The 72,089-nt window shown below is 45.5% G+C and overlaps 3 protein-coding genes across 3 annotated transcripts; 1 reads left to right on the plus strand and 2 right to left on the minus strand.

Annotated features, from left to right (window-relative positions):
- The first annotated feature begins 14,495 nt into the window (after nt 1–14,495).
- tfam (transcription factor A, mitochondrial) lies at nt 14,496–19,669 on the plus strand. Its single transcript, XM_080021576.1, has 7 exons — nt 14,496–14,713; nt 15,675–15,817; nt 16,760–16,830; nt 17,669–17,818; nt 18,330–18,425; nt 18,544–18,600; nt 18,710–19,669. The coding sequence occupies exons 1-7, from the start codon at nt 14,631–14,633 to the stop codon at nt 19,001–19,003; spliced, it is 894 nt and encodes a 297-aa protein (XP_079877702.1). The 5' UTR covers nt 14,496–14,630; the 3' UTR covers nt 19,004–19,669.
- Nucleotides 19,670–19,772: 103 nt separating this feature from the next.
- Nucleotides 19,773–25,007, minus strand: LOC307245861 (DNA-directed RNA polymerase III subunit RPC4). The gene is made up of 8 exons (XM_080021575.1): nt 24,391–25,007; nt 23,454–23,500; nt 23,201–23,361; nt 22,968–23,092; nt 22,524–22,635; nt 21,983–22,290; nt 21,682–21,834; nt 19,773–20,930 (listed from the first exon to the last, which is right to left on the minus strand). Exons 1-8 carry the CDS (start codon nt 24,604–24,606, stop codon nt 20,787–20,789), a joined length of 1,266 nt encoding a protein of 421 aa, XP_079877701.1. The 5' UTR covers nt 24,607–25,007; the 3' UTR covers nt 19,773–20,786.
- A 921-nt stretch (nt 25,008–25,928) lies between these two features.
- Nucleotides 25,929–33,548, minus strand: LOC307245389 (ectonucleotide pyrophosphatase/phosphodiesterase family member 7-like; the record flags this gene model as incomplete). Its single annotated transcript, XM_080020950.1, has 7 exons — nt 33,380–33,548; nt 32,546–32,691; nt 31,798–32,430; nt 31,429–31,675; nt 30,795–30,912; nt 30,603–30,654; nt 25,929–26,060 (listed from the first exon to the last, which is right to left on the minus strand). The coding sequence occupies exons 1-7, from the start codon at nt 33,462–33,464 to the stop codon at nt 25,929–25,931; spliced, it is 1,413 nt and encodes a 470-aa protein (XP_079877076.1). The 5' UTR covers nt 33,465–33,548.
- Between the last annotated feature and the right edge of the window lie 38,541 nt (nt 33,549–72,089).

Raw genomic sequence — 72,089 nt, forward strand, 5'->3', positions numbered from 1 at the left:
AAGGTGCATTTCCTGAGTGAAGAATTGCATGAAGTCATTAGCAGTAAAGGGGGAGCTGTTGAGAATGGGCTGTCGTCGGGTTAGCACAGCTACCCTATCAAATAAAGTCTGATTATTTTTATGAAGACAAATTAGAACATTAAGAGAACGTTTGTAGCTCGGCAAAGTATCGCCTCATGCCCGACGGTCAACTTCAAGCTCAGTCGCACCCCATTTAGGCTCAGATTTCCGAACAGATTGCTGACTGTAAGGGCTCGGGTCCTTGGCCCAAGGCTGCACAGATGAAACAACAGGGAAGAAAGGAAACTGGTCCTCAACCTGTGGCCGTGACGATTGTGTTATCGATTTTTCTGCATATATTAAAATCGGAACATTTGAAACGGTTGCAGCACTCATTTTCCGCACTATGGATACACCGGTGGCAGCTGCTTCGTCGATCTCTCTTCTCTCCGACGGCGGGTCACCCACACCCCGCTGCCGCGCCTGCGGAGCCCCGCCTGCATAGCCCCACCACCTCTCATTCACCCACGGCTCTGTCTTCTTCTCGTCACTCATCTCATTCGGTCGTCACGGTGGGGATAGCGGGGCGGACCAGGGTAGCGCAGCAGGCTTATGCTGCTAACAGGGAACGGGACACGCCGTCTCCGCTTCTCTGTGTCAAGGGGGCGGCGTGCGGGCATTTCATCGCAATGTGCGGGTTTGTGGCGGGTTTGTGGTGTCCATCGCTAGCTCTGTTAGCCTTTCTAGCCTTCCAGCCCAGAGGGAACCTATAGGAAACCCATGCCAAAGCTAATGCTAGCTGGTTAGCCCTCTGGTGAAACAGAAACATTCATGTTTTTGTTTTTTTTAATTGTCAAAATATTTTAATACAGTTTTATAAAATGTATTGGCTTAAGATGATCAAAAAAAATGAAATTTATTTTAAAATTAAATTTTTTTTTCTTATTTAGAATCTTATAATTTAAGCCTTGTCATATTTATATTTTAAGAACAATCTAAAATGTTATGCCCTCAATGTTGTGCGAATTTTACCCGTGGTTTTGAAAATGATTTTGGCCATCGATATTTTTAAAGGCATATTATCGCAGCTAGAAATTCCAGTCTTGTGACAACACTGCTCTCTTCTCAACTGTGTCCCGACCCGCTGGAGAACGAGACTCAAACATTCATCCGTGTTCCCTGTGAAAGAGCGATGGCGCCTTCCCCCGTTAAGGTGAAGGCCGTCCATCCTCAGCAGGTCGGGTCGCCCACAGAAGAAGAGCCACTTATCCACGAAGGGGAGTCCCTGATCCCGGCGGAACCGGATAAGCGACGCTAATCGACTGAAACCAGAGGCGGACACTCGACTGCGACTCGTCTTTCTGGCCTGATCGCGGGTTCGAGCGATGTCACCGATGATCGCCTCAGCCGTAGGGTTGTAAATAAAAAAAACCAGAAATCCGATTTTATTCCATTTACAATGTGAATGGTCTTGGTCTATGGAGCGCAGCACTTCGTCGTCAAGGCCCCGGAGCGGGTCGCGAGTTCCAACGCTGCCCAACGCTGCCGAACAATGAGAACTCACCAAAGGGCTGTCTGGCCATGAGTTTCCAGTCAGGTCATCAATAACATTAATTACGTAATTTTCAGCAACACTGAGTGTACTTTTCTTTCAGTTTAAAAAGCAAATGTGACTGGTGGCTTATGCAAATCTTGACAATCTCCAATCATCCTTTGAATGACAGATGATGAAAGCAAAACACTGCCTGCAATTTCATGTAAACCAGGGCCGGATTTAAAAACTAAATTGGGCATGATTTGCATTTCTGGAAAAAACTGATTGCTCACAGCATCCATCACTGGGAGCATCAAGCTGCATATCAGACTGACCTTCACACTCATTTAAGAGGAAATATTTACAACAGAATCAAGACTTTCTCCTGCATCACTTTTATGTTTCCTCGATATATGGGATGGAAAATTCGATAAAATAGCAAATCTCTTATTACAATGTCTATCTAGACCAACAAATGTTGATCCCCGCTTTCAAATGCATTTTCAAATGAGAGAAAAACTCCACTTGACATCGCACAAGTTAACATGAAATTTGCTTTTGTTCTATGAAAAAGTGAAAAAATTCAACCCTGGCACCGGAGTGGGGTGCCAAGTCTATATTCCAACACCATTCACAGTCTAAATGGAATGAAATCAGATTTGTATTTTCCTTTGTCGTAGAACGAAACCGAACACATTAGTTTAAGGGTTTCATCCTGTAGGTTAACAATGAAGAATTTCGATGGACCCAAAACTGAGATATTGACCTTTGAATACCGACAAGAGGTCCCTTTGAAGCCCTATATCTCAGTTATTAAAAGAGCTAGCAAAATAAGGTCAACAGTTTTGGACAGCTCTGGACATGTACTTTTAGAGGTGTGGTGGTGTCAGGGGGCACCATTTAAAATGCCCTAGTATATAATTCAGGGCTTTGCAAATGACAGATGTAAATTCTGACAAGGTATATCTCCGGACGAAATTGACCACTGTAACACACGCGTGTGATTTTTCACCCATAAATCTGTTTCATTTTTAGGTTTATAATAATAAAACTACCTTAGCCATGAGGCAATTTTTGTAGTTTCCAGGATTACGGTTGATGCTAAGGTTTGAAATGCTTTTAAATAATTGTGTCGATATTACACAATGCATATAATAAATCGTTTTTCCACCTGTAGAAGCCACAAGTCTGTATAATATCAACCTTGTTTTAAGTGAAACATGTTTAATTCGTCATGTCATGGAGACTACCCATAATCCTAAATGTAACAGAGACGTCTCTGATTGGTGGAGCTCACTGTTAATGTGGAAATGTTTACCGCCCTGGCTGATGGGTACATTCAAATTTTCAGCCAGGCCAAGGTTGACATTTATATCCAGTTAAATTGTTATGGATGAAATTAATACTGAGGATATGACCCTATATCCCTTTTCTTACCCAACCTTGAATTTAACAGAACATTCAGAGAAAAAGCTAAACCAGTATCGCTTTTATTTTGTGGTAGTGAGAACAAAATATAAGCCCATGCATTTTAAAATTGTCCGGGATGTGACAATTTTTTTTCCGATACGTTTGAGGCCACGTTTGTCTAGATTCCTGCAGCTTTTCTCTTCAGTTGCAGTTTGTTGCATCGGTTCAAAGGCTCTCACCCAATACTAATCTACCTTCTAGACAGAGGAGAGCATTTCATAAGTGCGCTATTATAAACCTATGCTTGTTTTCACTTCCAATTTCAAATGAGCCAGGAACAGATGCACCTCATGAAAATAGATGAACATAGACAGGTGACAAGGGAAAAGGCGGAAGAAAATGAGAATGGGCTGGTGGCGAGGGCTTAGATGTTCATAAATTGCACTTGAGGAGGAACATGGTGTGAAAATGACCATATGCGTCCGCCGTGGCTTGACTTGATGTTGACAAATTACTTTGCAGAAGTTCCATAACCAGGGAATAGCGCGATTTAAAATCAAAGTGCATCCAATGTCAAACCTGGCGGCAGATTGCAATAGTCTCAGTACTCAGCACGCACAAACACAGTGATTTACTGTTCCTCACTCAAAGCCTGTATACAGTAGTGGCCCCTGTCAAGCTTTTTATTCAGAACCCACTCAACTCACCCTATTTAGGCAAGGTCCTCTTTAATAATTAATGGTTTCTATTTACCGCCCACAGACGGCCTGGGCGTATGCAGGGAATTTACTCTACAAAGCTTATTTGCAATCACTAGAGGGAATAATGTGAGAAAATATTTACCACCAGCAATAGTCTGAAATGAAGCAGCCGCGTTTTATAAAGTCTGCATGTGCTTCTGAAAAACAGCTGGTGTTGATTATAAAGACAGTTTCAAGATGTATTTTACGTAGAGGCTGCACTGATAGACGGGTGCAGGTTGCATTACACCCGGCCCATAATCTGCGTTGTGCGTCTGTGATGGGCAGGGCGCTCAATATATCATTATGATTGAGGGGCTGAGAAACTCAAGCTGGCATCACAGCTCTCCACTGACCAGACCATAAATAATTTATTGATTTTACTCTTTATTTATCAGAAGCGTTCATCAGCGAATGCATGACTGCCTCCGGTCTACAGAGGCCACGGGGTGGGGCTTCATGATTGAAGCTCACGACACCTTTTGGAAAAGTTTGGAAGAGGGCTGACATACTTTCATGACTTTGAGAATCTCCATCTTACATAATGTTTTGGTGTATAATCAGGGCTTAAGTGTTTTCACCCTTTATTTAATTGTGTCGATCTTGTCACAACCCAATACCATTTCTAGCCTACATTCAGATTCTCGGGCTCCTCTCTCCTGAGTGTGTGTGGGGATGGGGGTTTCAACCTGTTGCTCCCACTCTGATTCTGGGTCCCTCATTTCCAAGATCCAGGTCAGGTGTGGCTGGTCAACCCACACCATCCCCACACCACACAGAAATAATCTCTTGACTCTTGAATCTTGATGTAACACAGAATATCTTTTCTTCCTCCCACCAGGTTAGCCTCGGCCTTGAACCAACTGAAAGACTTTATTTCTTGCACATACTACAACGCAGATATGATGGCAGGAGTATAAGTGAGCTCAGGTGCAGCTTCGACCGTCCTCTCCCAGACGGGTCAAAAGCAGGCTTTAACGCACATTGTCAATATTCAGTTGATTGATTTTTCAAGCATTCAGGTTAGCATAGAACTGGCAGCCTAGGCTGCTACACGCGCCCCCACGCTCTGCTTGCCTGCTGATGGTGTTTGAGCGAGTTCCAATGAGCCACAGGAAAGTGGAAAGAGACAGCAGTTTTTTTCTGTTTGTTTTAAGAGGGGCTCAGCTGGTTTAACCACGAGCAGCAGACACCAAGATCACCCGCTAGCGATGAAAGCTTCGGCTGCTTCTTTGAAGAGTTCTTGAAGAGTCACTCGGTGAAAGGACTCATTAAATTTTTGCGACTATTCATTCATTTGTTCCCTCGATTCAGTGGGTGAAATCCTGTCTGTATAAAAACTCTTCTGCCGGAGCGAGTTCCAATTTCCGAGTCATTTAAAATGAAAGATTTGTCATTTAAAAGATTTGTTCACAATGAGCGAATCGTTTGTGAGTCTTTCATCACTACACCCCACTCGCACACCTAGAGATGCAAAACAGCATATAAAACACTCAAACTCTTATTTGCACAATGTAAGTCTGAAAATGCAGGCTGCGGTGTGGGCATAGGCGGTTTTACCATTAGGCATTGGTAAGCAATTACTTGGGGCCTGGTCAGCCAAAAGGGGCCTCATGAAATCTGTCTTTTCACTTTTTGGTGTCGCTTTTCCGGACAGCGTTTCTGCTTTCCACACCAGAACCGAGAGACATTCTGGAACGCACAGGGGGATGCTCCAAAATAATGTTTTAATGCTTTTAGATCCTGGCTTTAAGTAAAATCCAGGCCTTGTTACTCTCTACTGGAGTGACTCCAAACTCCGAAAGATGCTTGGTTTTCTTCCTGCCATTATGACAGGGCAGCACAGAGTTCACTCCATCTCAATGTGCTCTGACTGCTTCCTCTGTGTGTGTGTGTACAGTATGTGGAAAAGTCCTTCCTGTCCTGTCCTACACAATTATTTGCTGCAATTCATTTTTCACCTGGAGATTCAGATGGATTAGTAACACATATTGCCATTGTACAAGTACTGAGGCAACAAAATGCATTTCACCCAACCTAGTAACTGACGTATCTAGGAGCAGTGGGCTGCCATATAGTGGCACCCGGGAAGCATTGAGGGGGTTAAGAGTTTTGCTCAAGGACACATCAGCACGCCAACAGGAGGAGCCGCGGATCAAATCGGAAATCTTCTGATCTCTAGCTGAGCCGCTCTACCTCCTGTACCACTGCCCCCATACAGACACATTATGATTCCCATGAGGAAAGGTAACGATCGGATTAACGTGACTAGACCAGCCTCCATTAAAAAGTTTATAACAATGTTCTGGTGCATCACCCCATTGAGCGTTTTTTTGGGGTTCTTGTGGCTAGTGGATAGTGCTGTGGTTTAATCTGTTTAACATTTGTATTATTTGGTATCAGATGAAAATTGAAACGAGAGCTACTAATACTACTATTCACTCGCTGGCTGTGAAAGACAGTTTATTTGAATGGCAATACATATTGTATTTCTATGATAAGCAGCAAGGGCTACTTTTCTTCTCCTTCTGACCGAATAACATTTTACATTTCATTTGCCTGAGCTTTTACTGCACGTGGAGTAGCACATGTGGATGAATAGTCAAGTAAGTGCATAAATTTAAGCGATGGAAGCGATGGAAGGGTGAAGAAACTGTGCTGCCCTCCTGCAAACACACACACACACACACCCTCACAAATACACACTTTGCAGGTATACAAACACACTGCAACACCAGTAATACTGGGACCCTCTCAAAGACATGCACATGCACGCACACAGCCTACCATTAGGATTCATTCCTCAGCTCGTTGCAAAATTAAATCTGTGGCGATAGCAATATCAGGAGTTATTGGAAGGAAAAAGAAGCCATCCCAAAAACTGTTTTCCAAAAGAACACAAAACCAATTATTTGTCTTGGTGTAATATTGAGCACGCTGCAGAGGATGTAATGTGGATGTAGGGTCTGTGGTCATGTGGTAATGTGGACATTTTGTGTATCTATGAAACCTTTGCACGGGTTATTTACTTTAATTTATTTAATTTATGTATGTACTGTATGTATATATGTATGTATTTATGTATGTATGTAAACACGGCGTATTTGTATGCTATTGTATCTGTATCTAGTGCAGTTCTCGTTCTCAACCTGCAATGCAACTCTTTATTTATTCTGAAATCATCAAGAACTGTTGCAATAACTCTGTCCTGTGGACGACCTGCAGGATGACAAGAGCACAGGTTTTTTTTTAATAGAGACACCACCAACCCCCCACTTTGGAGAACTATTTGACCATGTTTGGGTCGATAAACAACTCATCACTACTCCAAGAGGGTGAGATTCACCACGGTGAGACAAATAACGATAGAACCAAACAAAAACATGTACATGGAAAAGCATAAACATAGAAACAAACAAAGACATGTACACGGGAGAACATAAGCAACATGTATGTAAAAAACACAGCTAATTAAGTCCAGGAAAACTGGAACAGCAATTGGGCACGTTGCCTCTTCCTGTCATAGTTATGGCAGTAAATCAGGGAGGAAAGGAGAGTAATGTAACCAAGAGGGTGCTGGGGTGCATTCAAAGCAGGTGTTGGTGGCATGAGCGCGTCTGTGATGAGACCGCCTGTATGTGTATGTGTGTGTGTGTGTGTGTGTGTGTGTGTGTGTGTGTGTGCGTGTGTGTGTGTGTGTGTGTGTGTGTGCGTGTGTGGGTGTGTGTGTGTGTGGGTGTGTCCACCGGTAAGTGTACAGGACTTATCCCAATTGGTTCTGGTGTATATGTCGGTATTATGTTGTGGCGCCTCCAAGCAGCTGAAAAGGGCCCGAAGCCCCCCGAGCCCCACAGCCACAGGAAAGCCCCGAGCCATAGAAGACCCCTGGGCCCCCAGAGAAGCCGGAAGCCTGCAGAGCAACCCCCACACCCGGCCCTGAGGAGCACAACCCAGTCCCAGGGAGCGCGAGGAGAACCCGCACCCCTGAGGCACGCACATACAACCCACCCCCATGTGCAGAACCTGGGCCGCGGGCCAGAGCCAACAGACCGACACCCCGCCAGAACCGCCCACCCCGCAGGCCAGCCAGAGGGACCCCCATATCCACCCGCACCCCGCGCAAGAGCGAGGCCCGTCCCACTGTAGCCGACCAGACGCCCCTCCCAGTCGCGAGCCCTGAGCGCCCGTCCACATAGCCGAGTGTGCTTTTGGCACTGGGAGGGATGAATGCACAACCAGATCAACGCAGGGGCGCAGCAGGCCCGACCACGCTATAGCAGACCCACACCCCCGTACCAGGAGGCACCCAACCTACAGCGACCAGCCACGGGCGCAGAGCGGCCTGCCATGGCCTCCGCCCTGCCGGGCAGCTCCGTGCCCCGATCGGACCCCTGGTCATCCCCTGGCCGCCGTGCATGCAGACCACAGAACAGAGGGCGGGAACAGAGGGCAGAGCGACGAGCCCCCCACGCACCGAGAGCGCCAGAGGACAGTAATCCAGGCAGCCCGGTGCGATGACAGGCGTCCGCCCCCAACCTAAGGACCACATGGTGAGCCCCGCGCCGAGCACACCCGGCCAGGCTCAGGCGTGAAAAAGCGTGTTAATTGCCAAGAGCTGAGCCCCTCATTGCGTGATAAAGAAAAGAAAACCTTCAGCCGCTGACAATGAAATTCAATTGCATCTATTTATCAATTCTCCGCTATCCAACCCACTCACTACTTCCTCTCTTATTTTGTTATATCATATAATAAAGCTGTCCCTTTTCAAGAAAAATATGCGTTATGGTTTTGCTCCTCAACATGCTGCTTCCGCTGTAGGCCGTCAATGTTACAAAAAAAACAGATTTGAATGGAGTTCGGGTACTGGGTCTTTTCAACTTCAAGTTTATTGGTTCATGTGAATACACTCGTTCCATCCGTCTTTATACCTAATATCCTTGAGCCTTGAGTACGTAGTGGAACTCACCCGGGCTGTACTTCCTGCGGCAGCTGAGGAAGTTCAACCTGCCGAAGACAATGATGGTGCTTCTACACCGCCATAATCGAGTCCATCCTCACCTCCGCCATCACCCTCCGGTACGCTGCTGCCACTCCCAAGGACAAGGGCAGGTTGCAGTGTGTCATTCGCTCTGCAATGACACACAATCACGAAGGTGATTGGCTGCAATCTGCCATCTCTCAGGGACCTGTGCGCCTCCAGCACTCGAGCAGGAAAGGTTGTGGCAAACCCCTCCCGCCCTGGACACAAACTTTTTGAGTCCACTTTTTGAGTTTACTTTTCTTGACCTGCAGTAATTGTGTTTAATTTCTTATTATCTCGCAATATGTTTATTGCTATTGTTACGCACAACAAAACAAGGCAAATTCCTTGTTTGTGTAAACTTTCTTGGTGATAACGGCGATCCTGATTCTGTTTGAAGAATAGCTCGGGCTATTATTTAGCCCAATTTAACCCCTCCTACTCCTAGGGGGGGTCTCCCCTAGGAGTAGTCTCTTTACCTGAGCCACCACAATATGATACTGTGCTTGAATGGAGCGTGACGCAACATAGTGTGATATTGTTTTCCTGAGCGGCTCACAAACGCAGTTCCACTCTCAGATTTATTGAGCGGAAATTTTCTGTCCAGCCCCTTGCCTCGCCTCCGCCTCGACGCGTCAGAAAGCGGAGAGAGGGAATGAGAGAGAGATAAGTAGCAGTTAAGCAAAATGAGTCGACGCTGAGGCAGTTTGTCAGTGCCCTTTTAGCACAACATATAGGCTCCATAGTGGAGGCTGATGGAGTGATATCCGGGGGAAGGAAGGCTGTTCAGTCTCACGGGGGAGATAGACATCAGTGCTTAACTTCTCTCAAGGGGGGGAACAAAGGTGCATTGGATTGGATTTTGGAGGTCAGAAGCAAGTTGATAGATGGATAGAGGCGGAAGTTGGAGAAAAAGACACCCTAAAGTCATTTGTGGTGCTTGTGTTTGCAGAGAAGGAGAGCGAGAGAGAGAGAGAGAGAGAGAGAGAGAGAGAGAGAGAGAGAGAGAGAGAGAGAGAGAGAGACAGAGAGACAGAGAGACAGAGGGAGAGAGAGTAATGTGATGTGTTATCAGGTCTGATGTTGGCTGGCTCCCATAATGAGTCCATGAGTATGATTAGTAACCCCAAAACTAATACACTCAAACAGAAAATAGTGATAGCATCGCCAATGGCCTAAAACATCCATCTGGGACGGACGGGACGAATGCTAATGTTATTTTGTATTAATGCGGATTTGACCTTGTCTTACCTCCATGTGGCAGCGGCCTAGACAAAAGGACTTTACATGTCAGACTAGAAACATCGGAGGGAATTAGCCTGAGGCTTCTCCTGGTTACTAACCTTTCTCTTCGACATGTGGAGCTCCAATCATGTAAAACACAATAGTTTGTTACTGTCAGGGAGGAACCTATGCTGAATATGCATGTTCCCGCTCCAGCGGGTCGCCTGTCACAGATGATGATGGGGTAAATTGAGGAGCGGGGAGGTTGTTGTACGTAAGGGGGCCCACCCGTCCGCCCTCCGGTCAACCACGCCCCCACAACGACCCACCAGCGACCCGCCACCCCGGAAAACCCCAGTGCTCAATGTGTGCTGTTGCAGTTGCAGTTAAAATTGCGGGGTGTGGGGGTGTGAGTCCTCCAAGCAAGTTGAACCCGAATCACTCACACCCCTCCTGCCCTGCAGACCCTGGTCTGGTGGAGTGTTGTTTGGAGCAGGATTGGTTTGCGAGTGTATGTGTTCTAGGCTAATATGAGTGTGAATAAAATTTCCGGGACGGACGAGACGCACATCGGGGCAGGAGTGTGATGGACAAGATCACAGCCACCCACCACATTCCCAGCCATATAGCTCGCACTCCACCCATCCCGCAAAACCCTAGACCTATTGTGTGGTGTATGTACTGAGTATGAGTTCTGGCACTGGGAGAGGTAGGTGAAGCTTAACCAGATCAACACAGGGGCGCATCAGGCCAAGGAGCAGTCACCCAGGACCCTCTCCCGGACCCGACCACCCCATAGCAGACCCACCTCCCATACCCGGAGGCACCCAACCTACTCTGGGTATATTCAATACCGATGCACAGCCAGAGATTCATACTACAAACTCACCTTGTCTTTGAATCTGAGTTAATCTAGCTCTGTTTGTCAAAGGCTTTCAGTGGGAACTTCAGTCAGAATTCAGTGTGGCTCTAGATTGCCCCCTGCTGCCCAAACAGTGAACAGTAGCATAAGTCAAATAGAAATTTGGAATTGCAGTCGTTCTCTGTTAACTCAACCCTCAGTAAACAAAAGCACAAACACTGAATCAGGCCTTCTCAACTTAAACTGTATATGTAAATACACTAACACACAAGTTATCATTATCCTAATAATGTGGATCGGGAATTTAAATCAATGGCCGAAACTTTTATTTTGGCATAAAATGACATTCAAATACAGGCATCCATTGAATTTCACTGAGGAGATGACTTAAAGGAAGAGTCTATTGACAACTTATCTCGCCGACACATTTCTTTTTACTTCACCCTTGTCTTTCTGTAGACGGTGGGCCACATGGGACGCCCACATTGAGAGCTCAGCTCCCTTTGATCACCGTGGCTTCCATTGTTCCTGACCGGGCCACCTCACTCTCAATAAAGAACATTATCCATTACTTATATCTGACCCGACAAGTGTCTTCTTTAAAAAGAATGGATCAACCTACAGCAACATTAATTTCATAGGGCCACAAAATGAATGCGATGGAATTAGGTTAAGGCATTTTATTTCCGTCCCTCCAGACCATGGACTCAGCAGGGAACATCTTTCATCTCCCCCATGAAACCTGTTGGTAATTAGGACAGCGAGGGAAAATGTCAGATTCCTTTTAACCCTCATTTTACTCCCAAATACTGACAAGGTCTCCCCCCTTTTCATCAGCAGAAATACAGTCGTCAGCATAATGTGCAAAATACATTGCTGATGAAATCCAAAGCTAGGGGACGGAAAATTCCAACTGTCGAGACGAATAACCGGCAAAGGCAACTGACCTCTGTTGTCAAGGACGACTTCGATATGCCCGCCAGGCCTTAGGACTGTGAGTAACAAGACACGATAGCGACTATCTTTTTTTATGGACAGACAAGTTTATCCAAAGTTTTGACATTCATATTGTAAATGTAAGCGTATTAAATGTCGTTGAAGGAATGCTTGATTGTGCCTCAGTGTATGCACCTTCTGAATGTTAATGAGAGTACTGACACAGTGAGATTTGGACATTCAGGACAAGCATAAAACTGAAAACTGAAAAAAAGATTGGTGGATTCTCTTAATTATATGAACGTGTCATTCGCCAGTGTGGTGATGGACCAGTTTTATTTACGCCTTGTTGTCATAACTCCAAAACACCATTGGTCCACCATTAGACAGCTATTGTCCACCATTGGACCGCCATTATCCCGCCTTTTGTCTGCCATCTATCCGCCATTGGACCGTCATTGGACTGCCATTAGTCCACACTGGACTGCCATTGGAGCACCATTGTCCCCCGTTTGTCCGCTATTGGACCCCCATTGGACTGCCGTTGGTCCGCTATTGGACCGCCATTGGTCTACCACTGGTCCCTCATCTGGACCTCGAGATTGTAAATCGACCGTGGGTGTGAATGGTGTTTGAGTTTGTGTGTGTTATCCTGCAATGGCCGTGTATTCCATTCAGGGTCTCATTGCAGCCTTAAACCCATTGTCAGCTGGGATAGTCTCCAGAGACGAGAACAAATAAAGCTGAGTAAACAAAATGGATGGCTAGAGGGATGGACACACGGACACGCGGACACACGGATTGATGGAAGATTGTATGAATATCATTTTCCCTTTTGATCAATCATTTCTGAAAAGATTGGCCGTGGAGTGCCACACTGTTTTTCGTGGTGTTGTACCATTCTATAACTTCAATATTATATTATATATGACATTTCACTGCATATATGTATGTATGTATGTATGTATGTATATGTATGTGACAAATAAACCTCTTGAATCTTGAATCTAATGAAATAAATATTGTTAGTTGTGAAACGTCTAAAAATGAGACTTTATCCATATCACGTAAACAGAGAGCTTCGCTGAGAGGCTGCAGCTCAGAATAATTGCACGGCTGCATTAAACATAAAGGACAATTAGGAAAATAAGAAGGCTTTGTCTCCACAGCGGTGCCTGCTTGGAGAAGTCCAATTAATCCCTCTGCTTGAAGGGCAGGTCTGTACGGACACCACCTGCATGTCAGGCCTTCATAGTAATCCAGCTGTGTGCAGTTTGACGTTTTCATCCCGTGAAGCAAGTCAGTTGTTTTTGAATAGTGGTGGAGAAATCGTCAAATATCACCACGGCACAAAGCAAGAAATCTGTTTAATCAATGCGGTAACGACTGGAATAATTATTGGAGTATTGACTCTATTTACAGTGTGCACCAACAGTCTGTGCCTCCTTCTGCTGTACAATATCCAGTAAGCCGGTAATCACATGGCAAAAAGCTTTCGATAACGGATGCGTCGTATTCCAACTGGAGTTTGCGTACCTTTTTGTGCACTCTACATCACTTTAATACATAAAACTCAACTAAAATGCAACGCCCAACCGAGCCATTATGTATAGATTTGGCCAGGGAGAGTAAAATATGAGATAGAAACTCTTAAATTAGTTTGACTTGGAATTCACAGGTCAGAAGATAATTGCATGGAGGTGTTTAGGTGACCGCCGCCAAAAACATGCACACATCATCATCTGACCAGCGATGGACGCGCGTCGACGAATGCTGCCCACTGCTCCTGGCACTGCCCCCCCGGAGGAAGGACAAGCCGGGATGGGTTAAACGCAGAGGCCTCATTTCACCGGCCACCATCCAAAAGCATGTGCGTGTAGTGTGGTGTGTTGTGTGATGATTAGAGATTCTTCTTCTAAATATGAGCTGTCGTCCGGAAGACGGAGAGGGTTCATGTAAAATGCGTGTGCGGACTCGTAACTTGGGGTCATACAAAAATCTCTGCTGAGGATCAAGCTTATTATTACATTATACCTGAACACAGAATAGATTATAATTTAAAATGCATCCAGCATGAAAGGGTCACCATCCCTAACAGACGAGCCTGAAGCCCAAACCTACAAAAGTGCTTCAGTCCTGCAAGATGATCAAGAACCGCTGGGCGCTTAGCAATGCAACGGCGCTATCTAGTGGACCAGAATAAAACATGTTGTCATTATCCAAGACGGACAGGCTGTAAACGTTTACTGCCTTATGCCCCCCACCACTTTCCACAGGGTCAGGGTTTTGGGGTTCAGTGTGAAAATCCCGCCACATTTTCCTCCTATGCGCAGAGTTGCCGTTTCATTTATTAATCATCTTTTAAATCTCCATGGTGACTTTTAGCGTTAAAAAAAAAAAAAATACCCATTTAAACAAAGTGTTAAGTAGCAAGCATACAATGATTGTCGTTATGGTTGTTGTTTTTGTTGTTGCAATTATTATTATTATTATTATAGTTGCTGTTGCTGCTGTTATTATTACATTATGTCATTTTCTTTTCCTTTTTGAAAATGATCCAAACAGTCATCCACCCTCAAAAAAAAAAAAAAAAAAAGTATTTATTTCATTTTAAATATATTTAAAAAATATATATTTATTTCGCATTCGTAAACGTCTCGTAAATAAATGCACCGAACAGCGTCGTGGTCCGAATCGGCTTTTTGGCGAATGTGCCGGCGCCGAAAGGCCAAGTAGGCCAGCGAGCTCCCAGCATGCACCGGGGCCGCGGCGAAGGCGCCTTCTGCACCGTGTACCCGCCGCGGAGTGGAGGAGCCGCCGCCGCCTCCCGCTCGGAAGAACACGCCCGTCGACGCTCCTTCGCAGGGGACGTAAACAGTGCGCCTCGGGTGTCCCGTCGCGGGCATGGCTCCCCTCGGCCTGATGAGCGGCGTCCGGCTGCTGGCGAGGTCCTTCGGGGCGCTGTCCTGCGCGAACAGCCTGTCGAGGTAACCGTGCCGCCGATCGCGGGCGACGTGAGCGGCGTTACCGCGGTGCCACACAAACCGCGGTTTACAACAAGCGATCTTCAAAGACACAGTTGCTTTTTTTTTTTTTTTTTTTTGCACATGCATTTCTAGTTTGCTGTGCTTCTATTTTAATTATATATATATATTTTTTTTTAATGTAGATTGTATTATGATCTATCCGTGCACGTGCCGGACAAAACCTGCAGGAAACCTTCGTCCAACTCCGATTTGGCCGAAACGCTTCTCCAAGAGAGGCGAGACGCCAGGTGCCTCCATGTGGAAAGCCATCTTGTGTCTCTGCGGATCAGATCGCGTTTTGTTTACCGTCCCACAGGTCAAACACATGTCCTAAACTGCCGTCAAACCGAATAACGGTGACGGAGAACGTATAGAAAGCATTGCCAAAGATGTATAACGAGCAAAGTCGATATCGTCATTAAGTCCCTGATTTGAACCACTCTGACTCATTTAATACAGTCGTAGGAAGTCATCCGCAAAGCATTTTTGCACTGTTTTTCAGAAAAAAGTGCACTGAGGGCTGAAATCCCAAATATGAAAATACGAATGAAAAATCTAATATTGTGCATTCAGGTTTTCATTCAAAAGGTTTCTTGGTAAATTTGTTCTATACTATATTTAGCAGTGTGCGAATGTCTGGACAGCAATTCCTATCGCATATAAGAAGGGACATTTCCCGTTCAAAATTTCTGCGAAAAAAAAGGGGCCGGATCCGAACATCACTAAAGTGGCAAGAAGCACATAGCGTGTCTTTCTCGCTGGGGTTGGTGATGTGGCCGAACTCAGATTGGATGCTGTTGCTGTGAGATGTTGACAAATGCGAAATCCGTGTCGCTACGGGTCACTCTGGCGTCCGACAACAACTTTAAGGGTTTTGACGAGGCTCATTCCGAGTGTCTATATGTGTTTTTGTTTTGGCCAGGTGTACCGGTGTCCTTCCGGGCTCGTACCTCGTCACAGCGAGGAGCCTCACTTCCGAGGTGGGCGCCCCGCCAAAGAGACCACTGAACGGATACATGAGATACCTCGTTCAGCAAAAGCCGCTCATAACCAGGCAACACCCGGGTAGGACTTAAACAGGGGATGGGCACGATTAGTCGACTAATCCGTTAGTCGAGAGGTTTATTCGTCACGTACATAAACCTCTCGACTCGGGCAGTGACGTCGATTATTGTTTATTTCTATTATTTATTTATTTTTTCACAACTTTTCCGCCCGGACTATTATAAGTGTAGCACACGCATCACGTTCTAACGGCAGTGGACAGCTAAGTGGGTGGAGCGGAGAGACAGTAACTACCTGTAAGGTAACGTAGAAGGAAGCGCTTGCAAATGAGGGGTCGATGGCGGCGAGACGCAGTGAAGTGTGGCCTTTTTTTTTTTTTTGTTTGTTTTCAATTCAAAAAAATGTTTTTTTTTACTCAAGCTTGGAACAAAGTAAAGTGGGCGTTATGTGGAGTGAAGCTGCCCTACCAGAGTTCTACAAGTGTGACGCGGCGTAATTTGCAACTTCGGCACCACTATTTTAAACTGTTATGCAAAATAGACGGACAACAGAAGTGAGCGTAAAACAAACATGGCGGAAATTTATCATTGGATGGATTATTGACAACATGAAAATAGCCCAACCCTAACTTCGGTGAGAGAACTTAAGTATAATTGGCCTTGACACGCCAGAAAATTCGTTTTTGCTGTTGCGTATTTGCAACTTTTATGAATATTTTGCCCCCTTGTTCCCTGACCACCGGAGAAATAATCGGGAAAGCGTAAAATATTCAGAGCTGCCTTGAATTTAGTTTCAGAGGATCAGTTTGCCATTATAGATGAAACTTTTTGTGCTGCACTCATGTTAAAGGTAACCTAGATATTGTATGGAAGGTTGCTACGGGATGTGAAGCTCAAATCTATCAATCTGTTGCTCGCGGCTCACAAACACACGAGTGAGAAGCGGCATGTTTTGGATTTGCTTCTAAATTGCTTTGAAGTCTTTTAAACTGTCTTCTTGCAGAAATGAAAGTAGTGGATATCACAAGCAAGATCGCTCAACAGTGGAGAACATTGTCCCCAGAGCAGAAACAGGTACATTTATCTTCTAGATTTCGGCGTCAATAAATGCATGTTCTCAGCTGTATTTGAATGTTTCGTACGAGTTGTGAAAGTGCAATGCTCCAAGTGGCACAACACATGCCGGAATAATGAGATTTGTAGTTGTTTATTTACTTACTATTGTTGCATACTTTTTTATTATTATTATTATTATTATTTTTTTTTTTAATCATTGAGCATTTTCATCGAAGTTGAAACAACCTATTTTCAGGGTCCTCGGAAGTGCTTGAATTTCGCCCCATGGAAGTACTGGAACCCCTTGAAAAAAAACGGCGATAATTAAGAACGCCGGACGTTCCCCCTGGTTTTGTTATTCAAATCGTAACGTAATACAATTTTTCCAGAATCCCGTCGTGTGACTATATTTCTCCTAGCGCCGTGGTCTGTGTCCCTCATCTCCCTTCGACACCAACCAAGCATGAACATTAAACGCTCTGAATGCTGGAAACAACATAGTTTATGCCAGGGAAATGTAAATTCAATCCAGCATGGTTGGAAGTAGGCAATTATAAGAGTAGGTGACGTTAACACTAATAATAGATAAATCATAAAATAAATGCTAGACAATGGGATTAAGATGATATTATATTTTAATTAATAAAGATCACATTGAAAATAGATAACCGTATATTTGTTTTGCGTGTCCTTGAAAGTGAAGAAAATTGTGCTTTAAAAAGCACTTGAAAGTCCTTGAGTTTCAATTTGTGACGCCAGAGTAAACCCTGTTTATTACAATGTAATTATTGCAATTTGTAAGTGACACCTAACTGAGTAAACCAAAAAAAACAAAAAACGTGTGTATCCACTGCAGCCTTTTGAGGAGGAGTCTCAGCGGGCCAGGGTCCTGTTTAAGGTGGAGCTCCAGCAGTACCAGGCCCAGCTCACCCCGGCCCAGACTGCGCAACAGGCGGCGGAGAGGAGGGAGAGGATGGCTAAAAGAAAGGCAATCCGCAAGAAGAGGGTAAGAGATGGTCGAGTAGATAAATGGAGGAGAAGGGCTGTCTGCAAGTACATTTACATTTAGTCATTTAGCGGACGCTTTTATCCAAAGCGACTTACAAGGGAGAAAAACGTTCAAGCTACATTGCGACAGAGATTAGTGTAACAACAACATTAGTGTAAGAATAAATACTGCTAGGTAGTAACACGTAGGTGAGTAAGTGAATGGGATGGGGAAAACAGGTATGGGCCGGGTAAACCGACGTGGTTCTACCAGTGCCGAGACGAAACAATGACATGTATAGAGGTATCTAAATGGATGAAGTTGGATGGATGGGTGGGTGTCAGGGAAAGTTAAAGGGGAATCGAGGTATTCAAAGGGATAGTGAATGGATGTAATGAACTTGACTATTTTATTTTGGATTTTTCCTCCTCATTTTGTACTCGGGTGCCGGGGGTGGACCTTTTTGGACCGACTCCTCTCACTTCTCTGTTCTCCGTCCGGTTTGTTTTGCGTCTTATTTTTCGCTCAGGAGTTGAACAACTTGGGGAAGCCCAAACGCCCTCGCTCCCCTTTCAACATCTACCTGTCGGAGCACTTCGTGGAAGCCAGGGGAACGACGACGCAGGTTAGCATCTCCAACGCAGACGACAGTACGATACGGTACAATGCGGTATCAGTGAAGTCGTTCAGGGGCATCGGCATGTTTGGAATAATACCGGTTATTGATTGTTGCTGTAATTCAGGAAAAGATGGTGCTGCTGTTCCAAGATTGGAAGAACTTGTTCTCGCACCAGAAACAGGTTGGTCGCCCGTGATCGGTTTGTCGGCGAATGTGTTTTTGTGTCTTAATAGTCATTTTATGACTCGTAGATGGCTTCCTGGATCCCTCCGTCTCTTTTCCCGTCCCAGGTGTATCTGCAGCTCGCCGAGGACGACAAGATCCGCTACAAGAACGAGATGAGCTCGTGGGAGAACCACATGAAGGAGATCGGACGGGAGGACCTCCTCCGCGTGCACATCCTCAACGCCAACAGGCAAAAGGAGGCGGCCAAGAAGAGGGAGAAGATGGCCAAAGCCAAAGAGAAAGCGGCGGCGAAAACAAAGGCCTCCGCGCCGAAGACGTCCAAGGCCCCCGCGAAAACCGCGCGCGGCAGCAGCAGCAGCACCACCGCAAAGACTGTGAAGGGCGCGAGGAAGCCGTGAAGGGCGCTCGTCGTTCCGGAGCGCGGAGGGGTGAACCCCGCGCTCGCTCACAACTGTCGAGTCGTCCGAGCGTTCTGCTGGAAGCATTTGGGTCCGAGAGGGTTTCAACGTGTTTTGATTTGCTCCTTAACAATAAAACCGCCGTCCCCAAAGGAAACACAGTTGGATGTTTTGGTACTTGAGCCGGATCCTCATCACAGGCGATCCGCCCGGTTTTAAAAACGAGATGTTTTTCCTCCTCGATCTCCCGAGATTCCAACTTGAAAATTGGAGGTCATGCATTTCGAGATTTTTATTTTTATTTTTTCTAAATAACATACGATTCATCTCTAAGGGCGGAGAGATGCCATTCCGTGTTGGCCCGGCCTTTGAACGCAATTGGTATAGGAGGATATTTTAAAACTAAAATGGTTATTTTGCGACTGAGGGAGTCAATGGTCACTGTATCGAACTGAATGTCAGGAGTCCTTTTTTATCTGAGTTTTGAGGGTTTTGTTTTTTTTTTCAACTACATATTTGTTTTGTCCAGTGGTAGATGCCGGTTATGAATAACTCATCCACAGTATTGATATAAGATCCTGTTGCTTGTATAATGTTTTTAGTGCAGCTACAGCAGACTCATTTACCATGGTTTTGTAATGTTGAAAAATAAACATTTACAACTTTTTTTTTTTCACAATTACTTCTTTATAGTGAGTGAAGTGTGATAAATGTTTTTTTTTAATTTTTTTATTTACAAACAAGCAAGTTTATGAAAATCACAATCCTCACGAGTGCGATTGAGTATAAAAGATATGCGAGTACAATAAAAAGTAACAAAGGTAAAATCTACAAAGACAGTTTTTTTTATCAAACGGCATTTCATAGGGAACATCTGTTCTATTTTTCTAGATCAGTCATTTTCAAAAAAACATAAAAAAAAAAAAAACTTTGCTGGTGTGTGACATTTGAGTGCCAACAAATGCACATTCAGGTATTCAGTACCTCGGATACTACTTGACACAAAATAAAAACGCATTAAAATAATTCCCCCGACCTGGAACGAGCCGGTTCCAACTGGATGGAAAAACAAAAATCATCAGTGCACATCACGGTTGTTCACGCTCTGCTGCCCCTAGATTGCAGTATCCAACAATCCCATTGTTGCTACATTACACGAGAAATCCAGAAACAAAACATGAAAAAGCCTACTTCACGCACGCTGTGACGGACACACCGCTTCCCCTTTTTTTGTCTTCAACTCTTAAGAAGTTAAAATCGATCGTCGCAATCGCTCTCCGCACTATCCTGTGGATATAAATGGTTAATTATTAATGAAACCCGTCAAATCGGGGTGTTGCTCTACACGCGACGTGCAAAACCTTTGCTCTAATCTGTCCCCTGGGGCGGCGAGGTTAATGGTTTTTAGAATCGATTCCGCTGCGTTTGCGTCGGGGAGATCAGGCGCGTCACAACAAACGGGCGGGAATTCTCTCTCACGTGCGCCAACCAGTGAGAATTCTGCATCGCGCCATGTGACCAACGACCACAGGAAGCGCGGACGGAAACTCAAATATATGTGGTCGGGCTCCGACTGTACAGAGAGTTGCTTGTGTTGAGCTCAGCGAAGAAACGAAATCGCCGGTAGAACCCTGTCGCTAAACGCAATGCACAAAACCTTTCTTTTTTATTTTTTAATTACCAGTTTTACCTTTGTATTTAATAACTGCCCTCCCTGATGTGGCTGCTTTGAGCTCACTGCGCTCAGACGTCCCTCGCTTTCAGGAGGAAGCCTGGAGCCAGTTCATCTCTGTTCCGGCGCTCCCTGTGACTGGACGGCTTGTAGCAGGGCCTGGAAGTCCGGGGAGAAGACCAGTTTGTGCTGGACGTTGCCCAGCACCGCCATGTCTCCGGCCTGACCATCCGCCACGCTCACCGACACCAGTTGCTGCAGGGGCAGGGGGGCAAAAGTGACGAGTTACCATGGTAAGCTTCAACCCAGTGATTTCAATCAGATTTTAATTTGAACAAAACGACCGCTACAGATCCAATTGGGTCGTCCAGACCGCGCTCGATTTGAGGCATAGGATTCCCAGTCAATCAATTATGGGTTACACAGTACACAAAACGATTGTGTCTTTCAAAGTCCCTGTGAAGTGAGTTCAGTGATTTGTTTCCAAGCACATTATGCATGTTAGAAAGTCAGCGCTGAAAACACGTGAAAAGACGGAACGATGTCGCACGGAATTGTGGGGTTAGGCCGTTCAACTGTCACCGTTTTTGTGGTCCGGATTTCTTCGGGTGGGGCTAAATAATGACTCGATGACGTAGAGTGGCATGGCCCCGCCCCCCCCAACACTGTATAAACCGTCTGAAACGGAGCATCGGTGGTGAAATAAGCCAAGGTAACAGCCTTGAGTTTGGGATAAAAATGCTGTTTGTGGGTATAAGCATCTGGAGTAAAAGGCGTCTTCATGGGGACCGTGAACTCTTGCCAAGTCTTGGCGCCGATCACCGACGGCCTACGACCTATATCCCCTTGAGATATGTGGGCGACCACCTGCGGGGGAGTGGCACCCCAGCTCAGGAACCGCTGCTCTAGAAAGACATCCCGACCTCAACGACTCGGTCTTGGGATCGGACTCAGCTCTGCTGACGATGTAAAATGTCCTCCCAAAACGCGCCGCTGAGATACTCACCTGGAGGAAGGAGAACGCGGTGCCCTTGGACACGTCCATGACCATGTCGCCCAGTTTCAATTGAACCCGGCCCGACTTCCTGATGAGCAGTTTTCCCAGCGGGCCCTCCGAGAAGTTGGACAGCACCACCCGACTGTCCCTCGCCGGAGCCTCCTGGGTGGAAAGACGAGAGAGAGAGAGAGAGAGAGAGAGAGGGAGGGAGAGCTGGATGAAATGTCTTAGGGTTTAAACACACAAACTAACACGGTAGTGGTCGCTATTGGCTTCCATACGCCTGTTGACCGAACCCGGTCGGCCTTACTTGCGGCTTCAGCGGTGTGGCCCTCTTGTCCGGGGCCTTTCCTTCTTTCGCGGAGGGTCTCTCCGGCATGGGGCCGGCGGCGCCAGCTTCTCCCTTACTTTTGGACAGTCTGCCCGGCATGCAGTCGGGCAGCTGGATGAAGAACAGCTCCTCTTGGTCGGAGAGGCTGAGCTCCTGGAAGAACTCCCCCAACGACGGTGAGCCCTCCCGGCTCTGGTGTCCTCCTCCCTCTGGGGGTCCGTGGGTGGGAGGGTGTGAGGACGGGGGATCGGCGGAGTAAGAAAGAAGCGGGTCCTCTTTCCCGGCGCCTATGGATATGAGTAACATTTATGAATTGCATAAATGGGAGCAATGAATGAGAAAATCTACAAAAAGGGAAGTATGGCCATCACCTGCTTATCCGAACTTCACTCATTGGAATTAACCGGTACTTTCTATACATTTTCAGGCCTGGAATTTAACTAAATGATTTCTTGTACTTTCCAGAACCCTGCATATATTTCCGAAAAACGAGTGTATCGGTACGAAGCGAGTCTCTCACATGTGCCGGTTGCCGGTGATGTTTCCGTCTTCAAGAAGCTGCTGGACTGGTAGAGAGGTAATTGGATGGGTCTCAGCTTTGCGTCGTTCCTCAGTTCCGGGTCGTCTATGAACTGGGGTTGGAGAAAGGGATCTCGATCGAAACCAAATCATGACCAATGATAATGAAAGCAGTACCCAAGAGCATTATTGAGGGTTCCCTTTTTTGTTTGTTTAATATCAAAGACCAGTACAATTGCAGTTCAGGGTCAGCCATGGACAACTACCATGGGCTCCCAATGTCTGTCACCAAAAGCCGCTTTTTAGCATTTTTCAAAAACCTTGGCAGTTCAAGGCCAAATTCTTCTCTTGAGTGCGGGAAAAAAAAAGTACGCAATGACTCTTAAAATGCATTCAGCGTAGGAATACAAATGTCGCACGAGATAAAATAACGGGAGGTCCTCACATCATCCCTCTGCAGTTTACTGAGTATCTGATCCTCGTCCTCCTCCGAGTCCCTCCTCTCCTTCTTGATGAGGTGACAGGCGGGAGGAGCCGCGGAGTCGCTCAGATCCGGGGCACTGCGCCACGCTGAGGGGCGGAGGAAAAGGAGGGGTGGTTTTTGGGGCGATTCGGAGCCGCAACGTGACGGTCGCACGGGAAGGGGAATAAATGAAGGCGAAAGGAAGAGCGCCGGACCTGTTTTGTGCAAGGTGTCCGCAGGCGCCTGCTCGAAGATGGAGTGGGACTGGATGGTCCGGGGTCTCTCTCTCCTCCTCCCCCCCCTGCCCTCTCTGTTCCTCTCGTCCCTCTTCCTCTTCTCCTTCTTCGGCGCCGCCTCCTCCACCTCTTCTCTCAGCCTGAAAAAGCAAAGGAAGCCGGTGTTTCGTCGCGTAGGCGCAATGTCAAGGGAGCGGTGTTATTTTGTGTGTTTTTTTGGGGGGTCACTCACTCGTCTTTACTTTTCCGCACGGCTTTGACGTTTGGCTCAAAGATCTTCTATACATAGAGAAACATAAAAGGAGGTTAAAAGAGAGAACAACGTGTAAAGTTTACATTGACTAACATCTTAATACATCCTAACTGACTAATTCAAATATCCCAATATTTTTGAAATAAATCCGACTTTGGGGATGGCTATTAGCGCATTCATAACATGCAGTATTTCCCACAAATATACATGTAAGAAACAATCATTAGTAATATGGATTTAGAAAACAGCGAGAACAGTCAATGAAGTCAAGGAAATTAAACGATATTACAACAACCAAAATCCCAGACTATAGTCTCATATCACAATATTGTTGTTACAAAGCTATCAATAATAGGCTTAACAATAACAATAACAATAATAATAATAATAATAATAATAATAATAATAGGCTTACAAAAATAGGCCTAATAATAATAATAATGAAAATAATAATGATAGGCCTAATAATAATAATAATAATAATAATAATAATAATAGGCTTACAAAAATAGGCCTTATAATAATAATAATAATAATAATAATAATAATAATAATAGGCTTACAAAAATAGGCCTTATAATAATAATGAAAATAATAATGATAGGCCTAATAATAATAACAATAATAATAATAATAGGCTTACAAAAATAGGCCTTATAATAATAATTAAAATAATAATGATAGGCCTAATAATAATAACAATAATAATAATAATAATAATAGGCTTACAAAAATAGGCCTTATAATAATAATGAAAATAATAATGATAGGCCTAATAATAATAATAATAATAATAATAATGATAATAATAATAATAATAATAATAACTTTAATTTCATAAAGAAATCATGTACAACCATATTCTGTTTTACAATAAACAGAATATGGTTGTAAATGTGTCCAGGTCTCCTCTCACCTTCGGCTTCTTGAAGCCGCCCAGGGTGAGGTCTCTGGACTTCAGGGACGTCAGTCTTCCAGGCGGGCTCATGGGGGAAGGGAGACCCCCGACCCGCCCCGGGCGCCCCATGCCCGGGCTGCAGCTCAGTCCGGACCCGGCCCTGCTGCTGCTGCTGCTGCACCCGGAGGAGTCGGGAGCGTCGTCCGCCTCCGCCGGCTCCGACATTTCCTCCATTAATTTAACCCGACATGACGTGGAGAGGGCGCGGAGGCGCGCAGCGTGGTGCAAGGCTCCATTTTGACCGCACGAACCGGCCACAGAAGTCGATACAACCGATAATCGCGATCGAACCCGGTACTGGATGTAAACAGAAGCTTGCGACGCCAGAGGAAGCGGGGGGGCGGGGGCGCCCAGGCCGCTGCGAGGCTCGTCTATTCCCGTCGACAACGCACAGTCCGCCCGTGTGGATCACACCGAGGGCGGGATGGATCTCACGCCGCAGAGGGTTCACTCCGTGTGGGGCGCGGGCTGCCGGGCTCCGCGCGGCGGTTCTCGTCTTCCTGGGCTTGTTGTGGCACATTGAAACCTGCGCTCTCATCGGCGGCCACCGGGGGGTGCTGCTGAGCCGTAGAGCGGACACTGAACTCTCTCTCTCTCTCCATTCAATTTCAATTTCACCAACTGTCCGTCTAATCTAATGTATCTAACTCCCCCTTCTCCCTATATATATATATTATAATTGTATATGCATATATCTATATATATATAAAGTATTTTTACAACATATACATATTGACATATACATACATAGTATATGCAATATCTAGGCCGCGCTAACAAATTTCCAGATCACAATATTTAATTGCAGTATTCCACACACATTTTATGAAATGTTGTCGGAATGTAAACCGGAATTAAATAGATGACACAGTTTGTCTTATGATTACGTGTCAGTTTGTGAGATGCTAGGCAATTCACTTCCACTGCACCGGGACAAGAGAAACACACACACACACACACACACACACACACACACACACACACACACAAAACAACAAAACAACTAAAACACAAAGCCGTGCATGACCCTCCGTTCACACATGCAGCAACCGCGGCATCGTGGTCGTGGAGAAATCAGGAAAGACTCGGACGGGTGTCCCTCGTGACAAGGTGTCGCTTTATTTCGCTAGAGATTTGTGGAGGGCGCTTTGGGCTTTCTTGCTCAGGTTCATGTTGCACCATCATTGAGTTCCATTCCTTTAAAAGTGGCACCGGCTACTGCTCTACGGTTTGAAAAAGGACATGGGTGTTGTGCACTATCAAACCGCTTTTACGATTTTCGCTGCAAATATCCCAGAGTGGTTACGATGGAGAAAATGAATTATGCGTCACTAATCACAACCATAATCATATAATAATCATTAATCAGTATTTATATTTGTACATTTTTCTTGGTAATGTGCTCTCCATCTCTAGCGACAGTCGTGGCATTACTTCCTGTTGATCAGCCACCTCCTCTGGCGTATTTAAAGATGCATTAACCATAAGGAGTGGGCTTATAATCCCAGCATTTCGCTTGTTTTCATCCGTCCCTCTCCCCGGCTGTGGCCTCTGTCGCGCACGGCGTGGGCGGCGGTGACGGTGGACGCCAGCACCGGGAAGCCCCGCAGGGAGGACGGGCCCGCGGCCTGGAGTGGCAGGGCGGCCGGGACAGAGACACGGGGAACGGGATCAGCGGAAGGAGCTACATGGAACGGATCGCGTCACACACCATCTGATAAGACTGGTACTTGCACAATAATCTTTTTTTTTTTTTTTTACAATGCAAAAATGCGATTTCATATCTGCGACCTTTACAATGTGGGGGGGGGGGGGGCGACCCAAGGTTAAACTTAAGATCTGTTTCTGTTTGGCCGACTTTACAGTGTCTGCTATCTAAATTTGAAACCTGCGGCAGGCAGATAGAGGCGGCATGTATTTTTTTTTTTTTTTTTTAATTGTCAACGGTCCATTATTTTGAGATGATTCAATCGCATAATCTCCAGCCAACTTTGTTCCCTTGCTCTTGTTTGGATTCGGAACGGAGCGGAGTCGTATGTGGCTCTCTTGTATATGAAGTGAACTTGAAGGAAGGAAGGAAGGAAGGATGTTAGGAAGGAAGGAAGGAAGGATGGAAGGATGGAAGGATGTTAGGAAGGAAGGAAGGGAGGGAGGAAGGAAGGAAGGAAGGAAGGATGGAAGAGAGAAAGAAAGGAAGGACTGCATATATGTATGAACGTATGTACATTTACTATGCAACAAATTATCTCTTGTATATGAAGTGAACTTGAAGGAAGGAAGGAAGGAAGGATGTTAGGAAGGAAGGAAGGAAGGAAGGAAGGAAGGATGGAAGGATGTTAGGAAGGAAGGAAGGAAGGAAGGGAGGAAGGAAGGAAGGATGGAAGAGAGAAAGAAAGGAAGGACTGCATATATGTATGAACGTATGTACATGTACTATGCGACAAATTATCTCTTGTATATGAAGTGAACTTGAAGGAAGGAAGGATGTTAGGAAGGAAGGAAGGAAGGATGGATGGAAGGATGGAAGGATGTTAGGAAGGAAGGAAGGAAAGGAGGAAGGAAGGAAGGAAGGATGGAAGAGAGAAAGAAAGGAAGGACTGCATATATGTATGACCGTATGTACATGTACTATGCGACAAATTATCTCTTGTATATGAAGTGAACTTGAAGGAAGGAAGGAAGGAAGGAAGGATGTTAGGAAGGAAGGAAGAAAGGAAGGAAGGATGGAAGGATGTTAGGAAGGAAGGAAGGAAGGAAGGGAGGAAGGAAGGAAGGATGGAAGAGAGAAAGAAAGGAAGGACTGCATATATGTATGAACGTATGTACATGTACTATGCAACAAATTATCTCTTGTATATGAAGTGAACTTGAAGGAAGGAAGGAAGGAAGGATGGAAGGATGTTAGGGAGGAAGGAAGGGAGGGAGGAAGGAAGGAAGGAAGGAATGATGGAAGAGAGAAAGAAAGGAAGGATGGAAGGAAGGAAGGATGTTAGGAAGGAAGGAAGGAAGGGAGGAAGGAAGGAAGGAAGGAAGGTACATACGTTCATACATATATGCAGTCCTTCCTTTCTTTCTCTCTTCCATCCTTCCTTCCTTCCTTCCTCCCTTTCTTCCTTCCTAACATCCTTCCATCCTTCCTTCCTTCCTTCCTTCCTAACATCCTTCCATCCTTCCTTCCTTCCTTCCTTCCTTCCTTCCTTCCTTCCTTCAAGTTCACTTCATATACAAGAGATAATTTGTTGCATAGTACATGTACATACGGTCATACATATATGCAGTCCTTCCTTTCTTTCTCTCTTCCTTCCTTCCTTCCTAACATCCTTCCATCCTTCCTTCCTTCCTTCCTTCCTTCCTTCCTTCCTTCCTTCCTTCCTTCCTTCCTTCCTCCATTTCTTCCTCCTATCCATCCTTCCTTCCTTTCTTCCTTGCTCCCTCCCTTCATTCCTTCCTTCCAAACATCCTTCTTTCTTCCTTCCTTCCTAACATCCTTCCTTCCTTCCTTCAAGTTCAATTCATATACAAGAGATAATTTGTTGCATAGTACATGTACATAGGTTCATACATAGATGCAGTCCTTCCTTCCTTTCTTTCTCTCTTCCATCCTTCCTTCCTTCCTTCCTTCCTTCCTTCCTAACATCCTTCCTTCCTTCCTTCCTTCCTTCCTTCCTTCCTTCCTTCCTTCCTTCCTTCCTTCCTAACATCCTTCCTTCCTTCCTTCCTTCAAGTTCAATTCATATACAAGAGATAATTTGTTGCAAAGTACATGTACATACGTTCATACATAGATGCAGTCCTTCCTTCCTTTCTTTCTCTCTTCCATCCTTCCTTCCTTCCTTCCTTCCTTCCTAACATCCTTCCATCCTTCCTTCCTTCCTTCCTTCCTTCCTTCAAGTTCACTTCATATACAAGAGATAATTTGTTGCATAGTACATGTACATACGGTCATACATATATGCAGTCCTTCCTTTCTTTCTCTCTTCCATCCTTCCTTCCTCCCTTCCTTCCTTCCTTCCTAACATCCTTCCTTCCTTCCTTCCTTCCTTCCTTCCTAACATCCTTCCTTCCTTCCTTCCTTCCTTCAAGTTCAATTCATATACAAGAGATAATTTGTTGCATAGTACATGTACATACGTTCATACATAGATGCAGTCCTTCCTTCCTTTCTTTCTCTCTTCCATCCTTCCTTCCTTCCTTCCTTCCTTCCTAACATCCTTCCATCCTTCCTTCCTTCCTTCCTTCCTAACATCCTTCCATCCTTCCTTCCTTCCTTCCTTCCTTCCTTCAAGTTCACTTCATATACAAGAGATAATTTGTTGCATAGTACATGTACATACGGTCATACATATATGCAGTCCTTCCTTTCTTTCTCTCTTCCATCCTTCCTTCCTCCCTTCCTTCCTTCCTTCCTAACATCCTTCCTTCCTTCCTTCCTTCCTAACATCCTTCCTTCCTTCCTTCCTTCAAGTTCAATTCATATACAAGAGATAATTTGTTGCATAGTACATGTACATACGTTCATACATAGATGCAGTCCTTCCTTCCTTTCTTTCTCTCTTCCATCCTTCCTTCCTTCCTTCCTTCCTTCCTAACATCCTTCCATCCTTCCTTCCTTCCTTCCTTCCTAACATCCTTCCATCCTTCCTTCCTTCCTTCCTTCCTTCCTTCCTTCCTTCAAGTTCACTTCATATACAAGAGATAATTTGTTGCATAGTACATGTACATACGGTCATACATATATGCAGTCCTTCCTTTCTTTCTCTCTTCCATCCTTCCTTCCTTCCTTCCTCCCTTCCTTCCTAACATCCTTCCACCCTTCCTTCCTTCTTTCCTTCCTTCCTTACTCCATTTCTTCCTCCTATCCATCCTTCCCTCCTTTCTTCTTTTCTCCCTCCCTTCATCCCTTCCTTCCGAACATCCTTCCATCCTTCCATCCTTCCACCCTTCCTTCCTTCCTTCCTCCATTTCTTCCTCCTATCCTTGCTTCCTTCCTTCACAACATATGGTGTATATGTTCTTATCTGCATCTGCTACAGCTGGACTTTTATTATTATAGTTCCATAATGATTACATAAATGCGGGGTAAAGTGTGTGGGCATGTGCGCGCCATATTTAAAAAAAAAAAAAAAAATATATATATATATATATATATATGTATATATATATACTTTTTTGCCTTCCTTTTTTTTACCTCCTTCATTTCAGAGGTGAGAGACAGGAAATAATGGTGGAGTCATTTTAGATTTTAGATTTAGAATTGACATGAGTGAAACACTCTGTACGGCCGGTCTCTTTATGCACCCTGGACTGTTGTTTCTCTGGCCCCGGGCGGTCTGATATCATTATCTGATTCATATCTGATATCATTGTTATTACAGCAATTATACCTATTGTAGCTGTACGTGTGCAAACGCAATGCCGTTGTAACTGCGTCTCTGTAATTGTAAGGGGCGTCTTCGTAATGGCATTAGTCTGCAGATTGAGATCCTCCCTGCACGCGGGTACAGAGGCCGCCGGACCGCAGAAAAGTTTTTCTTTTGCAGTCCGTGAGACCCGATCCCAAAAGGGAAACAGTTTATTTCGGTGCTGCCCGATCAAGATTTACTTTCCCAACATTTGAATTGAACAGAACTTGTCCGTGAGGGTCATTGCAAAAGTTTTGAAGAAGTCATTTTGCGACATTCGGTGACCCGTAGGGACCTGGTGTATTGGGGTTTCCTTTCGCATGTCATTCGGACGGGAGTGATGGCAGTTAGAAAAGCACCCTCACTATTGCAGCCGCTTTGAGAAGCGGGTGGAAACAGGAGCAGCTTCGTCTTGAGCGCTGAAGGCAAAGCTGAATTTAAATGATGAATTGGCACTAATACTAACAGGTAACACAGCTTTTCATAAATAACTCCCAATCTACAGCACAACAACTGTGGTATAAAAGTTTATTCAAGCTATAACAAAATGCACTGTTCTCAAGGACTGAAATTCCAGCAATTGTAGTACTGTTCATGGCCAGATGGTGGGGCTAGAGGCTCACTAGATTCCTATAGAGGTCAGTTGGTAATAATCACCAGTGTCTAAAATTAAGCATTATGTAAGGTAAGTATCTTTTTTTGTTCGTGGCGGTGTCAAAAGTCTCAAAAAGTGGTCTGAGTTATATGCTTGTCTTGTCCAGCGGCAACTTGTCCTTGTCCGTTCTCTCCAGAGCCTCGTTGGGTACTGTTCTTTCCGTTTCTATGGACCAAGAATTTAGACATAAATGAGAGGTGCAAGAAAACCTTTTCGACCCGTCTCACTGTGTGAAAGTGAGATATGCATGGCCCCGGAAAAAAAAAAAAAATAGATGAATGATTATATTTTCATTATAAGACCACCTCTTCTCCGTCTTCATCCTTCTAAATATGGTGCAGGAGGTGGAGACCACGAAGACCAGCACAAGGAACCCCGCCACGGAGGACAAGCCCACAAACACTCCCCACTGGACATTCATTTCTGCAATTGCGAAAACATAACTTTGTAAATTCACTAACTGTCATGGGCGGCAACCTTTACAGAGAGAAAGATTCTTCAGACACAACATGGATAGCAGGGTAGAGAGGTCAAATGCATGAACGCGAGACAAACAACCCATCACCATCTGATAAGCCACGGCTTTACGGCGAGATTTTATAACATGACTCGCGTTGAGGTAATCTGATGGCCGTTGCTGCATTCGATAGAGATCTCTTATCTGGACGTTTACAAGGGTATCTCCAGTACCGGAGGTCCCTGCGGTGCTCATCTTCGCTCATTACGAAAACATTATCTTGCATCTGGCGATGATATCTCGTACCCGGAGGTAATGTTCATCTACAATCTTGTCGGAGTTAGTTATTGCTGACCTCTTGCAAAAAAGGTTGTCGGTCACGGAGCATTGATCTCCTGTGGTCGTAGTGGTACCTACTCACAGCTTGGACCCTATAGAAATACATTAAATCCATGTGTCGAAACTTAGCAGAAACATCTTACTGTTGTCGCCCCCCTCCGTGTCTTTCTCGGGGACCAGCATGTATCTCGTGCTGTCCAAGTGGCCGTCGTTGACTTCCGGGGTGATCCCCAGGAGGTGACACATGAGCGGGTACACGTTGACCGTCTCAAAGGGCCCCGCAAGGAGGTTCCGCCGGAAGTCGGGCCCCGCGGCCCTGAAGAAAGGCTTCATGTCCATCACCTGGTTGTCAAAGCCGTGCTCCCCTTTGTTGGACTGCAATGGAAAAAACTGTAGATGGACAGGGATCCGAATCATGGCTTGTTCAAAGACGGTAATTGAGTATTCTGCTGACAAGAACGTTAGTCTTGGGTGGTTGTTGCTACAGTGTGTATGAATTGGTGCAAACTCACCCCATTGATGACATATCCAGGGTCAGCGAAGAGGATGAGTGGCAGCAGGCGAGGGTGTTTGCCGTAGTGCAGCCTGGCCGGCATGTCCTCCTTCTTGTAAACATGCAGGTGCGGGTGGCCTCCTTTCAGGGCCTGGTAAACCTTCTCCAGCATCCCCTCTTTGGGAAGCAGCATCCCGGAGGGACCGTAATCCACTAGGTGAAACTTGATGTCCTTGAAGCTGAAGCCGGGGATCTTTGAGAGGATGATCTCCTCCACCAGTCCATTTCTCAGCACCGTGGTCATCCCGTGGTCAGCGGTGATGATGATGTTGAGGCGGTCCGTGAGTCCGTGGGCGTGGACCTTCTCGCGGATGTAGCCCACGGTGCGGTCCACTTGTCGGACCATTTCCCTGCGTTCTGCCGAATCGGGGCCGTATTTGTGCCCGACTCCGTCCGGTTCTCCGAAATAGAGGGAGACGAAGTCCAGGTCCTGTTGGTGGAACCACTGTCCAATCACCTTGTCGATGTTCAGCCTCCAGTCCGTCTCGTTGGAATGGTCGTAGAATCGAGGCTCCACTTGTTTGACCTGCACCGTCTCTTCTCTGTAGGTGGCCGCGGTTCCGGGGAAGTGGAGGGAACCCGCTTTTAGACCCTGGATGAGAAGATGTAGCACACATGTTTGAGTACAGATGGACAAATAGACAATAGACAGACAGAATGACAAGGATGACTGGATGGCTGGATAGATAGGAGCCGGGAGACCGCACCTGTCTCTGTGCTGTTATCCAGATGGGCAGGCTGCCATTGTCCCAGTAGGAATCCACAAACTGTGCCATGTAGTACTGCTTCTTCTCCTGCGTGGTGGTGTTGAACCATATGTTGTGAATAACTCCGTGATTCTCTATGTAGCGTCCTGAGAAGAAAAAATGCCCATCGCGGGAGAACGAGGTTGAGCATAAGCTTTGCCGTTCGAATGTAGAATAAAATCGATATTTATTTATTGATTCACACTCCTTGCATACATTGCGTAAACAATTGTTCAGCTCACAAATGTGTTTTTGTTTTTTTTGAATTAAATGAAGTTCACTCAGTATCTAAGTAAAAGCTCTATGCTTGTCATTTAAGCTCAGGAAACATCCCTGCTTCGTGGCTGAGCAGCATCCTGCAATGCAAATGCCGTGTTTCGGTGGCCGATTTGGATAGGTGTTGCGGAATTTATTTCCTAGCTGCATGTGGTATATGTACAAAAAGCGAGGCCACCATTTGCATGAAATACTTGTTTGTTTTGTTGGCTGGGTGGGGATTTATTGAGCAAGGAGAAACAGTAATATTATGGAACAATATTAATGATCTCACACCAGTACCTTTTGTTAATCTCACGTGTATCAGTAGGAGTGCATGCTTCTTGGAAGAAACACACAAAAAGCTTCCAAGACTGATCCCCAATAATGTTTAATTTAGCATTCAGGTCCATGGACGAACAGTTGGGAATCAAATATGCTAAGCTCAGGTACAATTGTTGTTGGCCCCTGCAGTTGAGTGTTTTTTAATGACCAGTTCTGTTCGGGTGCGGTTCCTACCCACGTGTTGTGGCGCATTACCTGTGAGCAGGGTGAAGTGAGTGGGGCTGGTGATGGTGAGGAAGGGCGGCGTGACGTAGGCCGCCTTCACCCCGTCCCGCGCCATCCTGTCCAGGCTGGGGGTGTCCACGTCCCGGTCGTAGTCCCAGCGGAAGCCGTCGAAGGAGATGAGCAGCAGCTTGTTCCTGTATGACGCTGCCCGGGCCCAGCCCGGGTCGGGGTTCAGGCCTTTCCAGGGGGCAGCGGAAGAAGGGGACGGCGTCAGGACGCAGAGGAGAGCCAGGCACAGCAGCAGCAGCATGATTGGGTCCTGATATATATATTTTTTAAGCCTCCCTCTTTCTACCGAAGAAATCAGCGACTGGCTGTTTTTTTAGGGAGGTCTAGTCGCAGCTTTTCGTTGATAAAATGTCGATCTTGTTCTGTTGTCACTACCCTTTCCAGATGAGACAATGTATCTCCTCACTCACGGCGCTGACGTGGAACGTCTTGTCTTGGTCGGCTCTGCCCTTTCTCCTTTTATATCTTCCCTTCTTCACTCATTAACAGAACACGCACTTGGCTCTCTGGCTAGAGCTCTCTTTTTTGCTGTGCTGCAGGTGGCCTGAGAATGATAGAAATTGCATGCACTGGGTTCAGGTACCGTAACACCTTTGGCTCTTATTTGTCTTATTTGTCTTAATGATAATCCAGCCTTAAACAGAATCTTGCTCTTCACACGGGAAGCGAGAGAATAATTACCGAAAAGCATTGCTTTCTCATTGAGAGACGTGTATGCCCACCGTCCAGACACCTGTAGCGACAAGAAGGGGCTTGTGACGTAATGACAACAGAACATAAGACGAAGCAGAAGTAAAATTCCTGCTCTAAATATTGAATTATGAGGAGCACAGTAGGTAAACACGGGCGATTGGCCAAAAGATGGGGACATTTCTCCACAAACGGTTAATAAGATTTAAAATTAAAAGCAATGTTTTCTTTTATTCCTCCCTACTTCTCCCCTGTTTCTCCGACCCCAGACGTTAATCTCCTGGATCTGCAATGATTCCTCCTAATCCAAAATGTACATTCACTTCTTCCTTTTTTCACCCATCACACAGTGATAAGATTAACCACTGTCACACATGGCTTGGCCATGTATGATATTATCATAATTTAATGTATTTTCAAATAATGCATGAATGGAATTTCTGAAAAGTGCTGTGTGAATCTCGAGAGTGAGAATATACATATATAAAAAAAATAAAGATTAGAATATAATTTTCCCTCTTTGAATCCGCAACTTCAGGACTGATGCAAAGCAGGGTTGTTTGGTTTTTAAATCATCTGTATTCGCTGTGCATATGTCATATAAATAAGGCTTTTTAATCATTTTTCAACCCCTAGATAGATAGATAGACAGACAGACAGACAGACAGACAGACAGATAGATAGAAAGAATTGTGGTCTTACAGCAGCTCACGTGAAAACAATATACAATAATAATATTAAGTATTACAAAAAATTGCAATAGACATTACACCCAAAAAAACCAAACAATTGTTTTACAGGTAAAAGGTCTTAAATGCATTACATATCAAACAATATCAATGAAACTTTGCTTCTTTTTGCTTCTTCAGCCTCGCAGAGCGCCATGATTTGTAATCGACGTCATATTTGTAATCACAATAGTGTATTACAGTTATATACTCATCACAGTCGATACGGTCACCGTGCATTAATTTAGAAGGACTGTTGTCACATTTTGGCAGAGAAATGTGTTCTGCCGTCCCAGCAGTCAATAAATATTATGATTTTAATACTGCTAAACCGGCAGTCATTATTACAATATTTATGATATTGTTGTCAGGATCTGTCCGTCATGGCGGCTGACAGCAGAAACTCTCCGCTTTCCCATCTTCCTTGGCCCCGCTGTTGGACGGGTTCAAGGCTGATGTCTAATCTGTGAGAGGAGCGGACCGGCTCCATACATATGCATGAAAGCATTTTCAAATCTGTAGTAAGGGGCTCTACCGCGAGGGTAGATGGATTTCTCTAAAAGAGTGTAGGCTATATGGACACACGCGCACACGCACACACACACACACACACACACACACACACTTAGAGTTGAACATTGGGAGGTTCCCCTGAATTTGAAGGGGAAAAGGCACATCAAAAGACCATGATCTACCCCTATGGGGTCTGGGGACAGCTAAATAATTAATAATTTGGAAGAAAAAAAAAATCGAAGTTGCTTTTTGCTTGGTAGAGTTAGCGATTGAGTAATCGAGAATTGGGAAAACCGCCGACGTTATTGTGTTTCATAACAGTATTTTGTAATTCATCACAATGTTATAATTGGGTGGGTTGATTTTGCAGGTTTTGATTACTGGAAGGATTAATCTACCCGTAATCTACACCCTTGCTCACACACACGCGCACACACACACACACACACACACACGCGCGCGCACACACACGCCGAACAGCCCTTCATTTTACCTCCTCTTCATTTTCAGGTCTTTTGTCGCCCCCTGCTGCATCCAAACACAGAGAAGACGCAAGTGCTGCAAGGCACACAGAAAGTCTGAGTGAACGTGGTGTGGGCTGTGTGTGCGTGTGTGTGTGTGTGTGTGTGTGTGTTTGCATGCTCACTGAGTAGGTGTGTGTAGGCACGCCGAAAACCCCTGCTAGCCCGCGGCGGTGCAACGTCTCGGTGTTTTACTGCCGACACATATGCTCCTGCCACCTCTGCTGCCCGGCAAGCCACGGGCAGTTTAATTACCTGCAATTAAGTGCCAGCTCATTAGAGGAGCGAGAGATTGACAAGCAGAAAGCAAAACGAGCGGAGGGAAGGAGTCGGCAGCTGCAGACATATGGCTGAGACGTCGTGTGTTTGAGGGTACTTATCCGCGTGTGTGTTTGTGTTGATGCCATTCGAACGCAAGATTTTTCCCAGAGTGTAAATAAACAATGAGCTTTGCGCAGGGGTGTGCTTTATGCGTGTGTGTGTGTGTGTGTGTGTGTGTGTGTGTGTGTGTGTGTGTGTGTGTGTCTGTGTGTGTGTGTGTGTGTGTGTGTGTGTGTCTGTGTGTGTGTGTCTGTGTGTGTGTGTGTGTACACAAAAGCGCCGCCGTGTTTTGCAACCGCTTTCATCTGTCTGTTCACATGGGATTATTTGTATGCACGTGGGAGAGAGGGAGAAAGAGGGGAAAAAAGAGACGGGATATATGTGTGTGTGGCGCTGTGTGTGTGCGTGTCCGTGTGTGTGTGTGTGTGTGTGTGTGTGTGTGTGTGTGTGTGTGTGCGTGCGCCGCCGTTGCCCTAGTCTGTGCCGCTCGTGACAGTGATGTATGGGTAATTTAAAAAGTCGTTCTTTTCCACAGAGCGGTCTGCAGTCAGGCCAGCCAACCGCAGCCCATTCCCCTACAGCGCTAAGAAAACTCATCTACATCCCCTCTTGTAGCACCCCACCCCCACCCCCTCCACCACACACACACACACACACACACACTGACATTAGAGCACATAAACAAATGTTCCCTGACAGTGTTTTTTTCGCGCAAACTTTTATTCATAAGCTCCGTTTTTTCCTTCCCCACCGCCCCCCCCCCAGATTTTCAGATTCATGCCATCTCTGTATGCATTAGCGCTCCACACCTCCGGAGCCGCTCCTCTCGCGCTGCGCTGACCTCGGCTGTTTGACCCCCCGAAATCGAAGTCAAGTGCCCGAGGTCAGCGTTGTTGTCTTGGAAACCATCTTCTCCGCAATTCATCCTCCAGCATTTAAGGCCATTGCTAAATAAGAAAAATAAATAAATAAAAAATAGCAACTGAGTGTGAGTGCTTTCTCGTGTGTGTGTGTGTGTGTGTGTGTGTGTGTGTGTGTGTGTGTGTGTGTGTGTGTTATCAGAGATGGCGCCATGTGATTCAGAGTGACTGGCTCGCGGCCCAGACGGGCTGACCAACCTCCCCAACCTTGTTCCTTGAGCCACACAGTCATAGAGAGATAACCCCCCCCCACCACCACCACCACCAAGCCTCACCTCCTCTACAACCACTGTCACACACACACACACACACACACACACACACACACATACACACCCTTATTACCGCCTGGACCTTCCTGTGAGAGGTCTCCCATTATGTACTCGCAGTGTTGTAATCGCAGGCAGTGTAGTCACTGCAAATTGTTCCATCTTATCTAAGTCACCTGATTTTTCTTTACCTCTCTCTCTCTCTCTCTCTCTCTCTCTCCCTCTCTCTCTCTCTCTTTCGCTCCCTCTCTTTCTCCCTCTCTCCCTCATTCTCTCTCTTCCTGCCAGTGGCGGTGGAGTGGTCCATGCAGGAGCACTCCACCGCCAGCAGGGCCTCCCTCTCTCTCTCTCTCTCTCTCTCTCTCTCTCCCTCTCTCTCTCTCTCTCCCTCTCAACATAATTTGCTCTGCTTTCGATGGAAATGTGACCTTTTGCACTTTTTGTTTGCTTGATTCCTTGGTGTGGCGATATAAATGAGTGTTTTTATTTCCCTTTGGAGCCGTTTTTCTCGTGTGGTTTATAATGTCCTTATATATTTTTTTACTTTCATTTTAAGGGGCCCAGCCCTCGGCGGCCTATGGATGTCATATAACCGACGTACCCACGGACATGGTGAATAAAATTTGGATTCGGGGGCGGTCCCGACACGCCGCCGTCCTCCGGGTTTGATCCAAATCTGTCCATTGTTGTCAGAGAACTTACGAAAAAAATAACCGCTGCGTTTCTCATCTCCGCAACGGTCACGTGATAGCACTGCAGACCTCTGATTGGTCACAGAGAAGCGTGTCATCGCGCCACTGGTGACGTGCAATCACTCCGTGCATGCGCAAAATTGACATGAAATTTGCCATTTGTAACTACTGCAGATATTCACTCCACTCACAGTGTTATGAGCACGGATGGGACCCAAATGCAGGACGCGGCCTCAGAGTATGTAAAAGGGAAACGTTTATTTTTTAGGATGGGACCCTGGCGTAGAGGTGGAGTAAGGGAAAAGGGGTCCGGGAGTAGCAGACGGGAAGACGGGGGACGGAGGTGCGGAGCTGGCGGGTAGCGCGGTGGCGAAGCGGCGACTGACCAGCAGGCCGGACACCAGCCGGCAGGTGGGGAGATTCTGGGGGCGTGGGGATGCAGGTTGGGGGAGCACAGACAGGCCGCGAGGAATTAAAGAAAACTGGTATCTAGGGTCGGCTAGCGATTGGATTAGAGCAACTGTGCAACTTTTTTTTACCTTAAATAACAGCTTTAAAATCATTTTTGATGCTACACTGACTTGTAATACGAAGAATGGCACCTCTTTCATTCCCAGCCACCCACCCGAACACCTGTTCTTGCACTTTGTAGCTTCTGTGTTCAGGTACGAACGCAGAAGGTTTACACTTTACGGCACTACATCACTTCCTTGATGCTCGACTCTCGTAATTACCGTTTTCTTGGCTGGTAAAATTTATAAAAACATACGATAAATTATAAACTTTCTGGTCAAAATGGCCGGTAATTCTCACACAAAATGTAGCCGCTTCCTGACGGCACAACCGGGAACGGGCCAGCCGTGCGCCCGGCACCCGCACGACAGCCGACATGCGGCGGCCCTCACTTACGCTGTGTTACGGGGGGTTTGTTTCACAGCCTGACTCGCGTGTGTGAGCCGATCTGACAGGCCGAGCACATCTGGTACCTACACCGGTAACAGGGGGCCCCGTCCCTCCCCTAGCCCTCTCTCGCCGCGGCTCCGGGAAACGGCGAGATCCATGTAAGGAGTGCTGTAACCTAGGTGCAGGTTATAATAACCTTTATTGTTTGCGCTCGTAACATAGACTGTTATTGAAACGTGACCGATAAGCTTCAAATTTGTCGGGTAATGTAAATGGTGGTGGTTGCACGCGCAAATACCAAAAGTTACATAATGCTGCTTCAAACAAAGCGCAGCGTATTGGGCGTCATAAACATACACGCTTCAGAGGGGAGCTGGCGCGCAATAACATCACCTTCAGAATTTGTAGACATTCCAGAGATATCAATGTGAACAATCTTCCTTCGTCAGTTGTAACGATAACCATAAGCTATTACACAATCTTCACTGAAAACATCCCCCCAAAAAAGGCGGAGAGAGAGGAAGAATGACCCCCAAAGTCAGATTTGTTTCACCTAAGTGTGCGTTCCACTACAAACAATTTATTTGGTTGTATGTCATTTACAGCATTTCAATTTAGGCCTTGAACATCCTTGCCTCACACACCGACAAGCCTGGACACCGTGTATTGCTGCCAGCAGCTATGTTTTATTTTGATTATTAGCATTATGAATACTATATCGTTCTTACTAATATGTATTTATTTCTGTCTATATTTATTGCTTTGTTCATTGAATTGTCTTCCAGTTTTTTTTTTGTGCTTGTGCCCCCTGGAATCAGTAGAGACCACAAATAAAAGTTTTGAAAAACTCTCGCTCTCTCTGTCTCTCTCTCTCTCTCTCTCTCTCTCTATTCGCTTGCGCCCGACGTGAGCGCAAATGGCATACAACATAAAGAGCCGGCCAGGACATCGTCGAGGGAAGAGGAAAAGAAAAAAGCAAAGAAAAGATAAGAAAAATAAACTTTTATGGGATTCAAAGTTTGAACTCTCCCACGCCTGGATTTTCCTCCCTGGGTCTTTTTCCACGTTGCAATCCACCGCCTCCCCTTCTTCTTTTTCTATCTTTTCTTGTTGCCTTGATCTCCTCCTCTCTCACTCTCTCTCTACCTCTCCCTCTCTCTCTCTCTCTCTCTCTCTCTCTCTCTCTCTCTTTCTCTTCCTACCAGTGGCGGTGGAGTGGTCCATGCCGACAGCAGGGCCTCCCTCCTGTTGGGTCTGTGATGGATGAGAGCCCTGTGTGATCACTCCACGCTGACACACACACACACACACACACACACACACACAGACACACACGCCCACACACAACCACACACACACACACACACACACCAAATCCTCTTCTCTTCTACCCTCAGCTTATGCGGTTTCCGTCCTATTGTCTTCTATCCTTTTCTGTTCTCTTCTTATTTTTCCCTCACTTCTCTATTCTCTTCTCTCTTTCATTCCATTCTTTTCTATTCTATTCTATTCTAATATATTCTCCTAACCCCCACTCTATTCTATTCCACTCTATTCTATTCTATTCTATTCTATTCCATTCTATTCCATTCTATTCCATTCTATTCCATTCTATTCAATTCTATTCTATTCTATTCTATTCTATTCTATTCTATTCTATTATCTCCCCATCCCCTACCTGAGAGGAGATAAGTCCAGAGGTTAACGCTCCCCGCTCCCCCTGTGGTGTCTGCGTTGCCATGGTGACAGATCCTGACAGGGTGTTCATGGGAAATGCAGTATGTTTATGCTAATCACCCCCCCTGTCGCATCCTAACAACATGTCTGGGAGATAGAGCTGTCACCGCCACCGGTGGGGAACACTCACACACACACACACGCACACGCACGCACGCACAAACACACACACACACACACACACACACACACACACACACACACACACACACACACACGCATGCACGCACGCGCGCACACACACACACACACACACTGATACTTACGAGGCAAATCAAAGCATTTTGTCATGACATCCATCTAAGACTAAATATAAAATAATAGCTAGTTTTTATATGGCAACTTCAACTCCAGGTGTAAGAGTTGAGGGCAACTCACTTACTGTGTATTTGTGTGTGTGTGTGTGTGTGTGTGTGTGTGTGTGTGTGCGTGTGTGTGTGTGTGTGTGTGCGTGTGTGTGTGTACGCATGTTGGTTTACTGTTTGGTTTTAGTGTTGGTCTTGTTTGTGTTTTCGTGGACCCGTATGTCTATTTTGCATACACTATGCACGTATGACGACAATATGGCTGGGTGTATTTGGGTGGATGTTTGTGTGTCCTTTTGTGTGTGTGTTTGCGTGTGTGTGTGTGTGTGTGTGTGTGTGTGTGTGTGTGTGTGTGTGTGGCATGGTGATTGATAGTCATCCGTCATAGGCTGTGTCAGCAACAGAGGGCTCTCCATGAATGAAGGCCCGCGCCGGTCAGATTGATGAGGGGCCAACGCATGGTTAAGTCTCATTTCATTTACAAGCACTGGCTAACCTAGCGGTGCGCGCGTGTGTGTGTGTGTGTGTGTGTGTGCCGCTACTTGGAGGTGTTCTCTGAGAGGGTCAAGTGCCCCGATCCCCCCCACCCCCCTCCACGCACCCACCCCTCCCTGCTGGTCTGGCGTTTTAATAGAATAGTAAAATCACCCAGGCCACAAGCCCTTTTAATGCATAATGGGCTGCTTGACTTGATTGATCACTTCCATTGGCAGGCCTGATCAGTGGAATTTGTAAAAGTTTCTTCAAAGTCCCCCCCCCCCCCGAGGATCGGGGAGAAACAGCACTGGCTGGAGGATTTCGGGTGGTGGATAGTGCATTTAATTCACCTGCTTTTCCCTGTTGTGCATATGGACGATTCAGGGTCTTCCATTAGCCCTGAACCTCTGCATGTCTGTGGAGGTGGGACAACGTCAGTTCCCCCCGGAGAAGCCCAGTCTTCAAAGATGTTGTTTCCTGCTTTTATCCATTCTACAGGTTTCACTTAGAAACAATTGGACTTTTTACTCTCCCTCACAGCCTCCCGCCGTCATCCCCCCCTCCACTGTGGAGCAGTTATTGCGAGTCAAGTCAGGAATGGGTGAGGGAAGGGGTTGGGTTGAGGCGACTGTTTACCTTTCTAGGCTTAATGCCATCTCCTTGTATTGAATATTGTAGAACTCAGGGTCCTACCCTGAATTTGTGTCAAACCAAGAGGTGTCGGGGGGAACCCGGGTTAATGAAGGCGTGCCGCGCAATCGATGGTCAATAAATAAGTGTCAAGTGTCCCAGACATTTTGACAGACAGATGTGTCCTTTAGAAATGTTATATGTAACTGTATGTTGATGTTCGTACTCAAGTGGAGACTGATGCCCTTGATGAACTGATTCCCTTTTGCGTCCATTCATTGTGCTGGGTCGTCCTCCCTATATTTCAGTAAGAGCCACACGTGGCGTTCTTCTCCTTTCAGCTGCTCATAAAGGTGCTCTGAGGGCGATGTTCCAAAGAAAAAGATGTAGGCGAGTAGTGTTTGCAAGTGCAGGGTTTGCAGCTGCCCTTTGTTTGAAAGACGCTAACAACCTGACAAATATTTTGGGGCGAAGGAATTCAATTTACAACAGCTTACAGCTCCGCGTATCAGTGATTAGATTTATATCAATAGCCCATATTCACAATTACATTCTCTAATGGCTTTACAGGCCCATACGCACAAGTTTATTTGATGACAGGCGTGCAAGAACAAACTGCGAGAATTGCGTAAAGCATCCAAATAAAAGAAAGAAAAATAACCCTGACAAGGCGCGAGAATGAGGAATCTTCTTTACCCGATGGAGAGTGGCAAAATCCAGAATTTAAGAATTGTTGTAACCCTAACCCCTATTCATTTTGATTTGAGTTCATTATTTAGTTAGAATTTGAATTGAATTTAAATGGGAATTTTATGATAAATATACATTCAATTCATTGCGGTTCAACAATATCCCACTCCGTCCCACAATACAACTTTATGAAATGTGACGTATATTTTTGCGCAAAATATGAATAATTACTACATTTCTTCCAATAATTGTTTCCTTTTTTGTGTATTCCCTTATATGGAGAATAATAAGTAACATTGCTTTTCATTTCAACGGTAGAATGGGGTAAAGTGAAGCATTCTGGGAAATTGACTGCTTTTTCACTAATTGAAGTACATATAATATAGATATCTATGGATTCTACTTCAGAGTCATGGTTGAAAAAAACATGTGTCTTCATACAAAATGTAGAAAAAGATCAAAAATATTTAAAAAACAAAATATAATGTTTTGAAGCATTCAATATGGTGTTGGGATGAATACATGTTTAATGCACAAATCATTTTCGAAGTGTGTCTGTGTGAGATTATTTGAATTCCATTGATTTCTGATTTAATAATAAAATGGGTTTGCCACTTCAAATTCAATTCATATTCAAGGCTGAATGGTTGGATCAGAACCAAGACCCCAATCAGCTCCTGCAGTCTTTGGGGAAAAAATAAATAAATTATGAAATTAAAAAAAAACGAATAAAAAAGTTTTTTTTTTTTTTTTTTTTTTTTTATAATAAGAAACACTTTTCAACCAGAAACATGTGCACGTATATAAAAAAGCTCATTTTCCAAAATAGATAAAAAAAATATATCCATGTATTTATTATCAATTTGTACATCTAAATTAGCCTTGTTATATAGAGAAGAAGTTGTGAAGGAGAAGCTCTGTATAGAGGTTGAAAAAATTAAAAAAAATAAACAAACAAACATTTTTTATTATTTTTTTTAACTTTCCATGCAGAATGATTATGACAGAGCTAATTAATGTGTATTAATTGAATATAAATGTAAGTCGAATTAAAAAAAAAAGGCCTGCGCGACTCGTGTGTGTGGATTGGTCGCTCAATTAGCGTCGCCTTTCGGAGGGAACGCGCTGCTGTTGTCGTGTTTACGCGGGGAAGACGTGGCGTCTCCGCGAAGAGACGCTGTGGCGGTCGGAGAGATTCAAATGGGAACCAATTTGTTTGGCTCCTTTTTTTTAAGGAAACGCGCCCGGGACACCTGAGTAACACGGAGAGTCCCGTTGGGAAGAAAAGACGACGGGGAACACTCTCAACACCTTGTGAAGCTTTCTCCTGTCACTGTGAGTACGTGTTTTGCTTGTGACTAGTTATGGGCGGGACTGTTTGAAAAACGTTGTGTGGGAATCTCTGCCCACAGGTAAGGGCGAGAGTATTTATTATATAGAGCAACAAGAAGCTCGCAGGTCAGAAGTATAATTGATAATACTCGTAATAATAGTAATAATAATGATTATAATAACGATGAAGGTGGGTTCGGGCGCAGGAGGAATGGCGTTCCGCTCTGGCTCCTGGTCGGCCGACGAACCCGTGCGCCGATCCCCTCCGCAGGACAGACAAACATTGAGAGAAGCTCCCCGCCCCGGCGCCCCGAGGTTTAAATGGCTGGAGAGCCAGGTACCACCGGGTGATTCCGGCGTTTGTGTCCTTCATGCGGTGGAGCCACAGCCCCGGCGTGGCCCGAACCGAGGGTGATAGCGGAGGCAACCGGCGGCCCACTTGATCGCTCAGCCTCCTTCTCCCCTGTGCAGTAACTCGACTCCCGCTCTGAGAGCTTGCGGCAGAGGTACCCTCCACCTCCTGGGGCAAGACCGCGCCCAGCCCTCTGTTCGAGTGTGTCGTTCTGCAGACAGGAACGGAGAGAGAAGTTAGGGTTAAACAGCACCGGCTTCCCACGGAGAGCTGACTTTACCCTGGCAAACGCCTGCTGGCACTTCTCTGGCCGCTGGAGAGGATCTGGAGCACCCTTTCGAGTTAAGTTGGAGAAGGGGCTGGTTAGCGCCGAAAAGTCGGGGGCAAACCTGTAGTAGTCGGGCAGCCTCAAGAACTGCTTCTCCTCCTTCTTGGTCTTGGGTCTTGGCGTGTTTGCGACCACAGCGGTTTTATCAAGCTGGGGTGGGACCGGGCCTTCCCCCAAGTGGTATCCCAGAGACCGTACCTCTCTCCGTCCCACGGCACACTTCTTTGTGTTGGACTCAGACGCACAGCCACAACCACAGCGCCCACATGCTGCATATGCCGCTCCCAGGTGTCGCTGTGAATGGTAACATCATCTAGGTAGGCCGCGGCGTATGCTACAAGCAGACGAGGGACGTGGCCCATGAGCTTCTGAAAGCTGGCTGGGGCACCGAACAACCCAACAGAAGAGTGGGAAAGTGGTATTAGCCAAACGGAGTGGAGAACGCTGATTTTTCCCTAGACTCCTTAGACAAGGGAATCTGTTAGTAGCCCTTGGTTAAATCCATTGTCATGAAAAAAAAGACGGTCAAGAGTTCATCGACCCGGGGCATCGGGTAGGCGTCGAACTTTGACACCGCCTTCACCCTACGGTAGTCTACACAGAACCAGACCCACCAGCTTACCCACCAACATGGGACTAGACCAGTCACCCGTGGACTCTATTACGCCGATGTCAAGCATGGCCTCTAATTCCGCCTGCATGATCTTACGCGTGTGTTCAGGCAGGCCATATGGCCGTGAGCGCACCTCCACCTCCGGGGTCACTCTCATGGTGGTGTATGAGGGACGTGAGGCCTGGCAGGAAGGAGAAAACATCAGAGAAGCAACGCTTAAGTGCAGCCACGTCCGCCCTCTGGGACGGAGAAAGATGGTCACTTAACAGGGCCACAGTGTGATCGGCCACTTTTTGAACCTCCGGCCCCAAATTGTCTGAACCGAGCCCCCTGGTCGTATAAGAGGCGCTGACGTTCCTGAGCCTGGAGCAAATTCTCCCATGATATGGGATCAACGCGTATAACTTTGCTCTCAGGTCCATAACATACTGTAAACTTACTGGTGCTAGGACCTTCCTAACAGTTTTTTTTAATTAGGTATCGCACCCCCCGGGGTGTCCTGCCAAAGAGGAGTTCAAAGGGAGAAAATCCCGTAGGGGCCTGGGGAACCTCCGGCACCACAAACAACAGGGGGTCCAACCACCACGTCCCAATTACGGCTATCGTCGTGAACGAACTTTCAAATAGTGTTTTTCAGCGTTTTATTAAAGCTCTCCACCAGACCGTCGGTCTGGGGTTGGTGAACACCGGTTGGAATGGAACGGACACCCAGTAACTCGTAACGTTCCCGAATTCTACGCGACATATAGGAAGTGCCCTGGTCGGTCAGGAATTCCTTCGGAATCCCGACTCGGGAGATGACCTGAAACAGTGCCTGCGCCACGCTTTTGGCCGTCATACTGCGCAAGGGGCACTGCTTCAGGGTACCGGGTTGCATATTCCACTGGGACTCAAACAAAGCAATACCCGCGGGCACTGTGCTCTAATGGCCCGATGAGGTCCATACAGTGCAATTGCTGTCGCTGGAATAACAGTGATTTTGACTACGCTGTTCGAAAAACATGCTGTATAGTGACCAACATAGTGACCAATATTAGACCAACAGAATTACTGCAATTTCAATCAAAAAAAAATACTGCATCACATGTCAAAGAATGTTATCATTGTGAAAATATTATGGAGTATTCTTCTGATTATTATTATTATTATTATTATTATTATTATTATTGATAATAATAATATTAATAATAGAAACAGAAGAGAAATATAAATTTATGTGTGTGATATTGCACACACTTTGTGTAACATTTGAAATACTTGTGTTGCCACCTCAAACTGTGTATCGCTGCATAGCCTGGATGTTGTATCGCTGCGTAACACTAAGTTACACTAACCCCGAGTAACGCTGGGTAACACTAACGCTGAGTTATGCTGAGAAACACTAAGTAACGCGAACACTGAGTAGCGCTGAGTAACACTAAAGCTGAGTAACCCTGAGTAACAGCAAAATCACAGTTCTTCCATGTATGGGCATTTATTTTGTTTGTTGTTTTATTTCACACTTGCTGTGGCATTGTGTTATTGGCATGTTTCCCATGCTGAGGGAGGAGAGAGAAAGACAAGCTGCTAGTGTCTCACCCTCCTTCACTCCCTTTCTCTCTTCATCTTTCTATCTTTCTTTCTCCCTTTAGCTCAGCCTCTCTGACACCTGGAAAATCACCTTTTATTTCATTTGTAAAGTCAGAGACATAATTAATAAATGTATGGTGCAAATATATTTTATGTGTTGACTGTGTAATATTCATTTGCAATTATTGTCCAAGAAAATGTATAATTTAAAATGCTATATGAATAAAATACCATAAATGCAGCATTTGAGTCACAATGTTCAGCTCACATGAGAAACAATAATATAAAATAAATACTCAAATTATTTCAGTCGCATATTAAGGGCGTTCCTGATTGGTCGGCGTTGATGACGTCACACCGCGGAAATGAATGGGATCAGTGAAAAGCAAAGTTAGCTTTTAATAAGTGCATAATAAAGGATTTATTATCCTTTATAAGACGCTGTTCTCGTTTTAGATCCGGTTGCTGCAAAAAGCATAGTTAACTGTTCAGTTAACCTCTAATAAAGGCTGTAATTAGCTGTTATAAAGTCTTATTAACACAATAATAATGTTAAGCATCTTATGAGGACCTTATTAACCAAAGCTTATTACAAGCACCTTAATAAAAAGCATTACTGCGTGGCAACAGCTTTCTCAAGAACAACACCGTTGTGTCGATCAGCAGAAAGTTTGTTTCCAGGCCTCAGTCAGGAGGTAGCTCCACCTTCAGGAAGGAACAAGGGGTTCTCCATCCACACACTCACACACGCACACACACACACACACACACACACACACACACACACACACACACACACACACACAGTCTCGTATTGAGTGGAGTTGCGAGCCGCACGGCTCCCCTGCAATCTACTGACATTGATCTGAGAGGGAGAGATCAAATTCTGGCACTGAGGAATCCTGCTTTTCATTAACTGTGTGTGTGTACATGTATGTATGTTTGTATGTAGGTATGTACATTGAGGTTCACACCATCGCACCTATATATTGTACTTCCGAGCTTAAGGCTGGCATTTGCAATGTCTGAATCGCGCGTCATTTTTCCAATGGGTGCCAGTAGTGATATAAATGAGAATCCCTCCTAGCGCTGATTCCAAAAAGGACGTGTGCATCAGAGTGTGACAAAGCGGCTTTCACCCTAGTGTGTCCGTACGCGTGCGTTTCCGCATCTGTGCATTGAGCGTGCACGTCCGTATGTCTGTGGATCTATGCTGGTTGATCTAGCCGACGGGCCACTGTGGCACCACCAAACTCAATAGTGGATCAAGGCGGCGGGGACAGAGACGGTCGGACGGGCCGTCAGAGCAGCCAGCCATCTAGACGACCTCTCCTCCTTCCAGCCCAGAGCCTCTGCCCCAAAGCCAGATTTTTATCATTAGTTACCCCGTCTGCCACTGTTTGTAACTTCTATGGCTAGTGTCGCTCACTCCAGAAGTTTCATTACGACTATTACAGATTTCAACCAATCTCAATCTCTCCCTCGTACCGTTCCACAAGATGGATTGTCAAATAATCAAATTAACATTTTACAAAACAAACAATCTTTTTGGGGCCAAATTGGAAAACATAAGCTCTTCTTGGGCATAGAAAAAAATCCTTGATTTTTTACTTCAACTCGTGCAAAGTTGGAGCAAAAACCAAAGTATTTGTTACATATTTTAGTAAAGTATATATCTTCATAGAACATGTATGTTCCGACGAAGGCTCTTTTGGTATCGAAACGACATAAAATAATAGGCTTTTTGAGTTCTCTCTCTCTAAAAGTTTCCTGAAAGTTCTGAAATGCCAAACCACATGTAGTGTCTATCTTTACTATTTCACACTGAGCTGCTGCTTAACTTGACCACATGACCCTGTATTGAGGACGTGCACTTACAAGAAGGACGTACGTACGTTCTCAGAGTACGTACTTGGAGGCTGGCATTTTGAAACTGACATTTCAGACGAGATACAAATTCAAATGACAAAAGCAGCAGGTACATATATAATGACAATTTGTCGGAGTGGAGGGTATGGCATTTACAAATACTGTAAAGCATAAATTATTTAGAGGTAATGCTGGGGCGGACGGTGGTTTGGGAGAAACGAGGCTCCGGCCACCGAGCCGCTATCGGCTCAGCACCAGCAACCTTTGGACGCGGCAGACGGTTCTGAAAGGCCGAAAAGAAAACATAAACCTAAAAAGCCAAATTGTGGAAGAGATGGAATGCAACATGCAATACAGCCCGACGTGCTTCTCCCCTTTTTAACCTTGTAGCTTTCTTTTTTTCCTCGGCCCAGCCGCCGACCTCCGCTGTTCCACACCTTTTTCCTGTGTGCGTGCGTGACTTTACAAATGAGATCAAGGTGATTTTCAAGGTGGCGGAGAGGCCGAGCTAAAGGGTGTGAGACAGCAAGATAGATAGATGGAGAGAGAAGAAGTGGGGAAAGAAGGTGAGACACTGGTGGCTCTCGCTCTCTCTCTCTCTCTCTCTCTCTCTCTCTCTCTCTCTCTCTCAGCCTAAGTCTTTCATATCAGAGAAAAATGAAGCGATCGATTTTCCGTCCGGTTCTCCCCCTGCTGGGAATATTAAAACAGACAGTGAGGTTTCACATGTCACGTCACCCCCCCTACGCTGCCATCTCTCTCTCCTCTCCTTTATCTCCAGGTGTTCTCTCTTCTTCTTTCCCTTTGTTTGCTCCCTCTTCTTCCACTCCGGGGGGGGGGGGGGATTTTTAGGATAGCAGTGGGATGTGGCAGTAGAAAGGTGTGTTTCACCTGCTTCTACTCATTTATTGTGAAACACTTTTAATAGATGGTGAAAAATGTGTAATTAGTGTTCTAATGACAGTGTCATCTGACAAAACGCCGAGTGCAACATCTGCGACTGAAATTACGGTAAAATTCTGCAAAGTTTCCTTCATTAGAACTTACTCGAACTAAAGTGAAATACATTACTAAAGCATGTATGGAATCAATTCGAATTAAAGGACTTAAACTAAATTAAAAGATCCTTCCAGAAATTGGGTTAGGGGACGCTGCGGCATTGGACAGAAGCCACGTACAGTACTAGGGATAACTAATAGAAGAGGATGGAGGCAGTGTGGAACTATTGAGTAAATATAGCAATAGTGGAGGTTTAATGAGAATTTGCCCATGGGACCTTATAACATTCAGTAACAACTGTGGGAGAAACGAGGGGTCTCTTATTTTTTGTAAATGGTCATGCGTGGGAATCAGTTCCTTGTTTTGGTATATCTTATTTTATGAAAATTGCATTCTAATATATCTTCCATGTAACATATCTGTCGATCTTAAAATTAAAAAGTAATGAAGTACATTTTTTATTTTTGTATAAAACATATTGAAATACGTTTATATTAAATAGTTAGACAAATATTTAAGTATTTTTGTAAAAATGTTTGTCGCAGCACTCGAAAAATCATTAAAAATTCTGCTTCCTATGGGAGAGACAGTCCCTCCAAGCGGAGGTTGACCGCGAATGACGTCTCCTGTCTCGCTGTACGAGCGCCAGTTAAAATGTAAGTAGCGCGCACGATTCCTTGACCTTGGCGTGCATGTGGGGACGCTTCATTATTTATTATCAGGCTCACCTCTCGGTACCCCAGTCGATGGGTCGCTGGCATGTGTAATTCTCCACGCCCCTGATCTATCCCTCTGGACCGGCCCAGTAAAGAATTAGACCTCTGCCTCGGCCCATATTTCATCATTTGACTGACAGGCAGTTCCATGCGGGCCGTGATGTACGGCCGTGTTTAGCGCCATAAGTCATAAACACTGAGGTTGGAAAAACGAAAAGCACGGGCGGAAATGGAAGAATTAATAATGTGGTTGTTGGCTGAGCCCAGATTGATCATGATAAGCGATGGGATGAAAATGGGCCTCGAAATATTTGCGCCGGGTCTGAAATATTCGCGTTTCGGGGAGAAGTGCGTGGAACAACAACAACTGCCGAGACTTGATGAGAATTTGATCCTCCCTGCTGAGGAAGATCATTACTGCCGTGGGTGGGAAACTGAGCTTTCGCTAAACGCTTACTAAGGCTCATATTTTTGCATTTGTGCTTGTGTAATGCATGGGCGTCATACAAATCTACATATATGTGCGTCTGTGGCAGAGTGATAAATGGTGTGCGTCCACGTTGTTGTGCTGGTTTGTATCACTGCGTATGTTTGTTTCAGGCTGGAGTTATTTTTATGTGCACGTTTTGATAATACTGGGCAATACACTATATATACACTATCTATATATAAAATAGAGTGTGTGTGTGTGTGAGAAAACATTTACATCATGAGTAAAGTGGATCATATGACCAAGCAAGTAGAGGCATTGATTGTACAGAGTAAGGTACTGCGGCAACGAAATGCATTTATTTCTGCATTTCACCCATCCTAGTCACTGACATATCTAGGAGCAGTGAGCTGCCATATAGCGGCGCCCGGGTCAGCAGTGAGGGGGTTAAGTGTCTTGCTCAAGGACACATATATATTAATACATTATATTGAATGTTGACTTTAAGGCTGCATTATAGTAACATCCTGCAGTTTTCGGAACTTCATGTTGTTGAATATTCTGGCTGCTCTAATCAATGCCTCTACTTGCTTGGTCATAATATCCACTTTACTAACGATGTAAATGTTATCATATTTAATCAAATGATCACATTATCATTATCGGTGTATTTGTCAAAACATATAGTGATACAGTATTTATACCTCCCAGCCCTAATGTTACCCCGTCTCTCTTTGTGTGTCTGTGTGAGCCGCAGCATGTCAAAATGTCCGTGTCCCTCCGTCACAGACCAGGCATTGGCACACAAATACCGGCGGGCGCCCAGAGAGACATCGTGAGGCAGACAAGGGTTGAGAAGGACAAGGGGGCGAGAGACTCGGCTAGACACGGAGGGATGAAATGGGAAAGGGGAAAAAGAAAATCAAATCAAAGTGACTCCGGCAGGAGGTCACTTTGGGGGCCCCGCTGGGACAATTGCATCCGAGGTGTGAGTCTGTGTGCGGCCTAAGTCCGTCTCCTCATACACACGTACTGTATCGCGAAAGTGTTGTGTGATTCGTAATTTGTTCTTGGTTGGAAGTGCCGCGTGTTATTAGCATATGAATTCATGTCGGTGTTTGTATGGACCTTGTGTGTGCGGCACGTGTGAGCAAGCCGTCGTTTGTGCCTGCTCCTGTTTGCAGTTCAGATAACACAGGTCCCTGTGCCGTCGTTGATAATGATGCCGAGGGCGATGTTGTGTAGAAGTTTACGGACGTCCAAAGACGCGCAGCGCCCTTCTGTCAATGTCACACCACAAGGACTCCGTTCAGCATTCACCGTACGAAGCCGGGAAAAAAGCAAATACTTATTCTCAACCCGCCATTCCCAGTCTTCAGAACTCGAGCTGGCCTTAGCCCCTCTCCTCAAGGTTGTCCTTAATATCCGCCTGACAGAAATACAACACCAGGTAACTATTTCAAATGATATCGGGCTCCTGTCACTACACTTGGAACAACTTTTCCTCTTTCTTCTGCATTGTCTTTTATTCCCCGTCTCCCTCTTGTCTGTTCTTTGGGACCGTAAATTGTTTTTCGTTGGGGCCACGGCTTCTCCTTGAGCTTGTCATTGGTTTTCCCATTAAAGGTGACTCAATAAAGTTTGTTTCACGGGGAGGGTTTGCCTCGAGCGTGGGGCCTGTGGGTCTGTGGCGTTACTTTCTGTGTGTGTGTGTGTGTGTGTGTGTGTGTGCCCGCGTGCACCTCTGTATCCTGTGGTGTCCCACCAAGGGAGGAGAATGGAGATGGTAAACCTTGATACAATCACCTTGTATCTGTATCAAAAATGCAGAAGTTTTAAAATTCGGTTGATCTTGGTTATACATTTATGTGACAAATATGAAGCCATTGGATTAAAAGACGAGTCCATTTCAAAGGAATTGTGTGTTTTGTCCTTCAACACCCCTACTGCCATTGTCAATCTAGTGGCAATTCACAACCTCTGCTCAACCACTTTTCCAGCACCAAATGGACTGTGCCATATTAACTAGGAGTGTGTGTGTGTGTGTGTGTGTGTGTGTATGTGTGTGTGTGTGTGTGTGTGTTCTGGGTACAGGAGAATTTAAATTGTGTGTGTGTGTGTGTGTGTGCGTGCATGTGTGGCTCCATTCCCCTCGTTAGTTATGCAGATTTGGCATAAGCTCAGTTCACTCGGCTTGTCAGAATTGGGTTTTAATTGTGTGCCAGTGCCAGGTTTATTAGTTGTTATGGAAACCGCAGCAGAGGCTTAAGTGAGCAGTTCTTCCCCGTTTTTATGTTTTATTTTTGCATTTGCCTCTCTCAGTGGGTACACGTGTTCTTCCTTAGCCTCCGTTTTCGGTCTCCCAATTTCACTTTCTAATGCACTAAACAACTGTTCTATGATTCCATCACTCATCCCGTGTTCCTCCCTTTCGTTCTCTGTCTGTTTTGGTTTTTTTTGCCCCGCTCGCTAGGCTTCAGAGGCCTCGAAAAGTTGCCTGGTCCTTTCTGTCTTTCACACACACACACACACACACACACACACACACACACACACACACACACACACACACACACACACACACACACACACACACACACACACACACACACACACACACACACACACACAGAGTCAGGATCCGAGGCTAGGGCCGGTCATCTTGTGAAGTGAGGAGTCGTCTCCAGCCTGCCCCTGGGTTATTGATAAACGTTTATTGTGCAGCCGGCCACTGTGAATTGTGGGCAAGTCCTGGCGGAACATTCCGGTGGCAACATCATTTTTCTTGAAGACAGCTCACAGACCTGTCCTGTTTGTGTGTGTGTGTGTGTGTGTGTGTGTGTGTGTGTGTGTGTTTTTATATTTTTTATTTTTATTTTTTTCTTGTAGATCCTATCCTTCTCCACAAACAAATCAAAATTGCAGAAAGTTCTGCGTTGATAAAATGCAACACATCCTCGGTCACAGTGTGTGTTTTGCATGCCTGGAAAGGTGCTTGCGCAAAAATTACTATTTCTGTGTGTTTTTTCCTGCGCAATAAAAACGGTTTTCTCCGAATCGCTTCACCTTTCCATTAAGCAGAATCCGCGATTAGTTCTGAATGAGGGGAGATGAATTATTGTATAGTATCGTCTGCATCAGATACCACCAAGACCACGGGTTCTCAGAAAGTGAACCCGGCGCACTGCTAGAATCTCAATCTTCCGACGTGAAAAGGGTCATATTTGAGCACAGACTTAATTTTCTGACTCACTGCTCCAGGTTGCAACAGTATAGCTGGGGGGGGGGCAACCGCTGACGGGGACACTCCTGAATAGCCTAGCGCAAAAAAAAAGAGAGAGAGAGAGATTGCAGTTAACACCTTTAAAACATTCAAGCAAATGCGTGCGTGCATGTGTTTGCACAAATGTCCTCTGCCTGCACGGCGGCAGGATTGCGGCGGATATGTTTTCTCCTCAGGTCTGTCATTGCTATTGACCAGCAGCCTCCTGCCCCGGCCCCCACCCGCATCCCCCCTCCATGCATCACATTACCCTGGCACCCCTCCTTCAGGGAGCCCGCCCTGCCCCGAACGGGGAGCCGGGGACACATTTAACGGTGACACACAGCTCATTAGATCACAGAGGTCAGACACTCTGCGCTCGTTACCAGCCGGCTCGTCCCTGTAATGGACACTGGAGCACTTTTGGGGGTGGTGGGGAGGGGTTGGGGAAGGTGGAGGTAGGTTGGTCTGGCATGGTGGGGGTGGGTGGAGGGGTTGGCGGAACAGTCTCGTCAATTTGCTCGACCCGGTCCAATGGGAGTGCAGGACGAGCCGCTGTCCTCAGATGTGATTGGAGGACGACCTTGAAGAGTCTAAAGTGTTCTGGGGGGGGGGGGCGAAATTGAGATTAATACGGAACTGTTTATGTTTTTTTGTTTGTTTTCCTCTCATAGTTCTCCCCCTCTCTCGCCTCTCCATCTCTCCTCCTCTCTCAATCGGCGTGCCTTTCTCTTATCTCCATTTTTCTCACTTTCCCTCTCTCCCATTCCTTGATTGATAGCTGGCCCTGCGAGTCCAGTCTGTTCGGAACACTCATCTCCTCCTCCACTTCCTCCTCCTCATCCCCCAAACTTCCAGCTGGTTCACACTGTGCCAACTGAAGGCAAACCTGCAAACTCAAACACAAAGATGGTTCCATTTCAACATCTGCAGAATCCCCCCCCCCCCACCCCTCCGTTTCTCTGGGACTCAAGTTTAACGCACTCTGAGATTTTTGTTGAGCAAGTTTAAAGTTAACTCCCGTAATCCACCTAATGAACCTTGCCGAGCAGTTTTTAGGTTGGCCGAGGCCCCATGTGTTGTGATTTATGATTGGCCGGTAAGAGATCCCCGCAGTGATCCATCATGGCGGGAGATGGGAATCATTGAGATGAATGGATCTTCTCCGGATTCACTCATTATCCTGGCGGCAGGATTTATGCCCGGATCCTTCGTCTTCAATTACGCCCGCACTTCCACACCGTCAACATTTGCATGGCTTCATGATGAATAATCATCTGCAGAGGGATTTCTAATTGCTATTCTCTGAGAGTTTATTGGCGATTGTTGATGAGAGGAAGTTTCCGCGGGAGCATATTGACACAGAATTGTTTAAATTAATATTATTGTTTATGAATATTCATGTTCCGCTGGTTTCGGGAGCAGTTTGCCGTTGTTGGGTTCATGAAGTGCCAACATGGAGTCATCAGAGAATTCCCCGTCCAGAGTTCAAGACGTTGATGCTGAGTTGCATGGACCTACAATCCCCACTCATTACATTACAGACGCTACATTAGCAGACGCTTTTATCCAAAGCGACTTACAATTTTTCAAACACCGACGGACGCAGCCATCAGGAGAAATTAGGGGTTAAGTGTCTTGCTCAAGGACACTACAGCATGCTAGCAGGAGGAGCCAGGGATCGAACCAGCAACCACGTTACTTCACCAGTACTTCCATCAACCGCAACAGAAAAGTTGACTGGAAATCTTCTTCTCTTTCCTCGGCTGCTCCCGTTAGGGGTCGTCGACTGGAAACACTACCACCAAACTGCACATCTTTTGTATGTTGCACAATGCGGTGGACTATCGTTGGTGGCACAGTGCTTGCGCTGCTGCCTCACAGCAGGAAGGTCCTGCGTTCGATTCCCGCCTGGGTCGCTGTTGGCACCCGGCTCAGGTGGGTTGTCTCGATTAGGGGCCTTTCTGTGTGGAGTTTGCATGTTCTCCCCGTTCTCACATGGGTCTTCTCCAACATTAAAAAGGACCCCAATTAAAAACATGCAGAACACTTTCCTGTCCCTGACCACCGACACGGATCCATCACCTGGAATTGGTCCCCGGGCGCCGACGTAGTGAAGGCTGCCCACGGCTCGTAGCTGCCGCTGGAGGGAGGACAGCAGGGTTGGGAGAGATGCAGAGGCTAAATTTCTCCAGTCACCACTCTGTGTGTGTGTGTGTGTGTGTGTGTGTGTGTGTGTGTGTGTGTGTGTGTGTGTGTGTGTGTGTGTGTGTGTGTGTGTGTGCATTGCACCTGTGAGACGAATAAAACGGTTCTTGATTCGTGGCATAATTCAACTCTGTAGAATAGCTACTCTAAGGCACGACCTTTCAGGATAATGAGCTGATCGGGCCGTGGAAGGCGAGCTTATACTGTACACGTCCAGTCGTAGTTGGTGTGTGTGTGTTGGGTTTTCTCGAATCATGTCTTTCAAACCCAGAAGTAATTATCTTACCTTCTGATGATCCTTATTTTATGGTGCCGTCAATGGAAATCACAACACCTCTGTAGCTATCCTCCTGCTCCGTCCAAAGGTTATGGGAGGCATGTTTGATTTCTGTGGCTGTTTTTCTGTCTTATGGATTTTACTTTTTTCAATTTCAAGGAAATAGCATGTGTAACATACCACCTAGTAAGACTTCAACAAGTCGTGCCTTGATGCAGAGTCCTCCTGAATCCAAACTCTGTGTGTGTTCCTAAATAAGATAAGATAAAGGTACTTTATTAATCCCCAAAGGGGAAATTCCAGTGTTGCAGCAGCAATGACATAAATGACAAAACGCACATAATTTACAAAAACACACGTTTGTGAATCAAATACTGTGTGTGTGTGTGTGTGTGTGTGTGTGTGTGTGTGTGTGTGTATATATATATATACAGTGTGTGTATATACTGTGTGTGTGTGTGTGTGTATGTGTATATATATATATATATATATATATATATATATATATATATATATATATATATATATATATATATATATATATATGTATGTATACTGTGTATATCTCTATGTGTGTATGTATATGTTTGTATATACATATAAAAGAGCTAAATAAAAAGAAATAATAATAATAATCATACAAATAAATAGAATGAAATAGAATTTAACTTAGTGAAAGATAAAGCTTAAAAGTGGAAGTTAAATGTGAAGTAAAAATGTTCCTAGTGCATTGCCATTCAGAGGAGGACTTTCCTCTCCTGGCACAGAGGGGAGTCATTGTAGGTGGCGATGGAGGTGGGCAAGAGTGACCTCCTGTAACGGTTCTTATTGTAGCCAAGTGTACGCATATGTGGCTCAGCGCTTGTGTTTATCCTTTTTGAGTAAAAATATCTTTAAATTTGTTTTTCTATTCTGTTGTTTTTGATGTGTGCTTGCAGGAGTTGTGTGCTCACGCCTTGTGTTTTTCGGCCTTTGCCCCTGCTGTCACCAGGCTCGTCCCGAAGACGCCGCTTCCGTACGGGGAAGACAAAGAAGGAATGAAGGAGAGGAGCATGTTGGGCAGAGGAGTGAAAGGTGCTATTAATCATACCGGCTGCCACAGTGCGGCCATGCATGAACACGCACTTGTGGCGCACACACCAAAACATGCACACACACCCACATGCACATACACTGATACACATTGGACCCTCCCTTTCCCTGTCAGACCAATATTAGGGCACCGATGCCACTGCACCTTGTTTAAGCCTCTGTTTTGTTTGTCTTCCAATCTTTTCACTTACTTTCAAACATGGGGTCCAACAGTTGGGCCGTTGGGGAATCGTGTTTTACTCGATCTCATCGATGGCCACACTGGGAAATGAAAATGATGTAGCACAGTCGAACATCATTTATTCAACTGTTGTTCCGAAGCACTTAAATGTTTGGAAGTTCCTTATTTGGAGAAATCGAGGTCTGGTCTATGCTAATGAGCGGTCGCGAGTGGTCGCGAGCGGTCACCTGTCCATTTGGAATGGTTCAGGTTTATCAACATACACTTGTGTTTAGGAACAAATGGGGCCAGTACGCACGCGTCATGAGTCCGGTGCACACAAAGTAAAAACCATTTCTATTAGAGATGCACCGATTGTCCATTAAATACCTTTTACATTGTTTCTCAGATCATTTTAAGATTTTATATCCCTGATCGGAGAAATCACATTTTGTTATCATTTGGTTCTATTGGGTATATCTACAGTACGTCTACGACAAATACATCGCATGATCTGATCACGCTCACGTGACAGGACAGCACATAGGGACTACCACTGCAATTTTCAGTTACCACAATAGTGAGATTGCCGATTTTGACACTGTTTATTATTGTTCATTATTCACTATGGAACAATACAAAGTAATAGAACATGAAACTGTCACTGTGTTCCAATAAAACAGAATATGGGACTGTCACCAAGTTTCGGCACAATGCAACCTGTAACTCTCACTGAGTTTTAGTAGGACACAACATATAAATGGAACTGACCAGTTCAAACTTTAAATGAAAGTCTTTCACTTTTAAGTGCAAATATACCTTTCTATTATAGTTGTATGGTGCTTGCCATTCCAAAATAAATTCCAATCATTGCAAAAGAAATTCATAATAAATGGCCGACTCTTCTCACCCTCATTCACTGAAGTCCTCCTTCGCTCACCCTGCATTAAAACAACTGAATCTAATCGAACAACTGGTTTTACTGAGTGACTCGTCAAGAACAGTCTCAAAAAAGAGTCAAACCTTTATCACGAGCGGAGCTCGTGCATTACGAACAACCAGAGCCGACGCTCAGCTGTAGTAAAAGCGATAGATACGCAGTCTGCACAAATTTGGAATATTGTCAGGCGATAGATAAATAATGAATTTAATCTTCTTCATTTACCTTGAACTACCTCCAAACATGTTGTTTCTTTTGCTCTTTTTTTGAGCGTCAACTACGCTATTACATTACCTTGGTATCAGGTTTGAGTATCGAAGCATTTTTACAAGTACGAATAGCACTGTATCGGGCGTGTAAATTTGACCGGCACAGAATCGGACATATCTGACACTGATCAGCCGGTCACCGGTCATGGCCGATCAAGCTGAAAACCGGCCGATTCCGGTCACTGGCCAATCGATCGGTGCATCTCTAATTTGAACGCACATATTCATGAATAAGGCCCAGAGTGTCTGCCTCCATCATCATCACCACAAACACACCTTCCTCTTCCCTCCCTTCTCTTTCAATTATTATTCAATAGATTTATTGGTATGATGAATGAAAAGGACAAGCTTTTTCATCTTTTAATGTCAATCAACATTACGAACGTATGTTTAAGGGATTTGATGTTTTACATTTGCCGCTGCTGCTTTCCTAGGATTCCAGGCCAGTGGCGTGTAGTTAGGATAGGCGGTGCCCACCCTGTGATAATAAGCCAATACCTGAAACTGACTATACGGGTAGGCAGTTTTGGGTAGGCCTTTGAAGACCTCTGACTCATAGTCTGATGGAATTTTTTGATATTATATCAGTTTTATATTATTGGTGCGCCAACACCAGAATTTTGACTTCTAGGCTTGTGGGTGAAGTCAAAATGTGAATGTTTTGACTGGAATTGTTTGCCGGCTGTAGTGTATAGCTGTATGAATTGTGGGCGATTGTGCAATGGGGTCTACAGTTACTCGATCTCATCGATGGCCATACTGGAAAATTAAAATGACTTGTAGAGCTAGATGTATGCGGGTTGAGGGTAAAATATGAGAGCATTCTGGGAAAAACGGGAGGTTTGACAGGTGTAGTAGAACCTAATTTATTCAACTGTTGTTCCAAGGCACTGGAATGTTCAGTTGAATGAAACATGAATAGATGCGTATGAATGCTGTCGCTACAACCCAAGTTGTTTATTCAAAGTCAACCAGAGACGAAGCATATGAATGTCCTACGTTGTTAACTGACAGCTTGATATTTAAACCAAAATTCAATGAGTTCAATTGTCAGCAACAAACATCTGAACTTCCAATAATTTGTGTGTATAAACTGTAAACTTGAACAGTATCCAGCGTGCGTGACAATCATGTGCATTAACTGCAAGCCGGAAATTTTTCACTACACATTCGACAGCAGACTAATTGTTTTGCGCTTTGCAGCCTCCGTTGCCTAGTAACAGAACAAAACCTGTCAGAAAAAGTGAGGTTTGGGAAAATAGCGTCCTAGTTTTTTTTTTTCGTTATTGTCAACCATTTTGTCCCATATGGACCTTATTGACTGCAAATATCTGCGAATTACAAAAAATTGACTTAACACTAGTCAGTCCATTTACATATGAGGGTGAGTCAAGGATCATGCCGCTCAGCAGGTGCGGATACACAACGTGGATAATATGTAAGGGCTGAAGATTCGAGAGCGGCCGCAATCCGAGTGCAGGGCCTTGACTTTGACACACGTGTGCTAGATCATACACACGACACCAAACAAACAGGACACAATGAGGCTGTCCTCAATGTCCGAGGGCCGACATGAATAACGCCTTCTCCGAGCGCCAAACAATGGGCGTCCCGCGTCCCTAGGCTTTGCACGCGCGCACGCTTGCCTGCGCATGTGCCGGTATCTGCACCGTTGGCGCATCTCCCTCCTAGTCCCACAGGTCAGGGTCGGTTGTGTAAGGTTAAGCAGCCGCGAGTACTCCGTCTTCCCCTCCCCCCACTGTCTCCTTGGAAGGCCTTGGGAGCAACTCATCTACATAGTATGAATAAGAATCACTGGGACTGTGCTATCAGACCAAGGCTGGTCGCCACCTCCCGTGACAACACGTGTAATCAGGAGAGAAAGACTGAGCGATGGGGGGGGGGGGGGGTGACCTAGGTCAGCGACGGGGGTTCAGTGCTTTTAAGAGGGGAAAAAAATAACTTGAGCTTGGGGATGATGAGCTCTGCATATGGCGATTGCCCCTCATCTCCGAAACTCATCATTCTGTAATAAGGGGGATGAGGCGTCTAGTCTATCACATCAGGCGTGCCATTCATACAGCAATTGAACTGAACCATGTCCAATTTACACTCCCCTCAAATGGGACTAGATTCACCGTTTTTTGTTTTTCTTTTTTAAATATATTCAAGGATTGCATTGGATCTGTCAAAATCCGACTGACTTTCTGAGGTAGTCTGTATTCCTGTTTTGCGAAACTCATACACATTGGACCCGTGTTTTGTCTCAAAGCCAGGATATTGTGTTCGGTCATTCATTCTACTGCGTAGATGAAATTCATGAACACACTGTGGATGAGGATGTAGTGAGGGCAGCACTAGTTAACAGAGAGCGTGGCGGGATTTTCCCCAACAACTCACTCATCATCCCTCTTGTCAAACCCTCCTGACAGTTCCTTGCACTGGCACACACACATGCGTGCAGGCACACCAAAACATACAAACTACAGATGCAAGGTTCACAAACGATTCGTTCGTAGCGTGTGGAGATCAAATCCTTTCAATGACTCAGTCACTCCGGCAAAAGAGTGCTCATTTGTGACTCAGTAACTGCAGCAAGGCACAAAGGCATGCCACAGGCCGGGAGCCGAGAGTCACTCATGTGTCTCAAGCAGCCCAGCTACGTGCACAACAAGCTGCTAGAGATCGATTCGGTGAGTGAAAATTGAATGGATCTGTTTAATCGGAGTCACTAGTCTCAAAATAGAGCTGAACCTTTCATCACTAGTCCAAACGCATTCCGCCGGTGCAAAACATGCGCCTCCTGACCACACACACACACACACACACACACACACACAACTCCCCCGCCACGTCCCTGCCCTGCACCCAGGACAATGTGGAGCCCATTCATTTCCTGTCTTTATTATGACACTGGCGTGTTGCGTGTGTGTACTGGTTAAAGTGTCATTGAGTCATGCTAACGTGTCCTATAGCCTTCCTTTCTCATTCTCCCCCCCGCATTAGTAGGTATCAATAACCGGTTAAGACTTTTAGTGGAGATGAAAACAACATCATCTGGGAAAATATTGAATAATCAATGGAAGGTAATTCTCCCTGATTACCCCTCTACGTGTGCAGGGCGCCTAAACGGGAGTTGGGCCTTGTAGACCAAGTCCCCCCCTTATGCTCTTTCTGCCTTCATGAGGTGGGAAAAAAAAAATCCATACCTGGCAAATACAATCTAATTTCTCCCTGCCCTGCCAGTTTAAATAGCCCGCATTGAATTAAGTCGGTAAAAACAGACATCGATCTTTCCGTTGGCCATCTCGCTCGCCGCGTCTCGCTCCGCCGGGTCCGTAATCACCGCTGATCCCTGAGAGAAATTAATCCACAGGGAGCCCGGACGAGTGTGTGCAAGCGAAAAGATGGGAGTGACAATGGTCTTCCGAAGTACAACGGCAGGGTGTTTCTAAAACTATGGACAAGTTGTCCTAGACATTGAAACCTTTGTCACTAGACGACCGGCAAAATAGGAGTAAATCAATTATTTTTTGTTCATTCAGCTGTCATTTGTGGTGGAAGTAGCGCTCAGGGTACTTCTAATTTAGTACGGTGGCTAAGAGCTAAGCTAAGAAGTGCTCTGTTGTTGGCTGCACAGACCAGCACAAATCTTTCAAAAGAAAAAGGAATTGATACCAACTGTCTGTGACAAAACTACAGAGGAGGAATATGTAAGTATTAAAATAAATCAATTCTAACAATAAAAATAATTGTGGATCGTCAGTTACGTTGATCCGCTGCATGGATCGCGCAGAGTCGGAACAAACTTTTAAATTAGGCAGATCTAATATAAGGGAAGATTCAGCAACTGGATTGCTTATTTTTTGCCTCAAATTTGTTCAAACGGACTTTAGTGTACAGATGAGGTGAAATCAATAAAAATGTACGGACTAAATACAACGGAACCCAGAGTAAAGTTCAAACCTCATTGGCTTACAGAACTCGCAACTTTTGTTCAAACACCCTTGGTTCACAGAACTTGGGGCCTCAGGAGGGTGGCTCCTCCAATTTAAACAGAGCATAAGGAACGCAAAGGCATGTTAGAATGGCTAAAATGCATAATCTAAAGTGGTATTTTCAGTAAAACTTAAAACCTAAACATGTTTTGGGGACCTCATAGACCTAAATTAACGTGTTGAAACGGAGCATAATAAGTCACCTTTTAAAGTGAAGTAGCACCAGTGTTGGTTGATACGCAGTAGATTTAAAAGTATATACTGGATATTTGCTTTGTAATTTTGTGAAGTAAAAGTCGAAAGCCTACAAAAAGGAATATACCTAAGTGAGTTCAGGTACTTTAACTTCAGGAGAAATACAAAACGTCTTATTTAATTAATCACTTTGTTACTTTCCACCCCTGCTTTTTTCCGACATATCCTGAATCTACACACACACACACACACACACACACGCATGCACGTGCGTGCATGCACACTCCTCCGGTTGTTCCATTTTTGACTTGTCGCACCCTCTCAAAACACTTATTAACTCTCTACTCTATCTTCTCTCACCAAACACTGAGTAGGAACACAGATCAATACAGGTTTGTGATGTGATTCCCCTCTTTGAGTGCCTCACTCTCTCTCTCTCTCTCTCTCTCTTTGCCTTAATCTGCTGCTCGCTCTCCCTCTCTCCGCCTACTGCTGGGGGCCGAGCTCAGAGGAAACACAGGAAACTGGAGTCGCAGACCCTTTTATTCAGTTGTCCACTTGTTGTTCTGAGCCTGACCCACATTTACTGAGCCCAGACGCTCGGCCCATCACTCTTTTTGGATTGATCAGCAAATAATGACCTTGTCATGGGAGGGAAGAAAACAACCCAAATGTGGCAGATTCGCCACCACATGCCACCCACGTGGCGTTTCCAGGGACCTCCGGCACAGAGACACAGACGACGGGGGGGGTTGCAAACACCAGTTTATTGTACAGATGAGGGTAGGTGGAATTAGCCAGGAGCAGATGGAACATGTCATGACAAAGGGCTCCCATCCTGAATGAGTGTGTGGACAGGGTTTTTAAACCAGGCTGCTCAAGCCACCCCATCCACCACGCCAAATAATCCCACCCCTTTCTTACCAAGAACATTCGTTGCTGGAGGGGCTGTACGTGTTTTCAGTGGGAAGAAAGAACTTTACCAAAAATAACGTCTGGGTTGCGAAGTCAACCAGGTTCCCTGAGAAGGGACCAGATCTTACTCATGGGACTGATTGACAGATCATGTAATCAAATCGAAGACTCTGCATTCATGCCAGATGGCAGAAGAAGTGACGATGTTGTGCTTCCATCCTGTCCCCACGCGGGGGTATATAAGTGCAGCCTACCTTTCTCTCTTCCTCTTTCACTGCTGAGCGCCTCAGAGGGCCACCGCAGTGCAGTAATATATCCGGTACCTTCTCAGGGAACCATGGTTGCCTTCACAACCTAGACGTTCCCTATCACAGGAACTGCATTCCAGTCATGGGATCGTTTACCATCATGCAACATTATGGTGATCACTCGAGGGAGGTCCACATAATAACGTACTCCCCCCACTGTAGTATCTGTCCCAAACATGCCAGCGGACGTATAAGGAAAATGCTTGTGAGATACTTTCTGTTGCACCTGCATACCCAAATCGGTGTGCCAAACATGGCATGTGGACATGTAACATGTAAAACTGCACAAATGTGTGTGGGGAGCTCCTAGAAGCTGCCCGACATATATCCTCCACTAACGCCCCCCTGAAGAGGCCCTATGGGGCCTCCAAGGTCTATAGCCTCCACTAGCCAATGAGCCAATCACTTCTTGGATAGGGGCCTACCCTTTGCCTGGGCGCCGAAGCACACAAACAAATGGTTCCCAAGCCTAAAGTCCCTAGTGTGGTCTGCTTCCACTGCAGAGCCCGAACCAGGGGCACAAAGATTAGCCTCTCATGCTCTGCAGACTCAAAAGGCAGTGGGGAGAACGCTACCAACTCAATGACCTGACTCCAAAACTGTGTGGTAATGTCCTTCGGAGTGAAGGTTGTGTTAGGACACATGACCACTTGATCCGTGGGGGAGGGGGCATGTGATTCACGGCACAAACATTTAGGCACAGAAGTGGGCAAAATTACTTGTGTGTGTACTTTCACTGTAAACATGTGCTTTCCAGCTGTAAAAGCTGGGAGAAAGGAATGCGTTGTAAAATATATGAAAAATATGGATTCATTTTTCCGGCCTGACTGGGAGTGACTCTCCCCAGCCCAAAAGGAACTGCAGAGGTCCACAGACGCAAAAGAAGTGATGGAGTATGTAAACCGCAACTCCACACCGTGATTCCGGAAGATTATCATGTGGCCACTTTGTTGTAGTGTTAGATCTCTTTTTGTCTAGAAATCTTTTTTCTACTTAAAAATATGGCATTTACTCCCATAACGTGAGCTCAGGTTCTTTGTTGAGGAAGTGTTGCTAGCCAGCTTTTCTGGCTATGCCCCCTTTATATTTGGGGTGTGGCATTGTCTTTGTGTTATGACTAGACCTGTTCATGTGTGTATTGCTTTGCCTTTTGTTTTCTAATGGGGTTTCGAAGGTAGGGATGAAGGAGAGGACCCTTTTCCAATTATGGTAGCATTTAAATCAGATCTATATTCCCCAATACAGAATACATTTACATGATGGGGTTGAGAGCCAATTCGAAAGGGGGCGTAGACCTACCATGGATAACATTTACTTCTCTTAATGTTAAGGGGCTTAATAACCTAGTAAAAAGGGGGAAGATGCTTTCTTACCTCAAATCTATATCTGCGGACAGAATATTTTTGCATGCAATGCCCCTTAAAGATGTGGCCCATTCCAAGCTTAGAGGCAGGTGGATAGGACAGAACTTTCACTTGTCACTTATACAAGCATGAACACCTCAGACCAATCTGATTATTGGTCGGGATTTTAACTGCGTATTCGACCCTGACCTTGATAAGTTTCACAAAAACATCCAAGAAAATCTAATACAGCAGAGTTGCTTACATCATAATTTCAAATCTAGTAGATATTGGGAGGGTCCTAAATCCTACTGGCCGAGATTACTCCTTCTCTCCAGTGCACAGCACATAAAGCAGAATCAACTATTATCTTATAGATGCTAAGCTGCTGCCCGATGTACAGAATGTAAAATGTAATAATATAATTTCAGAACATGCCGCATTATCTTTGACTATAAACCTGGAAGACAATACTTCTAAACATAATTGATGGCTGCTTAACCCTGTACTCCTCACAGACCCTACATTCTGCACTGCCTTAGAAACCCATTTAAAGACCTTCTATGAGACTAATGAAGGCCCAGATGGCTCTCCATTACTACTGTGGGACAACCTCAAACTCTAAAAACTCTACTTGCAGAAACATATTGAGGGACTAGACAAAGATAATGCCCAAAACCTCTCCAGGGAACTTTATCAAAATTTCTGTCATAAAAATAGCGATATTATTAAATTCTCGCCTGCAGGATAACCAAATCCTTTCTATATATGAAACAGACATTCTTTGAATATGGGGAAAAACCACATAGATTGCTGTCCAGACAACTCAAAACAACAAGAAAGATGGAAAGTGTTCGAACTATCCAGAGGATTAAGTGTAGTGCAGGGAAACAGCTCTCTAATTCTAAGGAAATCAATAATAGATTCTTTGAATTTTACAAGGATTTATACCACTCCAGGACAAGCAAACAACCCTACACCCCATTAAAGGGTTCCGTCAAGCTGTGATTTCCCCAGTCTAGACCAAGAAGACAGACTTCTTCCAGTGATGTAGCTTGGTTTAAGAAGTACGACTTGCAATAAATGGTTTGAAGAACTTTAAAGCTCCTGGGCCCGATGGGTTCGACCCAGAATTCTATAAAAAATTGTCAGCAACAATTCTTCCATATCTGCACAATATGTTTGTCTATGTGCTGCTGACTGAAGGATAACCACGGAAACTCTATGATGCAGTTATAACTGTTATTCCAAAGGAGACAAAAGACCTTCGGCCTTTATCTTATTTAATCTAGACACACGCCTGCTGGCTAAAGTTCTATCTCTGAGACTCAACCAAGTGATTGGTGAAATCGTCCATCCTGATCTGACAGGATTTATACCAATCAAGCACTCGTTCTTTAACTTGAGGTGCCTTTTCAATATTGAGGGTCGCTCAGTAAGAAGGCTACGAGATGATAGCTGGTTTCGCGAACACTTTATTAACTCAGTACACAGGTTACAGTGTCTCTCCTCGCAACTCTGTCTCTGCTTCTCATCTCTCTCATTCTCTCCACTCCTAAGAACCACAACATGAACATCCTCCCTCACTCTCTGCCAATAACAGGTACGCTATCTCACCAAATCAATGTTATAGGTACAGTAGCTGAAAATGACTGACAAGCTTCACAGCCTATAGGTTTACTGCAATAAACAGTCCTTTATTTACCTTAGCTGAACTACTATCTCTGAACACAGTGACACTACACATAACATAACACTAACAAATAAAGTCTTTCAAATGACCATGGAGTCTGAGGTTTCTCCAAGGCACACACCCTGTCCAGTTTCAGGCACCTGCCCTTCTTCCTCTGGGGGTTATACACCCAGACCAACTTCTTGACTTTGAAATGCTGTCCTCTGGCAGTTCCTGCCCTGGTCAGTGTGAATGACTTTGGGTGACTCGAATCTGCGGTACATTCCCTCCACCAATGCGTCCACTATGGTCTCCGCCTCCTGGTCCGGCAGGCTATATGCCTCTGGCCACTTGGTGAAATAGTCCATGGCAGTTAAGATGTAGTGGTTACCCACCCACACAGATCAAGTACATCAATCCCTACTCTTTCCATGAGGCATCCCACTGGGAACTGTTGAAGCTGGGCATGAGATCTTTTTGTGGGGCCTTGACGTGCAGTGCAACTTTTGCAGCAGCGGCAATAGTCTTCCACATCCCGCCTATGCTGGCCCCAGTTGAATCCCTGACTGAGGCGATGGAGTGTCTTGCAAACCCCAAAGTGACCAGATCCCAGAGTGCCGTTCACTGCCTGGAGCATCACCTCCAGCAGGGCCATTGGCACCACCTACCACTATGTCTCTACCGTAGCTTGTTCTTTCCACCCCATCACACAAGTGCAGGGCTTCAGATATTGACCAGAGTCCCTTTGCAGCTCGAGAAAACATGGCAACCTCCTCTCATGGGGGTCTGAGCTGTGTTGCCACCCATGTGAGCACTTGTCTGATGTCAACATCCTTCTGTTTGTGCCCCCACTCTGCCGCATCCACAGCATGGCTGGCTGACAGACTCTCTTGGCACGACACTGCACATTTAAACTCAGTTTGCAGCCGCTCTCCCTCCTGTGCCTCCTTTTTCTCATAGGCACAGCGGGAAAGTGCGTCAGTGTTTCCATGTTGTGAACCTAGTCTGGGGACCATAGTAAAATCATACGTCCGTAGCGCCACGATCCAGCGTGCCAGCTAGCCTTCCAGCTCTCTGAAAGACATGAGCCACTGGAAGGCCGAGTGGTCAGTCCTGACTGTGAAGTGAAGGACCCCGAGGTAATATTTGAAATGCCGGATGGCACTCACCAGCAGCTCCCGCCTGGTGACACAGTAGCGATGTTCAGCCTTGTTGAATGTCCTGATGTGGTATGCCACTGCTCTCTCTCCTCCAGGCGTCACCTGGGCCAGCAAAGCGCCTGATCCGACATTTATGGCGTCGGTATCAAGGATGAAAGGCAGGGTGGGATCAGGTGGGGAAAGAACCGGGGCCTCCACGAGGGCTCTCTGCAGTGAAGCGAATGTCACATGACACTCCTTTGTCCACAAGAATGCCTCCCCTTTTTGCAGCAGGTGGAATAGGGGTGCAGCTATGCAGGACAACCACCTCACGAACCTTCTGTAGTAGGAGGACAGGACAAGGAAGCTCTTCAGGTCCCGCACAAAGCTGGGGGTGAGCCAGTCCTTCACTGCTTGTACCCTCTCGTCCATTGTGCAGATACCACTATCTCCAAGCCTGTGGCCTAGCAATGTGACCTCACGTCTCATAAAGAAGCATTTCTCGGGGTACAGTTTTAATCCTGCTGTTGCCCCCCTCTACAGTACACCGCTGAGGGCCCCGAGCGTTGACTCTTAGGCCTCACCATGATAAAGGATGTCGTCCAGGTACACACTGGTGGTAGGGGATGTTGTAAAGTACCTTGTCCATCAGTCTCTAAAATGTGGCAGGGGTATTGCAGAGACTGAACGGAAGGGGGTAGGGATCCTTTTTGATCTTATCCTTCAGCTTTTTGGGCCATGAAGATCCGGGAGGCCCAGGGGCTGGTTAAAGTCTAAATGAGTCCAGCCCATTGCATCTCTCGCAGGGCTATGTCCACCGCTGTCTGCCTGGCCAGGGGAAGACGTCGTGGTCTCATCCTAATGGGCTGTGCATCTCCAGTTTCAATGTTGTGCTAGATGAGATCTGTCCGGCCCACACTGCCCCTAACAGTGAAAAACAGCCTGTGAACTCCAGCAGGAGCTGCCACAGTAGATCCTGTTCACTGGGAGACAGTCCATCACGGTTTTTCTGCCAGACCTCCCTTGGAGCCAAGACTCTCTCCCCCTGTCAGACGGTGCTACGGGTACCGATTGTGGGTGTAGACCAGCGACAGGCAGGGTTGAGGCAGTGCGGTTAGCTTTTTGGAGGAGGTGCAGCAGGCAGCCATGTTGGTTGTTATATCAGCTGCCGCACTGCAATGGTGTGGGTCACTGGACAGCCTGGCTGGGGCGGCCGCCTAGACATCTGGATGACCTGTCCATTTGGAGAGTAGTGAAGAGTTCCTCTTTTTCTATTGATGATACAGCCCAACGCCCTGAGAACATCCAGTCCCAGTATACACTTCTCCAGGGTTGCAACCTACATCGGGCAGCAAGCCAACTTCTTTCCCACCCCAGAGTCATTAATGCCTTTCCCACCATGGGAGCCCATTTCTCCAGTGTCTGAAGTTTCACTATGGTGGGGAAAACAATTTTTCTACTTTTCACCACGTCGGTTTTCACGGGGGTTGCTTAAGAACCTGTATCAACCAGCGCAGAGCAGCATGTCCATTCAATAGTCACTGGGGCGTACCAGCAGTCTCCTATACAAGTTTGGCCAAGCACCACAAGTCGCTGCAGCTAGCTGTCTGGATCACCTGCCGGTCACCATGCCTCCATTTGGCTGTGCTGTGTTGCTTCCTCACTTGGACAGGGTTGGGACGCAGTGTCAGGGGTATGCGCCCCCTGTCCCGTTTCCCTGAACCGCAGGAGTATGTGGGCAATGCCGGACCAGGTGGCCAGGCTGTCAACATCCCCAGCAGGTCCTCGAGCATGTCCTGGGCCACCGCTCCTTTCCCATTGTGAGAGCCTGCTCTAGTTGAGTTTGTCCCCTCCCCAGGCAGGTTCTGCTGCATTTAACTCAGTCCTACTTGCAGCTCTCACCTTTGGTGAATTGTCAAACAAGGCGCCCTGTGTGACTGAAATGACTGACAGGCTTCACAGCCTATATATCACTGCAATAAACAGTCCTTTATCTGTTTATCTGTCCTTTATATCTTAGCTGAACTCCTATCTCTTAACACAGTGACTCATAAAAAAACACGAACATGTCAACCAGTGCATTTAAATATATTTTATTCCACTCAAATGCCTGGTGACGATCTTGTCATTGCTGCAGTTGACGCTAAAATAGCATTCCATCAGGTCAAATGGAATTATTTTTTTAATGTACTTCACAAATTCAAACTAGATGAAAATCATCTAATCATTAAATTGAGCGAATTGCTGTATACAAGTCCTAGGGCCAGAATATTAATAATCCATACAATATCCCTCAAATTTACACTACACAGAGGTGCACGACAGGCTGCCACCTGTTGCCCCTACCATTTGCTGTTGCAATAAAGCCTCTAGCCCATAATATATGAAACAAGCTAGCCTCCACCAAGACTTATTTCCTAGTAGGACACAGACAGGACGTGTAATAGAATTTCCCTTTACTCTTGATTATATATTATTATATATCAAAAAGCAAGACGTGAGCATTCCCTGCATATTAGAGATCACCTCCTTTGGTAGCCTCTCCGGTATTAATTGGACTAAGTGTAAGCTCATACCAATCAGAGTGCATAATCCAAATCATTTGAACTGATTTCCATTCAGGGTGACTTATGACAAATTCACCTATTTAGGTATACAGGTCACTAGGAGACAGAAGTGACCTGTATATAAAGAAAATGTTCCTCCCTTTATCTCTAATTTACAGTCCTGTCTCCAAAACTGGCACACTTTGCACCTTTCCCTTATTGGCAGAGTTACTGCAATTAAGACCATCTTCCTAACTCAACTGGTCTACTTATTCCAAAATCTCCCAGTTTATGTAACTTAAGTTATATTCAGTTATCATTCCGTTTCTCTGGAATAACAAATCTCACAGAATAAAAAAGAAAAGCCTTTTTGCAAACCCAAGGTAGAAGGAGGCCTAGCCCAACCTAGCCTCATTTCAACAACTGGTCAACAAATTTAAATTATATAAATCAAACTTCCTTAGATACCTCCAGATAAGGGACTATGTTCGGAAGAGCATAGCATCATATGGGAGTTTAGCTGACTCGATACTTCGATCTGACTTTTCACCATACGTTTCTCACCTTCTGTTCACCCTTTAGACAACTCTACTAGACAACAGGGCAGCCATGTCTTGGATGAAAGAGAACTGGGAATGAGATCTGAATATCCAGATGACTGAGGAACAATGGAGTGACAGCTTGAACCAACTTCATGGATGCTCCATGAAATTTCAAATTAGAGTACATAGGTTGCACTTTTC

Source organism: Zeus faber (genome assembly GCF_960531495.2).
Source record: "Zeus faber genome assembly, chromosome: 20".
Taxonomy (NCBI): Eukaryota; Metazoa; Chordata; class Actinopteri; order Zeiformes; family Zeidae; genus Zeus; species Zeus faber.

What these genes read in the sequence shown, in the direction of transcription:
- LOC307245861 (XM_080021575.1), bottom strand. Translation starts at nt 24,606, where the DNA reads ATGGAGGAAATGTCGGAGCCGGCGGAGGCGGACGACGCTCCCGACTCC. An exon ending in GGACACCTTGCACAAAACAG is followed by an intron (nt 23,093 to 23,200) that starts GTCCGGCGCTCT and finishes TCCGCCCCTCAG; the next exon opens with CGTGGCGCAGTGCCCCGGAT. An exon ending in CCGCGTTCTCCTTCCTCCAG is followed by an intron (nt 20,931 to 21,681) that starts GTGAGTATCTCA and finishes CTGCCCCTGCAG; the next exon opens with CAACTGGTGTCGGTGAGCGT.
- tfam (XM_080021576.1), top strand. Translation starts at nt 14,631, where the DNA reads ATGGCTCCCCTCGGCCTGATGAGCGGCGTCCGGCTGCTGGCGAGGTCC. An exon ending in CATAACCAGGCAACACCCGG is followed by an intron (nt 15,818 to 16,759) that starts GTAGGACTTAAA and finishes GTCTTCTTGCAG; the next exon opens with AAATGAAAGTAGTGGATATC. An exon ending in TGTTCTCGCACCAGAAACAG is followed by an intron (nt 18,601 to 18,709) that starts GTTGGTCGCCCG and finishes TTCCCGTCCCAG; the next exon opens with GTGTATCTGCAGCTCGCCGA.